The 72,089-nt window shown below is 38.5% G+C and overlaps 2 protein-coding genes across 2 annotated transcripts; one reads left to right on the top strand and one right to left on the bottom strand.

The window, feature by feature from the left end:
* The first annotated feature begins 40,267 nt into the window (after positions 1-40,267).
* Positions 40,268-41,887, top strand: LOC131430765 (uncharacterized). Its single transcript, XM_058595968.1, has 2 exons — positions 40,268-41,610; positions 41,673-41,887. Exons 1-2 carry the CDS (start codon positions 40,671-40,673, stop codon positions 41,813-41,815), a joined length of 1,083 nt encoding a protein of 360 aa, XP_058451951.1. The 5' UTR covers positions 40,268-40,670; the 3' UTR covers positions 41,816-41,887.
* Positions 41,888-54,762: 12,875 nt separating this feature from the next.
* LOC131430891 (keratin-associated protein 19-2) lies at positions 54,763-65,888 on the bottom strand. The gene is made up of 3 exons (XM_058596139.1): positions 65,782-65,888; positions 55,234-55,453; positions 54,763-55,161 (listed from the first exon to the last, which is right to left on the bottom strand). The coding sequence occupies exons 1-3, from the start codon at positions 65,791-65,793 to the stop codon at positions 55,082-55,084; spliced, it is 312 nt and encodes a 103-aa protein (XP_058452122.1). The 5' UTR covers positions 65,794-65,888; the 3' UTR covers positions 54,763-55,081.
* Between the last annotated feature and the right edge of the window lie 6,201 nt (positions 65,889-72,089).

The raw sequence follows: 72,089 nt of genomic DNA, 5'->3' as shown, positions 1-72,089 counted from the left end.
TCGGACCGTACTTCTTTAAGGTCTGAGGACAGAGGGTCGCGTGTTGAGTTTTAAATCAACCACGTGGCTCGCTCAATTCCCTTTGCGCATCGTATTTCTTTTGTACTCTCTCGTATATGAGCAAACTGTACCGGGTTGCCAGCATACATTTTATTATTTTGATGAGAAATTTTATCATATTAATCTATCGTATGGGTTGGACATTACATGTATTCCAATGAACAATGAAGAAATATTCAACTTCCACAAAGATAGAATGTCTGTGTGTTTGGCAGCCTTGTCGAGGAATTTTATTTCTCTTCTTTTTCAGAATGCTATCAGGAAACCAAAGCGAAAAAAATGGCGGATGCATTGAAACTGACTTTGTTTCACCGTAAAATACAAGATTTTATTTTTATCGCGATAACATATATGTTTTTATGTACTAATCGCATCTAAACTAAATTATCTAGACTTTGTCACGGTAGATTTATGATACAAGCCTTCAAAGCCGAGATATTCGATGAACAAGTAGAGGTATGCATTTCCGAACGTTCCAATTTTCATCAGTTTTTCAGTCAGAAAAAAATACAACACGACCGCTAAACTCAATGAATCATTCTGAAAATTTCACAGAATATTCTCAACTAAATTTCGAAGACATTGTCAGGTGGGTTTTTCTACATTCTGTACCGTTTCCAAGAAAATTTGATTCGAAACGGGATAATAGCAAAAAACGGTACTGTCCTCAAGCCCTTTTAAAGCCTGCGGTTGGCGGAACGGGATATGCCTGCCATGTGGTTTCAACAAGACGGTGTCACATCCCACACGGCACACGAAACAATGAAATTGAGGGCCGCCTTCTGCGAACAGTTTATCTCACGTTTTGGGCCCGTCAATTGGCCGCATAGATCGTGTGATTTAACGCCTTTAGACTATTTCTTGTGGAGCCATGTTAAGGCACGTGTCTTCAAGGATAAATCAGCAACGATTGATGCACTAGAAGCCAATATTGAAGCATTCCAAACAAATTTCATCGATTTCCTCACATTTTGTTAGTTTTTTTTATTTGAAAATCAAATCCTGTAAATTGGAACCAAATGGTGTCCAAGTCTTCCTCTTCAAGTAACGGGAAGAACCAATCGCTAATCATGGCGCGGTAGCGCTCGCCATTGACCGTGGCGGCGGCTCCTGCCTCATTTTCGAAGAAAAATGGCCCAATGATGCCGCCATACCAAAATCCGCACCAAACCGTCACTCTCTGAGGATGCATCATCGGCTTCTACATGATAACGTACGGGTTTTCCCCAGATGCGACAATTTTGCTTATTAACATACCCGCCGAGATGAAAATGTGCCTCATCCGAGAAAATGATTTTTTGGCAAAAATCGGCGTCTTCTTCAAGCTGATTTTCAAAGTGAAACTGCACTATTTTCACGCGTTCCTCAAGGGTATACACAACCATTTTCGTTCAGCGGAAAGATAAAACTAAGTTTCTGTCAAATCAGAAGTGACATTAAGGTTACCAATGTCGAAATAACCGCTAGTTCAAAAAAAAAAAGTTAGATGGCGGACCCTGTACACATACATTTTCTGATCTCGTCTATCTGAGTCGAATAGTAGGAATCAGAATCAGGAATCAGAACAAATTGGCTCAAATGGCACGTTCCCCTTGATATTTGGAGATTTGTGCCTTGCCATCAATTTGTTTTTAGCATCATTTTCCCGATATATAAGAGGGAAGGATTGAAAGGAAATGGTAAGGGTTGGACTAGGAGGATGGGAAAAATTGACGACACAAAAACACATAAAAGCAGAAGTAAATTCTGCACCCGTAAGGGATGCTGAACAATCTGCTGAGGATCACATTTAGTGGAAGCAGAAGGAAATTCTGAACCTCTACGAGGTCCCGAACAGCCTGCTGTTAATAAAACCTCCAACCCCCGAGAGGATTTAGAGATCTTACAAAAGCGACACCATTCTGCACTCCCGGAAGAATGCAGAACGACTCGCAGTATGTACGAGCAGAAGTAAATTCGGTACCCCCCCAGAGGATGCCAAACAATCTGCCAAACCCTATTTAAGGTGAATACAGAAGGGATTCATTCACTCCAGGAAGAACGATGAACCCTTCTGACTATAGCTCCTTACCACATTGGGTGAGAAACGAGAGAATATCCTTCAATTTTAGCTCCGCATACACAGACTCAACCATGTATGGAGAACCAAAAACCCGGATACGTAGCTGCGTCAATGCGGGACAGTTACATATCAGATGATATGAAGTACCATAATCGCATTCACACAAATCACACGAATAATACTCAGCACGTTGAATAGTAGCCATGTGATAATTGAGTTTGCAATGTCCAGTCAGAGCTCTGACCAGAATACTTCAATGATACTTGGAGAAATGCAGTAGACACTTTGACATTTTCAGATTTAAATCTGGTAGAAATGCTTTTGTCTGAGCGCAAGTTTGCAAGCTGCGCCAGTAGCTGGCATGTTTGGATGCAGCCCAAGAACGTATCTTGTGCTTTATCCAACTAGTTGAAAGTGGTAAAGCTGGTTCAGGACCAACGAAATCATTCGTTGCACCAGCTCTAGCCAACTCATCAGCCCATTCATTTCCAGTAATACCAGAATGGCCGGGTACCCATAAGAAGTAAACAGCATTTGAAATGCTGAGGTCTTCAATTTGAGTTCGACATGCGATCACTAGATTCGACCGTGAGTCATTCGAACTGAGTGCTTTTAAGGCTGCCTGACTGTCGGAACAAAAATAAATACGTTTACCACAGATCCTCTGCTGAAGTGCCGATTGTACTCCACACAGAATTGCGTAGATTTCTGCTTGGAACACAGTATAGTATCTACCAAGTGAATGAGACTGCTCCAGCCTATTTCACGACAGTAGATACCAGCACCAGCACGACCATTCAACAGAGAACCGTCCGTAAAACAAACTATGTGTTCATCAAGTTGTCGTTCCAGACAACCAGACAATCATTCCTAACGAAGAGGATAGCTCACATTGAATGTTTTAAAAGGAAAACTGCATGTGAGAGTTAGGTCACTAGGAGCGAGTAAATACTCATCCCACGGAACCATTTGAGACCACAAGCGAGTGTGGCTGGTAGCATAATCTAATGGGTTACTGTTCCAAAGCCCTGTAACCTTAAGACGGTATGCACAAGATAATGCTTCTTGTTTTAGGAACACATGAAGTGGTTTAATGCACAGTAGCGCCTCTAGAGCAGCAGTAGGAGTTGTCGTGAATGCTCCTGTCATCGCCATTAGGACCATCCTTTGGAGATGATTTAGCTTTGACTGAACTGTCGCGACTTCTCCTTTCTGCCACCATACAAGACATCCATATGCTAAAATTGGTCTAACGATAGTTGTGTAGATCCAATGAATATATCTGGGTTCGAGTCCCCATGATTTTCCAAAAGCTCGTCTGCATTGGCCGAAAGCCATGCAAGCTCTTTTAATTCTGAAATCAATGTGAGCAGACCAATTCAGTTTTGAGTCAAGAATAACCCCGACGTATTTAACTTGATCGACCACAGTGACCCCTGAACCAAAGAACTGCAACGGACGAGCTCCTGTAATTATCCTACGATGAGTGAAAAGCACCATTGATGTTTTGCCCGGATTTACAGATAATCCAAACCTGATAACACCATTGTTCAACAGATCGCAGGGCTTGCTGCATTAAATCAAAGAGAGTGTTAATGCTTATACCGGTCATCAATATATGATAATCGTCGGCAAAACCATAAGTCGGAAATCCAAGGTTATTAAGTTTCCTTAACAAACTATCAGCGACTAGGTTCCATAAAAGTGGGGATAGTACACCACCTTGAGGACACCCACAGACACTCAGCTTTCTAATCTCTGGCCTGCCGAAGCGATGATCAAAGAAGTTGATTGCTAAGCATTGCGTGTATCCAGTAAGGGAAAAACCCAAGATATTCCGTTCACGACTGCAATGTTTAACCTCCTGCAGCCATTCAGCCATCGGCACGGAAATACACCTTGACTCAGGAGTTCCTATTTTTGTGGCCTTTTACGACATGGAATAGGAAACCAGTGGATCAATTCTTGGTAAAAAATAATTCCGCCGGATGCCACACGGTTTACCTGTTTGGTGGACTTATACCACCGGTACAGGTGGACCGTAGCGTTATTCTTAGCAGTTGGGAAACCGCTACCGACACTACACGGCTATCTAGGCTGCTCAGAGAGGGAAGTTAACATTGATGGTCAACTTCCATGGACCAATGTCGAAATAACCGCTAGTTCAAAAAAAAAAGTTAGATGGCGGACCCTGTACACATACATTTTCTGATCTCGTCTATCTGAGTCGAATAGTAGACACTCAAGTCTCTTTTTATGAGAATTTTCAAAGTGTTGCGGTTTTTTATGCAAATTTTCATAGTTATGCGGTTCTTTTATACGATACGTATCCACGCGTAAAAAACGACTTCAATGTATAACACTGTGGGTATGCGGAGCTTCGATCTAAAATCGGTTTCTCCAGCAATTCTATTGCCTTTCTATAGAAAAATGCAAAAAAGATCACATAGAACAGACATCCGTGTAAAGCTTTCAATATGTGTGTAAGAAAAGTATCCTTATAATGACTTGCATAAAATGGTAGTTAGTTCGTGAAAAAATCGTACCCACTAAGTTAGATAAACCTTTTTTTTTAAGGAAATGTTTCAAAAAAAGTTTTATCTAGCTCAGAGCAGAGTTGCAATTTGTCAGTCACGTCGAATTATCTTGACTGACTGACTAAAATTATCGTCAACTGTAATCTGCCCTGTGAAAGTGACTGTCAAATGAGATACTCGATGGTTCTAGGACCAAGTAGAAGTATACTAAGTCAAAGACAGGCGACTCTTTTTGTTTTCGCAATGATAGTACTAACATAAACAATAAAAGATTCATTATTCTTTGCAATGGGTCATCGGATTCGAAGTTTATTGGAGTAAATGAATATATTTCAATATTTATGCTGTTCGATTATTATTTAGTCACATCGTAAAGACTGTCCCAGAAAGTATGGACGCACTTTGATTTCGCTGCAAATAATTCACAAGTGTTAGATATTCAAATTTTATTCGATATACTGATAATATTAGACTACAACAACAGAATATTATTCTCAACATTTGCTGCTTAGCCGTTATATACTAGCTGGCGCACCTTCTTGCGAACGTTCCTCATTAAATTCTGTACAGACTTCTTGGAGACAAGTTTTGATACTTTTTTCCAATCTGTTTTGAACTGATGAATGTTTTCGGCTGCCGAGACATGGTCCTAAGATGTGCTTTCGTTAATGCCCAAAATTCATGTCTTTTGGGACGAAAGTGACATTTTTGGTAGTATACCATTCTACCGTTGATTTGTGGTAGTGGCAAGAAGCAAGATCTAACCAGAACACAACAGGATCCTTGTAGCTTCAATCATGATTAGAAGTCGTATGTATATTTCGCTGTTCATTGAAGCAGTGGTAATAAAGGGTTTCGAAATTTTACCGCAGCTACCAATTGCTTGCCAGACTATAGCTTTGCTACCAAATTTTTCGACTTCAATCGATGTCTCGGACTGGTTTAACACTTGCCCTTCTCGCACCGTATAATATTGTGGTCCCGGCAAGGATTTGTAATCGAGTTTCACGTAGGTTTCGTCGTCCATGAATATGCAGTTCAAATTTCCAGCAAGAATCGTATTGCACCGATTTCGAACCCTCGGCCTGATCGATACTTCTTGTTTCGGACTACGTTTTGGTTGTTTATGCTTCTTATAGGTTCGAAGATTCAAACGTTATTTAGCTCGCAGGACCTTTATTTCGACCCGTATTCGGTTTATCTTCAAAGGTGTTATCCTCACCGAACTTTCTGATTGCATTTCGTACGGCTTTTTCACTTACTCCTTCCATTTTTGCTATCTTTCTCAGTGACAGTCGCGTTCTGTGCACCATTTGTACACAATTTTTCGACGTTGTTCTGCTGAAAGTCCACGCATTTCGAAACAAACTAATGAAAACGAATAAACAACTGCACAAGTGGTTAGAGAAGAGTGTAAACAACAGGACGCAGCCATAAAAATTGACAGATTCTGAACCATTGCGAAATGGCAGCGATTTTTGGTTACGTCCATACTTTCTGGGACAGTATTTAATCAAGCAGTACCAAGGATTCCAGGGCATTTTTTTCTATAATCTGTAACCAAGCCAAAAGTCTGTAATCAAGCCAGTTTTCTCAGTTTTTTTGCTCTATATTGAAGATTTTTTGAAGCTCATTGCTTTTCTGGGATCGATTTCTGAAATCTGTGTCATTGTGCAGAAGATTAATTTGTAAACCTTGTATCTCTCTGGCAGTGACAGGAGAAATGAAAATAATGTCAATTTTATCGGTAATAAATGAATGTCATCACGGGTGAAATATCGAGAGAATTTTAAGTTTGGTATACCGGCACTCAGCTGGGCCGCCGAAAGAAAATCCGGATCCGGGGGGACTGCAATATTGCGGGCCGCTAAACATGAGAACTAAAAAACATTGTGAGCATAGGAATATCATCAAATCAAGAGATTTTTAAATACATTATTTCAACAAAATAACCCGCAAGCCAAATTTGTATCGATTTTTGATATTTTGTTTTGTAACGAAAAATGAAAAAACAATATTGAATCTTCGAATTTTCGGGTTACTAGTTGATAGTGACAGATATCAGCTCTCCTCTGATTCAGACGAGGAAAGAGAATAAAAAAATGCGAATGGATATTACATATACGACTATTGTTTGATGATATTTACCCCAAGCTTCGCACAAATTTAATTTTACAATCCTAAAGTAGATTCAATGCGACCTATCAATAATGGTCCGTATTACGGAGAAAACTTCAGCGATCTAAGTATACATAATGAAAATGACAGTATTAGCCCATTTAACCCGTTGTGCCTCAATTTAAACTATCTACACTCTCATTGAACATAACTCAAAATAGAGTGACACAACACTGAAATTCATAAAAAGTGCACGTACTCTAAACTTGAGTTACCACCTATCTACTCATTTTTGCGTTAAGGAACGAAATTGTCAATACTTGAGTAATTTTTACTCAAAATAAAAAAAAAATGCTTTCAAAATGAAGAAATTTTTCTTCGTTAATTTTCATTTACAAAGTTTTTCTTCTTATTTTTGAATGCGCAAAATAGTGATTCAAACCCGTTTCCCTTTGAACGGTTTGGAGTAAAAATTAAATTGTTTTGATATTCTTATGTTGCGCTTTTCACTAAGCATAATTGAAACCACAAAACATTTATGATTGACGTTGATTTATGTTTTTGAAACCGGATCTAGAAACGGCAATGGAAAACGACGTATTCTTGCATTCTTTATTTCGATAAGAATATTCCGAGAATGAAAACGTACTGAACTGCAAGAAGTATTTCTTTCACTCACATGTTTAAAAACTCAACGCTTACTCTAATATATGAATAAATGAGAGAGAACTCATGGCAACGAGTTTATTTTACTCAAATCCATACTCAAATTTTGACATATTGTTCAAGTTTATGAATTTGAGTAATCGCCACTCAAACCATGAGTTAAGTTCAAAGAGCGTGTATCGCATCGAGCGGAGGGAGACTGACTGCGGTTAATTAAAAACAATTGGAATTACGTAGAAAACCCTGAAAAATAGATAACCAATAGATTCAACGACCGCATAACAAAAAAATGGGGTAAAATTTACATAATCTATCTCGTACAATCCTTCTAAATAAGTGGAATCGATTTTTCAGACCATTTTCTATAAAAACTGCTTTGTGATCTGCTGTATCATGCCTAAAAACGTGTTTTTGGTCTATTTTTCGCACGTGCGCTAGTTCAACAAGCTGTACGTATGTATGTTCGAGTTCCGACTTGGAAGGATTCTTAGTATCTGTAGGACCGAAGTACGACTCCTGTAAATCTCTTAAGTCTGCTCTAGGTCAAGTTCCGATAATGTCTGTTTTCCGTTGTAATGATATTGAAATATAATTAAAACATGGAACTTTATTCCTTGCGAGTTTGAAGATCAGTTTTGACTTTAATTTTGTCTGTTTATATTTTTCGATAACAGTCTTTAGTTGGTACATGCTTGATAATTAGATAAAGCACTCATTTTCAGTCACTCTTCAACGCATGTAGTGCAAAAATGACACATTGTATTTCACTAGCAAAATATCACAAGGTTTTATTTATTATTTCATTTTCTAAACAATATTTAAAACTAAATTTGTTTACTTTCAGAATTTTGCTACCTTTTTTTTAACAGAACACCATACAGTCCAATAGTTTATTAACTACTGTAAAACATATACAATTGGCACTACTTGTTCGCAGAACGATCGCTCTCGTACTCGTTACTGCCGAGGAACACGTTTTCCGAACACTTGCACTTGATAGTTGGACGGTGAACTGATCGGATCTCCATGGTAGGTCACGAGATCGTACGGATGGTCATGCATTTTCACTCGGCTATGAGATGTGGCAGCTGACGGTGCTCCGATCAGATTACCGGGCGCTGGTTGGTAATGATAACCGAAGGGATATAATTGTGGAGCCAAGAAGGGTGACTGTAGGAAAACATTGTTCCCAAAATACGATGTCAATGGAAGTTGTCCGAACGTTTGCGGGAAAGGATTCCATGGAGGCCGTCGGGATAGTGTCTGCGTTGGTGGATTGCCTGAAGCCGTACTGGATGTGTCACTAGTTTCGGTAGTGTCATCTTGTCGGTTCTCAGCACTATCGGTTGCCGGGGAGTCGCCTTCTGTGGTGGGACACACAGTTGTCTGCGCGGGCTCAACCTCCGGCTGCACTGTGGTAGGAACTATCGGTTCAGGTGATTCCGTTGGCGCTTCTTCTGGAGGAGATGGGGCTTCAGATAACGTGATGATGGGTTCAGTTTCTCCTGCCGGTAGGGTTTCTTCGGTTGTTGTTGTGGATTCCAATAGGAGTATTCTTGATGGAATAGCAGCTGTAGACTCGATTTCATTTTGCACCAAGCGTTCCGGTAGGCTAGGTATTTCGTATTGCGCACTGAATGGTTTGGGAGTCGTTGATTTGGGGGGACGTGGCGCACTTCCTCCGGAAAATTTCGCCGAAGAGGCCATCATTATGTGTTTTAAGGGGTTAAAATCAGCATCTTTTTTTTCGTTGGCTTTCGGCATATTACTTAAACCGAAAAATTTGGCGAAATGATTAACTATGTGTTGAATAGTCCTTTTATTTCTGTAGAGATCACGTTCTCGATCACGTGCAGAGACCGAAACTAATGTAACGGCAAGTACAAACAAAATACACGAGAACACTAAAAGAGATTTCATTTTTTTTTTCGGTGCACCAGTTTTTTAAATAGCTATAAAAGTGACTGCTTGCTCTAGAACCACCACCGGACACGCCTGACTCGGATCACGTTCAAAAGTGAACTGATTAAACCAGTTCAGGTGACCGTTGTATATTAGAATAACCAGAACACCATATCATTTGTAGTGCCCGCACTCGTTACACTCGTTGATTTTTGCTAACTTTTATTGACTCTTTTTTCATTCAGTCCAGTTTTTCACAATTCTTCGGGTCATATTTACTGCTCTGCCTATGCTCAAAAAGTCATTCATTAACGTAGGCAGTAATGTGTGTTAAATGTATCGATCGTTCGGTAATACATAAAAGACTAAACGTCAATCATTGTACAGTGTACAGTAAGATATAATTATTTTAAGACGGGAAGCAATGAACTGGTTAAATCTTAATGGAAATTAAAGAGCTTGGGCTATTTTCATTTTATGGGCCTTTCGGCGGTCGTTAGAAGTAGTTGAAAAGTAGTTGAATTTGGGACTTCCACATCTGCACACTCTTCTTACAAATTTGTTGTTAGGAAATGTTGAGAGAAAGTATGGACGCACCTAGTTTTCAGTGGAAGTAATACAAAAATATTGAATATTCAATTTTCGTTGGAGGAACTGCTAATATTAGACTAGCACAACAGATTAGTATTCTCAATATCAGCGATCTACTGATTGTAGGCTAGCTGACGCCCCTCCTTACGAACATTCTAAGCTCCTGCAGTCAATCATTAGCATGGAAATTCAACTTATGCGAGCAGGGCCGGTGGAGTACCTGAGATTTCGAGAGAAAAATAAACGCTTTCGGCTCATTAGTGCATTAGCAGATTATGTTGGACTGCTAGTTGCCACCTGGCGGATCAACATAATCCGCTAAGCAGACGTAAAGTCATTGCTATTTACAACGCACTTATTTTTCATCGAAATGCAATGTCTATCTTGATGCCTCAGATGGAAACAGGGTGGCATTAGCAGTCTAACATAATCTGCTAATGCACAAACCGGTACCCATGAGATACCGAAACCTAAAGAATTAACAGTGATACTATTGATTTCAATATTAACGTTTCCAAGAATTGAAGAATATTTAAAAATAGTGGGTCATCCCTCCGGCACGCAAAGTTAATCACCTAGTTTTAACACATTTCCCCGGCCCTGCTTGCGAGTTCTCGTTTTAATGACCTCTTACGACATGGAACAGGAAACCAGAATTCTTGGTAGAAATAATTCCACCGGATACCACATGACTTACCGGTTTTAGGACTTATACCACCGACACGCTACCATTTCGGATCGAAATCCGTGGTTGACTTTAACGCACCTCATTACCTCACTGTACAGCTGACGATGACACAGTTTTTTTTGACTCACTTCGTCGAGTACGCAAAATGTCTGTGTGTGTATGAGTGTGTGTCGGTGATGCCTGAGCCGATTTTCACAAACTTAGGTTCAAATGAAAGGCCTTGGGGTTCCATACAAAATTCTTGAATATTATTAGGGCCCGACTTCCGGCTCCGGAGTTAAAATGTTAAAATGTGCAAAAAATGTGAAAATAAGTGCACCAACCTTTTTCGGAGATGGTTGAATCGATTTTTACAAACCTAGATTCAAATGAAAGCTCTTTAGGTTCCATACTAAATTTCTTGAATTTAATTGGGATCTGACTTCCGGTTCTGAAGTTATGGGGTAAAATGTACAAAAAATGAAATATATGTGTTCTTACTTAAGTTCAAATGAAAGGTCATGTGGTCCCGAACGGAATTACTGAATTTCATTCGGAACCAACCGAATCCGGAATTATGGGGTAAAGTATGTTAAAAATTTCATACCATCACTGAAAAGGGCAAAAATCGTAAAAAATTTCTAAATCGACCTCAAATCTTCTCCAATTGATAGTTTTCGTCAGTAGACGGCCAAACAAACCAACTTCGGCTTGGTCGTGAATACGACTTGCTTTACGCCCCATAGCCTTTTCAAAATTTACCCGTTACAAGAATGGGCAGAACATTATCGCGAATATCTTTTTTTTTTTTTTTTTTGCTTTTTTCGCACCCTGACGACGGTTTTGAGGTAGTCAGGCACATATCAGTTCCGACCAGAGATGCCAGATCTGCAGATTTGTCTGTAAATCTGCAGATTTCATAGATAGTGCTGCAGCCATTTTTTGTTGTGCTGACGTTTGCAGACTTTTGAAAATCGAATTTTTCGCAGACTTTCGTCAAAATTTACAGACTTTTCAAATAGTCGCGACCTTTTTTTGCTCGTCAAGTCAATTTAGCGTTTCATACTTTATAGAGAAATTGCTACCAACAAGACATACTTGCTGACTGCAAATTTTTTTTCCGATATACAGACTTTTGCAATCCTGTCTGAAGATATTTGAAATTTTAACCAGACATAAACTTTGATTGAAAATCGTTCATTTCTTATAGCACTTCAGACGGAACTAGATGTCGAGGTGAGATTCTCCCACCAACATCAGTAAGGACAAACCAAGTATAAAGCGTGAAACGTTAAGGTCGTGCTCTCATTTGGGCTTCAGTCGTTAGGAGCAGCAGTCGCCAGTAACTGAGAGCCGACCTTTTGCGTGGTATAAAACCTCAGATGCTCTGGTCGTGATCTCAACTGAACTGAACTGCTAAATTTAGTTTCGAAATTCAAATTCAGCATTCAGTTCAAGATTTAAATTACCACTGAGTTTTGTTTAATTCTTGAACTGAGGTCCAGTTTCTGAATTCTATAAATCGATTCTTTATAGAATTATTGATATATATTCAAAGAACTATACGACGTTTTCCTACTATGTAAATCTATCATTCCGGTTGTTTCAGGTCAAGAGCTCAGTTTCAGTTCCAGTACCAGTAATTCAGTTCAGTATTGAATCAATTACGGGACGTTCGCAGAACCAGTTTCAAAGAAGATCGATTGCGTCATCCTGTTGCAAGTTGTATGCATTGGAGCAAAATACAAAGAAAAGTGGAAAACAATGGGGAACATTATGCAAAATTCGCCCTCCAAATGTTATCTAAAGAACTATAAAATTGCTTCTTTGCAAATCGGAAATTGAAACCATCAGTTTAGTGCAAATCTAATATAATTTGATTAACTGTGTGCAATTTGCGCAGTTCAAAATTCGCAACAGTGTTTGATATCGTCGAGAATTAACACAATTTGGACCTTCTTAATGTCAGAAATTAATCCCGTACAGCATTTGTTCCGCGTTAATTAATTGTGTGGTAGAAAATATTCGTCGCCAATAAGTCAATATTTAGTAGAAATGCATCTTTTTAATTCTGGAATCAATTAAGGTTATCACTTTTATTCGTATTCACGACATCCAGTTATGTCTCTGACATTACTCACCCGTACTTTTTTTTTCTCAAGAATCGAAGAAAATTATTTTGAATAATACCACAGTATCATATATGATAGTATGATTTATATGAGAAAGGCATCATTACACGACTAGGTGGATTGAAACAGGTTTTTCTTTTTCCATTTTTCGGAACGAGATCGACTACTTTGATCAAACTTGCAACTGTTGTTCTGCATACAGTAATTCCCTGACTGAAACCGCTAGACCGACATAAAGTTAATGCTATTTGCAAAACACTTACACCGTAGTTTCTGAACTGACGTCTCTGACGAAACTAGTTTTGGTTTGCTAAACGTACAGTCTGTGGTAATTTGAAAGGAGACAACATTTTTTACCTCCAAATTTATGCATACCCATTTTCATTAAAGTTTACGTTTCGTCTTTCACTCATCAATGCGTAGCAGTTTATGTTGAACTGCCAGCGCGACCTGACGGCTCAACAGTTTATGCTGAACCTAGAGGTTCAGGTTCCAGGTTCCATCGTGCAAAATTTAATTATTATATTTGCATCAATAAAAAAATCTCTGCAGAATAAATTTGCAACTGAAAAATAATGACTGCGATATTTTCGATGCACGTTGAACAATATTTTTTCCACATTCCTAATAATGACTATAGCAACGAAAGACTGTTTCAATTACATCTGGTTAGTTACACTGCACTGTTTAGATTAAATCCAATGAAACGCTATTTAGTATGATTTTTTTATAGAATTAACAGGAACGCAGCATTGTGCTTGTTTCAAACACACAGCAGGTGCAGCGTTTGAATGGCGCATTTGAATTGATTTATCGATAACCTGCGCTCATGTTACTTTTGCGTATGATTTTCAATTTAAATTGGCTAATATATTTTAAACAACTGCATAACATGCTTTATGATTGTTTCTTTTAAAGTTTTTATTTTCAATATGACAATTATCAATCACAGCACTTGCTGGTATTTTTTTCCGAAACCCGACCATCTCTAATGCGCACTGAATGTTTTCAGGAAGGTTCAGTTTTTGTTCATCGGTGAATTCATTCATCATGTATTATGCAAAGGGTTGAGATATACCGGCTATGAAAATTCATTTCCCAATAATCTTCTGTTCGAGAATCACATCAAATACAGGGTGCTCCATCTTTTATGTCGGTATGTGAACACTGAATAACTTTCACAGTTACCAACCGAGTAATTGCATCAGATATGTTTCGCAAACGTCAATTCAGCACAATTTTCATTCAGTAATAGCCGTTCAACCGAGAAGGTTGTGTATAGAAGCGTACAGTTTAACAACGCTGGTTAGTTTACACGCGTTAAATACGACAACGGTTGAACTACAGGTAGAGACCTGTTGGCAGCAGCCGTTAAAACGTAAAATCGTGCTGCATAAGAGAGCCCTAGTGCTGGGCCAAGCTGGTGAAGGAAACAACAAAGGGCGTTTCCCAAGCTCTACCCAGGCCACAATACACAGCCACAAGTGCTGAGCAAGAGAGTGCAAAGGCACATCGAAGAAGGAGAGTGCAAAGGCACATAGAAGCAGGAGAGTGCAAAGGCACACCGGTGCGAAGGCACTTCGGTGCAGAAGCATATCGGTGCGGAGCACAAGGAAGAAGGAGACAAGACAACTCGGTCTTTCCACTGCCATACAACACGCAGGTATACACCGGTGACCTGCGCTGGTTACAGCTGGCGAAGACAAAAGTAAATCGGAAATCGAGTGGTGCTTGATGTCAGGTAGCAGTAGCATCACATCCAACAAGAACATCTAGAGCAACGAGAATCTACACGGTAGTGCAACGGAGATAGACAACAATTTCAAGGTAGAAGTTTTTTCTTTTCCTTTTGATTGAGTACTGTGTAGTGTTGGTTTCATTTTTTATTTACAGTTTGATTAAAAATTTTAATGTGATGGATGAATCCATGGACGTAAATCCTAGCATGAATCCTATACCCCCACGAACGAAAAAATATCAGGAGAGCTCTTCTGGGCCTTGGATAGTCTTTTTTAGACGTATATCAAAGCCATTAAACATTTTACAAATTAATAAAGGTTTGACATCACGATACTCTTCAATCAAAGAGATCATAAAAGTAAATAACGATAAAATTCGTGTTGTGGTAAATAGTTTGAAACACGCGAATGATATTGTCTCTTCGGAACATTTCATTAAAGAGTATAAAGTTTACATACCCTCCAAAGATGTCGAAATTGACGGTGTTGTTACCGAAGCGAGTCTTTCGGTAGATGATTTACTCAAGCATGGTGTTGGTCGTTCAAGAACTCTATGCTTGAGGGTGTGAAAATACTGGAGTGCAAACAACTGTACTCAGTAGCTCATGAAGAGGGAAAGAAAGTTTATCGCCCATCAGACTCGTTTCGAGTGACATTTGCCGGGTCTGCGTTGCCGTCCCATGTCTATGTCGATAAAATTCGCCTCCCTGTTCGGCTTTTTGTTCCAAATGTAATGAATTGTACGAACTGCAAAAAATTCGGCCACACAGCTACCTACTGTAGTAATAAACCAAAATGTATTAAGTGTGAAGGGCCTCATAAAGATAATGATTGCAACAAGGAAATTGAAAAATGTATTTATTGTGGAGAAAGTCCTCATGAGGATATTTCAGTATGCACTGCATTTAAAGTACACAAAGACAAAATTAAGCTTTCTTTAAAAGCACGGTCTAAGCGCACATATGCAGAAATGCTTAAAACGGTCATTGATGTCCCCCCTTTGGAAACCGAAAACGGGTTTTCAAATCTAGAGGAACCAGAGGACTCTGACTCTGACGAAAATAGTGAAGGTAATTCGTTTATCACTACCCAAGGGTCAGTTAAGAGAAAGAAGTCTTCTTCCAAATTACCAAAAAAGACACCTAAAATTTCATCTTCAAAAAAAGATCCCCGTGTTAAACAAAAAAAGTCAAAACCAAAGACTGTGCCTCCTGGTTTGTCAAATTCACAAACCAATCCAGGATCTAGCACAGAAAAAGGTAATAATCCTGTGGGCTCTATTTCACAGCCACCAACAGGATTACTGAAGTTTTCGGAAATTGTTGAATGGATTTTCTCAGCATTCAATATATCTGAACCCTTAAAGACCCTCATAATGGCATTCCTTCCAATAGCTAGAAATTTTTTGAAGCAGTTATCAGCTCAATGGCCAATTGTCTCAGGTTTTGTATCTTTTGATGGATAATTTATCACCCGCCGCAAATGATACAATCACTGTCCTGCAGTGGAATTGTCGAAGTATCATGCCAAAACTTGATTCATTTAAAATTTTATTGCATAGCCAAAAATGTGATGTATTTGCTTTATGCGAAACATGGCTTACTTCAAACATAGCTTTAAATTTTAATGATTTTAACATTATACGTCTCGATAGAGACTCTCCGTATGGTGGAGTGCTTTTGGGAATTAAGAAATGCTATTCCTTTTATAGATTAAACATCCCTTCAACTTCTAGTATAGAAGTTGTTGCTTGCCAAATAAACATTAAAGGCAAAGATATTTGCATAGCTTCGGTTTATATTCCTCCAAAAGCACAAGTTGGACAGCGACAGCTTAATGAAATGGTTGAAGCCCTTCCTGCTCCACGATTGATTCTGGGGGATTTAAATTCGCACGGAATGATGTGGGGTTCCGTTTACAATGATAGCAGATCATCTTTAATACAAAACATTTGTGACAATTTTAGCATGACGGTATTAAATATGGGTAACATGACACGGATCCCAAGACCTCCTGCACGCCCAAGTGCATTAGATCTATCTCTTTGCTCAACATCAATTCGACTAGATTGCACCTGGAAAATATTGCCTGATTTACACGGTAGCGATCATTTACCAATCATCATCTCAATTAGCAGTAGCAATTGCATTGCTACTTCAGCTAGTATTCCATATGATTTGACAAAAAATATCGACTGGATTAAATACCAAAGTAGTATCTCTAGTATTTTGAATTCAATGGAAGAGCTCCCTCCACTTGAAGAATATGACTTCCTCATTTGTTCGATTCTGGAGGCAGCAGAACAATCCCAAACTAAACGCTTTCCTGGACCAACGACTAACAGAAGGCCTCCCAACCCCTGGTGGGACAAAGAGTGCTCAGAGGCTAAACTCGCAAAACAAAATGCTTGCAAGACGTTTCTAAAACGGGGAGGAGGAACTCCTCAGAATTTTGAAAAACTTATGGCTTTAGAAACCAAGTACAAGAGCATACTTCGAGCCAAAAAATGTAGCTATTGGAGACATTTTGTCGAAGGTTTGTCAAGAGAAACCTCAATGAGCACTCTTTGGAACACGGCCAGACGAATGAGGAATCGTAACGTGGGCAATGAGAGTGATGAATACTCGAACCGATGGATATTTGACTTTGCTAGGAAAGTTTGCCCAGATTCTGTTCCTACGCAGAGCATTATAAGGGAATCTCCTCCAAATAATGGTTTTATTAATAACCCATTTTCAATGATGGAATTTTCTATAGCACTCTTGTCTTGTAACAATAACGCCCCTGGGTTGGACAGAATTAAATTCAATTTGGTGAAGAATCTGCCCGACCTCGCAAAAAGACGTTTGTTGGAATTGTTCAACAAGTTTCTTGAGCAAAATATTGTTCCACCTGACTGGAGACAAGTGAAAGTTATCGCCATTCAAAAGCCGGGGAAACCAGCTTCCAATCACAACTCATATAGACCCATTGCGATGTTGTCCTGCATCAGAAAATTGTTCGAAAAAATTATTCTACGACGTCTCGACACTTGGGTCGAGACGAACGGTTTGTTGTCAGATACTCAGTTTGGCTTCCGTAGAAATAAAGGGACGAATGATTGCCTTGCATTACTTTCGTCTGACATCCAAATTGCCTTCGCTCAAAAGCAACAAATGGCATCTGTATTTTTAGACATTAAAGGAGCATTTGATTCAGTTTCCATTGATGTTCTTTCAGACAAGCTCCACCAACATGGACTTCCACCGGTTATAAATAATTATTTGCACAACCTTTTGTCAGAGAAACGCATGCATTTTTCATATAGGCGATTTGACAACATTCAGAATTAGCTACATGGGTCTACCGCAAGGCTCATGCCTCAGTCCGCTCCTTTATAATTTTTACGTGAATGACATTGACAGCTGTCTTGTAACCCCATGTACACTAAGACAATTGGCAGATGATGGCGTGGTTTCAGTTACTGGACCCAAAGCTATTGATCTGCATAAACCATTGCAAGATACCTTAGATAACTTGTCCGTTTGGGCTGTTCATCTTGGTATCGAATTCTCTGCGGAGAAAACAGAGTTAGTCGTCTTTTCAAGAAAGCATGATCCCGCGCAGCTTCAGCTCCATATGATGGGAAGAATGATCCAACAGGTTTTAACTTTTAAATACCTCGGGGTGTGGTTCGATTCCAAATGCAAGTGGGGAGGACACATTAGGTATCTGATAACGAAATGCCAACAAAGAGTAAATTTTCTTCGAACAATAACAGGATCTTGGTGGGGTGCTCATCCGCAAGATCTAATAAAATTGTATCAAACAACGATACTTTCAGTGATGGAATATGGATGCGTTTGTTTTCGTTCCGCTGCAAACTCTCATATTATCAAACTTGAGCGAATTCAGTACCGTTGTTTGCGAATTGCCTTAGGCTGCATGCATTCAACACATACAATGAGTCTTGAAGTTCTGGCGGGAGTTCTTCCATTGAAAGATCGATTTTGGGAGCTTTCATCACGCCTGCTAATAAGATGTGAGGTGCTGAATCCCATGGTAATTAATAATTTCGAACGACTAGTCGAGCTTCGATCTCAAACAAAATTCATGACAGTATATTTTAACCATATGTCACAGGAAATCAACCCTTCAAGATATATTCCTATCCATGTCAGCCTCCTAAATGTCCCTGACTCAACTTTATTTTTCGACACATCCATGCAGCGCGAAGTGCGTGGAATCCCGGATCACCTACGCTCGACGGAAATCCCAAAAATATTTTCAAGTAAGTTCAGGCATATTGACTCTGAGAAAATGTTTTACACGGACGGATCGCGAATTGAAGAAGCGACAGGGTTTGGTATGTTCAACAATAATGTTTCGGCCTCATTTAGGCTTCAAGAACCTGCATCTGTTTATATAGCAGAGCTAGCAGCAGTTCATTATAGTTTGAGTGTAATCGTCACATTATCTCCAAACCATTATTTCCTCTTCACAGATAGTCTGAGTGCAATTGAAGCCATTCGCTCAAACATGACTGGCAAGACTGAACCGTTTTTCCTGGGCAAAATAAAACAGTGCCTGAACGACATATTGAACAATAATTATCTAATCACTATAGTCTGGGTCCCGGCTCATTGCTCCATTCCTGGCAATGAAAGAGCCGATATTTTAGCCAAACGTGGTGCTATTGAGGGTGAAATTTATGAGCGACCGATTGCTTTCAACGAATTCTATAGCTCGTCTCGCCAAAGAACACTTGCCAGCTGGCAAGCTTCTTGGGATAGAGATGATCTGGGTCGATGGATGCACTCAATTATTCCGAATATATCGACAAAGGCATGGTTCAGGGGACTGGATGTGAGTAGGGATTTCATTCGTGTGATGTCCAGACTCATGTCCAATCACTACACGTTAGATGCACATCTCCTTCGAATTGGGCTCTCCGAGACTAATCATTGTGCTTGCGGAGAAGGTTAACGGGATATTGATCATGTCGTTTGGACATGCGTGGAGTATCGTGATGTCAGATCTCAACTAATAAATTCTTTGCGTACCCAAGGTAGACTATCCAATATCCCAGTTCGAGACATTCTTGCTTGTCGTGACCTTTCATACATGAAACTTATTTATCATTTCATAAAGAAAATTGGAGTTTCAATTTAATAAAGGCCCCTTTTAAGACTTAGCTCTGATCCCAGCTGCGTCCATGAGTTCAACCAATAGCTAAATTAGAATAAAAATTATGTAATGATACAAACAAACTCGAAACAGTTTATGAAATTATCAACAAAATGTCAAAAAAAACAGCTTATTTTATAACTTATAGAAGGTAATCGTTTGGTTCAAATAATATTTCCGAGTAGATTTCATAATTAATGACGAGTTACCTAAGATGATATTTAAGCTATAAGAGAATATGTTTTAATAAATTCAAAACGTTGTGACTTTGTTAGAATTAAATTAGGATAAGAATATTATGTAAAAGTGATGCTATGGCGAAGAAAAACTTATGTAAACTGCCTTAAGAAATAAACGTATTTATGAAAAAAAATTCAGCACAATTTTTGCCATGCATCGCTTCATACTGAAACAACGCGCTGATGTAGTGACCAGAGCTGCAAGTTGTCAGTCATGTCAAATGACCTTGACAGACTGACTTAAAACATCGTCAACTGTAATCGGTACGGTCAAAGTGTCTGTCAAATGAGATACTCGATAGTTCAATGACCAAGTAGAAATATACTCAGTCAAAGACAGGTGACGCATTTTGTTCTCTCTCTCATTCTCCTATTCCCTGTTGAAGTAAAAAAAATTCCATGAAAGTACTACCATAAACATAAATTGATAAAGTTAATTGTTCTTTGTAAAAAGTCATCGGATTTCGGAGTTTTTTGGTGTACATGAATTTAATTCAATGTTTATGCTGTTTGTGCTTGTGAGTATAATATCAAGAGAATTTAAGTTATGACAGATCGGCTCTCAGACACTCAATATATGATGATTGGTAGAGCCTGGTTGGCAGCAGTCCAGTGACATAAACTTCCCAATCTTCGTCGTGCAAAGTTGCTCGTTGATAGTGACATTTAGCAGCTCTGGTAGTGACACTTTACATAGAAAACAGTCGTTTCATTGTGACGACATTGACGGGCCACCCCGATCACTTTTATCGATTTTATCTTGTTGGTGATAGTTGAAAACTCAAATGAGTACCGCCACCCTCTATTTATCGTTATGGTCGGAAAGAGTTTTGTGTTATCGAGTTGATGTTTATGGCTATTCATTCGCACTTACTCACTACCCACAGTGAAGAAAATGAAACAGGTAATAATATTATTAGGCAGCTTTTCGATGTAAAATCTTGCTTCGACTAAATAAAATGTGCCATTTCTTTGATGTCCAATTTTTTAATGTGGAACACATTTTTGTTTTCTTTATAGGCGTGCAAACTAGAAACTCAAGAAAAATACACGTAGAAATGTGGTCAGGTTTTGAACAATTACAGCTAAGTCAATTTTGTATCAATTATTAATATTATGTCACCATTTGATTAGAAATATTTCTACGTGTTGATTTGAATGTACACAGCCATGTATTTTTAATTGTATATCATTGAAATGTTGATGAATAGCTAGCAGTGTCCTATTTTGTCTGCAAAAAATCGCCGGCATACCAAATTTCCCTGTCATAGTCGACGGTTCTGAAGGAGTAAGCGATATATCGAAGGGAAAGCATCGCTCTGATTGGTCAATCGAATCAAAAGCGAAGCTGTTGGAAGCACGCGAATCTTTAAATAGAAGCAAAATTATAGTTAACGTTTCAGTCCTAAGCGTAGTATGCTAGAGGTAGATTGTTGCTAGACAGCAAGACAAAAAGTGCCATAAAACGATTTGAAGCTTTAACTGGTATGCTCTGATCTTGAGTCATGCAAGAACGGATGAAATTCCATGTTATGTCGTTTCGCATGAGAAAATGACAACTACCCCAGGGTAAATTTTGAGTGCATAAGATTAATTTCTAATTTATATAAGATGAACTCGATTGATGATGAGATAAAGTTTATCGCTTCAACCAAAATAGCAGAAGGATTGTAATGGTAGAGAAACGCTATAAAAATAACTGCTTGCGTACAAAACTTGAACACAAGTTTGGCGAAGAGAAGCTTAAATATCGATATCCGATTCGCAAGCATGTACAAATATATAATTGCATACATTTGGGCTATTGATGTAATTTCGTCGGCTACAAAACAAATACAAATCACGACAAATAAAGTCTATATTCTGGGTTCGCGTGTTCGGTGTTGGTTCCTTATAAAGATCAATCTAAGCAGACTCTCGTGTATTTGAGGATTCAAAAGTGTGACTATTAATTGAAAATATCGATCATTAGAAATTTTGGTTGCCTTGTTCCACATCAATGGCTCGAACAACCCCAGGGGCTGATCCTTGTAGTTTTTTCGAAACAATCGCTTTGCGTACGTATCAAGGGGCATAATGCACCATTTTTGTGGGGTATAATGTCCTTTGTTGCGTGACATATCACTGATTGGTTGTGAGGCATATTACACGGCTGCTGGGGCATGTTTGCCAGTGGAGTAAAAATCTACTCGACTATCAGATTTTAACCAAAAGTTATTATTTGCGAAATAGTTCACAGCCAAATTTGTGCTTCAAGTACATGAAACTATACGATTTCAGTATCACCATGGACTGCCAATACAGTACATAAAGATTGAACTTGACATCAGTGTTAACCGTCAGCGTGACAGTGAATTCCCTTAACCTTGCATTTTAAACTATCGTATCAGACTTTCCGATCTACAAATAGCCTAAAACAGATAATCAAATGACCATTCGGGCCTTTCTAGGGGGCAGTTTTTTCGGTGTTCTTACTCATACTCTTTTCCACTGAATGCATTTTATATGTTTCATTTTAACGTCCTTCAATAGCACCGTTCTATGTGCTTGAGGTGACAGCGTGCAAAATGCAGCACGCGTTTAGACCCCACAAAGCCATTCACAAGTATATTCAAATGCATCAGCCCAAAAAACTGGAACAACTTTTACTCACACTCAACGTTGCTTGATTGTGGGTCCGAACGCGAGTACCGATATCCGTTGTGGGGCCCGTGAGCAATCGGTCATTATATCAGCACAACTCATGGGAGTGCAATGGATTAAAATTATGGAGTAGAAGTATTTTTTTCGTGCCAATTTATTTCTCAAGGCGATTCTCGGGATGTAATTTTTTAATGGAATTATAAACTTTTCCACTCGAGAAGTGAAGTCCATGTCATATGGTCTATGACTATGTTTGTGACAAAAATGTGTCATAACATGTAGGTAGCAACCGGCAGATTTTACGCCCCCTTTTTGATAATTTCAGCTGATTTTGAAAAGAAGGACAAATTTTACAATTTAGTCTTGAAATGTTGATTCTAAAAAAAACCTCAATCTTAGTAATTCAGGAAACTATGAAGGGCGAAACTATGATTCCACTTGTGGTCGTAAGTTTCGTTTTTCACATGCTTTGCCCTCGAATAACCTTTTCGTAATTTTATTGGGTTTCCAAACTTTTTACTACTGGAACAAATGAACGAGACTATAAAATTACCCAACGATTTGTCTTAATCGCGAAAACTAGCAAATTTTTCAAAAAGGCAAATGGAAGAGGGTATTTTTTCGTACCGGTGGAACAACCCACTATTTTGGAGTATTCCAAATTATCCCTTGAAAGATTTTTTATAATATTTTGTTTCGATATAACTTTGCATGGAACGCGTAAATTAGAAGTTTGAAGCGTTTTCGTATTTTATTTTAAAACGAAATTGTACGTTTAAGGATTAAATACTCGTTTCAAAATCACTGCCAATATTTGTTTTGAATGTTAAGACAGCAGTCTTGCCTTGTTCCGTATGAACTTATTTGTTCGTGCGAGTTTTCGAAATTAATTCTTTAAGAATTTTAGTTACCCTGACCGTTTAGTTTTTTGGGGCTGATGATGGAAGGTGCTGAACTCGTGCATGTCATCCTGCATTTTCTCGAATCAAAATCGATTTAAGGTATCCATAATAAATACAAAAGTAAAGATGATGGTGGATGCACTAAACAGCGACAAATTACAAACTTACTCTAATTTTTCATTTCAAAATTTTTGAAAATATCCTTTAAATGAAAGTCAATTATGATGATTTCAAAGTTACTTAAAAAACCAATTTTGGATATGAACAACCTCAAGATATAAATCTGGACAAAAGAAACGATTTTATATCAGAATAATTTTCAAGACAGAGAATGTACAGATTTATTCATTTTATAAACAGCGATTAGAGAAGATTTTATATATTTTATGATAAGACACTTGTTGTTTTGATGTAAATGATAATTTAACTGAAATTGGCGGTGACCCGAGTTTAGTGAAGATTCAAATGATACATGTAAAATCGCAGATCAGCTTATCTTGAGTTTATCTCTAATACTACATTTTATTGCATATGATAATTTTATATATGTAAGTCTGTGCAACTTATTTGTACTAAGCTCCGAATCTTTTGAAGCGTTTCCTGGTGGGGCAATAGATTGTTCAAATCGATACTGCACAACGATTTGCATTGCATTGTTTTTGTTATACTTAGCCTGGATCCCTTCCATAAGATCCTTAGTCTGGATCTCTTCTATAAAATTCTAAATCAATTTCTAATTATTCAATTAGGTTACACGATTATTGTTTTGTTCAATAATAGGGCTTAAGGAATTATGCTGAGAGATAGTTCATTGTGTTTAGGAACATTTAATGAAAAACAAGTACCTATGATTATCATCATAACACAAATTTATACTGAAACTATTTGCGCGCCATTTCGTATGTAAATGGAGATTTCAGTATGCACACTACCCTTTGACAAATTAAAACTTTTTTAAACTTTTTTAAATCAAGTTAAATGAGAAAAATCCATCATCAAATCACCGAGATACAAGCGCTTCGAATTAGGTTCGAAAAATCTATCACCGATAGTTCTAAGTTGGCCTGCTAGTTACGGGAGAATCAAGATAAGCCCTGGGTAAACTAAAGCAGAAATATATTCGGGCATATATTTATAGATTCCCTTTTGTGCTATAGTTCATACTGTGCAAATCGAACGAGAGTTTGACATCATTCACTGAGACTGTCATTGGCTCGTGAAAACATAGGTCAATTCAATCCAATCTTTCAATGGTATGCAATTGAAATACTTAAATCACGTTACCGCATAAGTTTAAGTCAAATCAACGATTTGTAGTTGGTAGTTAAATTACTTACATTCATCAACAAGTGACTGAGTTATAAGCGTTCAAAATTATGACACAAAAAGGTTACGCGGTTAGTTTTGATTTTTTTTTAAATTGACACCCAGCCTCGTACAGTGAGTTAGTAAAAGCGACAATCCAACGAGTGAACGCATATACAATCTAGTCATCACCTCGCTGGACGAGCTACTTGTTTCATTCACAGTCAAGCATCAACTGAAATCAGGAAATGATTTGCAGCATATATTTATAGATTCCGCTTCACACTACGCAGAATGATGCGGTGTTTTATGCATGACGCAAAGCCTCCTATGCCGAACAAGAAAATGACGTCAATTTGGTCAGCTGGGATTGGTGGATGAAAACATAGGTCAATTCTTACAATTTTTTCAATAGTATGCTATTAAAATACTGAAACGACGTTGTCATACATGTTTAAGTTAAAAGTTTCCGAATCGATTGGTTGTTAAATTATGTCGATCCATCAACAAATGACTGAGTTATTAACGTTCAAAATTATGACTCAAAAAGGTTACGCGGCTATTTTTGAAACTTTTAATTGACCCCGGTCCCGTATAGTGAAGAGTAAGGCATTTCTAATGCCAAAATGGAAATAGTGGATTCTGTGTATTGATCAAACATTGCTTTTCACTTATGAGGAATGTTTCCCACACGGATCCATCAAAAACAAAGATTTGTGATATTCTGATTTTAAACGTGAAATGAAGCAGTCGTCCGAATAAAATCAAGCAAGTTTTGATAATCGTGATGGGTAAACGAAAAATCAAAGTTCGTGAGATTAAATATGCTGAAATAGTTAGGACATCAACTGGAAGTGCTTTTACGATTACGCAAAAATCTGGGTATATAAAAGGTCTTTCAAAATTAAGGGACGCGCTCGATCACAATCGAACAAAAGCTACAACGCATCAACGATGCAGAGAACTGTTTGGCACTGTTTAGTCGCGATAAAAAGGATTTCTTGCACTGGTACGAAACAATGAACGGAACATGGATCCATCATTTTTCTCCGGAGTCATATCATATCAGCATTCAGACGGGGAAAGCTGAAAACGCAACAGGTAACTGGAACCATCGAGCCGTCAGCGTCTTGTTACTCGAGGTATAACTAACATCGACTGAAAAGGAAAGCACCATCGAAAGTGATTATTACATTGAGTTATTGATGCGTTTGAAGTGCAAAATCGAAAAAACGGCCTCATATAAAAAACCTTTTTTAATCCACCTAGTGATGTAATGATGCCTTTCTCATATTACTAATATTTTCAGAAATATCACCAGGAGATTTTGTGAAAAAAATTGTTTCAATCTTGAATAAAATAAGAAATTTTCTTTGGGTATAAACTAACATAACCTTTTCAAATTGTAAACAGTTGTGTCAAGTTGATAAGAATTTTTCTTTATTTTGCATCGTCGCACTAAATGATTACCCTATAGTTCTGGAATGAAAGGATTAGGAATTTACATATTTTTCACCTGAAAAATATAAATTTTAATGTGGCAACCCTGCACGCTATACTAAATTGAACAAAGCACGCTGTGAATGGAGCGAAGCCGCACGTACCGTCGCGTACCAGTTTTGCATCGTCATTATTTTTTATTATAGAGGTTTTAACATTGTTGTCATTCACCTCTTCGGACCAGAAAAGTTTTCTAACCCTATGTGCGGGGTTGGGAATCGAACCCAGGTGGGCAGCGTAAAAGGCATCGACTTATCCATCACGCTATACCCGTTCTCCTGCATCATCATTTTGAATTTGAATGTTTTGACACTCATCGTCCTATAATTTCGGAACCGGAAGTCGGATCAGGATGAAATTGCACAGTATATTTAAATACAATGAGAGCTTTAATTTGAGTCCTACATCGTGAAAAACGGCTTAACCGTTTACTGAGAAATCGACGGGAGTTCCGTTTTTGGAGATTTTCTTCACTATTACGATGCTTTCGGAAGCGGAAACCGGGGACTAGTGATCCCAAAGTAGTTTGATATAATCACTAACTGATAAGATCCGTCAACTAGATAAATTTAGCAGTTAGTTTTATAAAAAATGTGCACCTCGTTTCGCCATCTTTGAGAAACGTGTGTGACTATTTTTTTCATTTTTTTGTGCATATCACCCTGTAATTCCGGAACCGGAAGTCGGATCCAGGAGCTTTGTATGGGACCTCAAGACCTTTCATTTGAATCCAAATTTGTGAAAATCGGTTCAGCCATCTCTGAGAAAATTGAGTGACATTATTTGTCACTCACACATACATACACATACACACACACAAACACACACACACACACATACACAGACATTTTGTGATCTCGACGAACTGAGTCGAATGGTATATGACACTCGGCCCTCCGGGCCTTGGTTCAAAAGTCGGTTTTCACAGTGATTGCATAACCTTTCTATATGAGAAAGGCAAAAACATCTATAACCAAGACAATGAACCGTGCCACTAGTCAATGAAAACAACAGCCAAATTGAAAGAATTGGGCTCTGATTTGTTTCTTCACCCACAATATTATCAATAACTTAGCCCCAGCAACTAATTGTCTTTTGCTGATCTCAAAAAGATACTCTAGGGTAACTTTTGGAACCAAGTCTTAGCAACCTTCTCGACGGCAGTATACTGAATCTTGTTTTGTGTGAGTGATTTTCTTGAATGCGAGCAGAAATCTTATGAAAACCGTTATATATCGAAACAGAATGTGCAATGATATCGAAAATCAGTTGAAAATAGTTGAGATGTAGATGTTCAAAACCTGACCACTTTTTATACGGCTTTATTTTCTGCATTTTGAACATCGGTATAGAAAACAAAGACGTAGTCCTACGTCATTTTTTTTGTGCTTAAGCTCGACTTCTCTGGTTTATAGTAAAAGTTAAGTTACCAAAAAATTTCTGCTTACTCAAATGACCCTTGTCACGTCTCACCTTCCTGTTGTATATTTTCACATCATTACTCGACTTGCTGAGTATTAGCATTTTATAATTTTATATTTTTTATAATACTTATATAAGCTTTGTTTTTCGCTAGAAATTTCAAGTGGGAATTGTCGGGTGGGTAGTACTGCCCACGTACCCACCTCTTTCACCGGCCCTTCGTTTTCAAGATAACCCAATAATTTATCGGCTGTTTAAGTATTGATCGGAGAATTCACGATAATTTCTAAAAAATTTTGTGTTTCTCTATTTGTTGTCAACGATAGTTTCGCTCTTCATTAAAAAACAGCTGATAACTTTGCTATAACCAAAAACCAATAAACCGAACAATTAAAAATGTTTAGTCATTTGAAAACAATCGCAGTAGGCGTCTGGCATCGGACGCGTAACCGGGAAACTGAGTTTACGAAGTATGTTTGACTATCAACTAATAAAATCTGCAAACCAGAAGTTTTTGATAACCAGTTCTAAAGAATTACGCACTGTTTTAATTCGTTTATTGGTATGACGATGACTTTCTCATAAATATAACCAAAGGATTCTTTAAAAATATTTTCATTAAATTTGGAATAAAAACCAAAAATGAAATCAGTCGTTGTCGATGTCTTCGACCGTATAGCCGAAATAGATTCGTTTGGTCAGTAACCAATTTCAGTCAAAATTTAGAATAAGTTATTCGTTTTTTTGAACATTGTTCAAAATTTTAAATACACTTCAACATGCAATTCCGTAACCAAAAGTCGGATACAAATAAAATTGAATTACAATTTATTCTATGGTAAGACCTTTCATTTGAGCCTTAGTTCGTGAGAATCGGCTTAGACGTTTTTGCGAAAATCAAATGAATTCCGTTTTTGGACATTTGGTCACTGTTTCTGGTGCCTCCGGAACTGATATAGCCGAAGTGGTCTCGTTGGGCCACTGAGACAATCTTCAATTCGAAAAAGCTTTGAGTCAAATTTAGAAGAATCTTTCCGTGTTTCGCATTGACACTCTAAATGGCGCTTTTAACAAAGCATATATTAGCACACACTTCATCCTGTAATTCCGGAACCGAAACTCGGATTCGGATGAAATTTGACAGCATAAAGACCGTAAGATCATTCACTTTAGCCCAAGTTTGCGAAAATCGGTTTGGGCATCTCTGAGAAAACGTGAGTGAGCTTTTGACCAGTATTTCCGGTCCTTCCGTGCCGTGGAATGTGAATTGATATTTCGGAAATGATATTTGTTGGTCATTCACTATCATCATAATCAGAATTATATGACTAATTCAATGGAATTTATCCGTTTTTCCGTCACCATGTCTACAAAAATACTCGCGAAATTAAAAATATAAACATGTTGAAGCGATGCAAAACTAAATGTCATAAAAATATAAACCAATTGAGTTATGAATTTTTTTCAGCAGCATTTGTGGTCTAAGTGCTGCGTGAAGTGAAAAGATAAAATGAAGATGCGATTAGAGCTTATCAAATCTCAAGGCATTCTTGTGCTTTCTGATTGTTGAACCATAGAACGTGATCGACCAGTTCTACTCGATCGCTGAAAGTGGCAGAACAGGCTTTCATTGCTTTGAAAAAAAAAAAACCAATGACAACCTAATAAGATTGTTTATGGTTGACAGGCTCTCGTGACTTTTGCATCGTGCAACGAGCGCGTTGAAGGGAAGTGCATTATCTGACTCACTCGACAACCATCTAACTTTGCGAACTTGTGTGGTCACTTGAGTGGTGCCACCATGTTGGACAGATATTTTAGAAACTTAAAGAACAAATACATTTTTATGTAAATATTTTCTAGTGTTCAAAATAAGTTTATCAAAATTGTCTAAATAAGCTGAACTTCTTTATTGTTAGTTCACAGTGATTGAAACTATAGTAAATTTCAAATTTCGTATGTAGTTCTTGTGTTCCAAAATGTTTTAACAAAATTTCTGGCAACCGTTTTCTTCCGCTCCTAAGCTCATGGAGGCTTTAGTTTATCCACAGTGAATAACGATTTCTTAGTTCTAGTGTTTGATACGCAGAGCAAAATCAGTTTATACCATAATAAAACGGTATCAAGTTTCACGGACATCAAATGTCCGCGTGTGTGTGTGTGTGTGTGTGTGTGTGTGTGTGTGTGTGTGTGTGTGTGTGTGTGTGTGTTTGTGTGTGTGTGTGTGTGTGTGTGTGTGTGTGTTTTTTTTTACAAGGTGAAATACCTTATGTACTTTCCCAGCTCACGCGCTCAGTAGTTGTCAAGCTACCGCTATTGTGAACCAGCGAGTGGGACTGGCTGAACCTTACACACTAAAACACCTTGGACATCTTGCCTCGATCCCCCGGAACTAAGCTTAGCTCAATACTTCGGGGGAGGCTGTGCTCATGCACTTCTTCGTTTGGGAGAAAATGAGCTCCTGAGTTTCTCTCTTTATCCATCTCGATCCACCTTTGGCGCCTCGACAACCCAATGCCGCTACGTCGCGCCACACTACTCGACTGATCCCCGACGATGGATCTAGCATACACCGACTGAGAGTTTCCCCTTTTACGCCACGCGGGACACCCGAAGGAGTGCCGAGGTCTGCTCTGCGATTCCGGTTGGAGCATGGCGTCCGGTTCGCTGATGCCCCGACGACTCGAATCGGTGTTGTGGCGTCTACTCGACTAGTCCCCGGTGATGGATCTAGCCTACACCGACAGAGAGTTCCCCGACGATGGAAGTTCTCCCGAAACCGACGTTTTCGATACCACGTCCACGGCCCGACCGTAAGGATGCCTGGGTCGATCCAATGATGCCGGTAGGAGGATGGCTTCCGGTTCACTGGTGCCCCGACTATCTTAACGGTGCTACGCCACGATCTACTCGTCTAATCCCCGATGAAAGATCTAGACTACACCGACGGAGAGTTCCCCAGCGAAAGAGGCTCTTCCGACACCGAGTCCCCTGTTGCACCACACGGGACACACGAGAGAGTGCCGAGGTCGGTCCGGCGATTCCAGTTGGAGCATAGCTTCTGGTTGGCTGGCGCCCCGACGACACAAGTCGGTGTTGTGGTGGCTACTCGACTAGTCCCCGCCGAAGGATCTAACCTACCGCGACAGAGAGTTCCCCGACGCTGGAAGTTCTCTCGAAACCGACGTTCCGAAACCGGTTTACGACGCGCCTACTCAACTAGCCCACGGTGGTGGGTCTAGCCTACCCGACGGAGAGTTTCCCGGCGACGAAACCTATCCCGAAAACCGAGCAGCATTCCACACGCTTCGTCCGTCTTCTTAGGGTGCCGAAAACAGTCCGGCATTTTTCGTCTTTGGACCTAGGCCATTTGACGCTGCTCTTCTCGCCAACTCCTCTGCAGTGTGGACATAATCTGAACAACTGTCCGGTTCACCGCGTTCCATTTTCCTTCGTCACTGCACATCCTTTGAACGATGTTCTCCACGCTGACATCGGCGCCAACGATGGCAGTCATTTCGCTACGCGGTTGGATAAACCGTGGGCAACTGAATATTACGTGCTCCGGCGTTTCTTCTGTTTCCTGGCACTCAACACACAACGGCGACCTTGCGTGGCCAAATCTGTGCAAATATTGCTTAAAACAGCCATGTCCAGACAGGAATTGCGTCAGTTGAAAGTTTACCTCGCCGTGCACTCGAGTTGTCCAAACCGACAGATTAGGAATTAATCGATGCGTCCACCTTCCCTTCTCCGCGTTGTCCCACTGCTGTTGCCATTTAGTGAGCGTGTTGGCTCTCTCTCTGCTCCGGGCTCGTCCTGTGCCTCGATCCCTGTAGCATAAGCTATCCTCTTCCAGTAGCAGACAGATGGGGATCATTCCGGCTATCACGTGCACAGCGTCTGACGATATTGTTCGGTACGAACTTGTCACGCGCTTTGCCATCAGTCTGAAAGTGCGGTTCAACTGGGCTCGGTTCCTTGCTGTTGTCAATGCCATTGACCACGCTGGAGCTGCGTATCGTACGATCGATGATGACACGCTCGCCAGTAACCTCCTCTTGCTACTGACAATCGCGGAATTATTGGACATAATCCGAGATAACGCCAATATCACCTTCATTGCCTTCTTGCATATGTAGTCAACGTGACTGTTAAAGTTCAGTCGATCGTCCAGTATAGCGCCCAGATGCTTGACCTCACGCTTCGAATTGATGATGCACTCACCGACCGAGATGCTCGCATGTTGCACCGCCTTTCGGTTGCTGATGATGACCATTTCAGTCTTTTCATGTGCCAGCACAAGCTTCTTTTCCCGCATTCAAGTCTCAACGACGTCTACTGCCTCCATGGCGAGAACCTCCACCTCTTCTCGAGACTCGCCGATTACTAGGAGTGCCACATCATCCGCAAAGCCGACAATCCTAACTCCCCTGGGCAGATTTAGCTTCAGCACTTCATCGTACATAATGTTCCACAACGTGGGACCCAGGATGGATCCCTGTGGAACGTCAGCCGTGACAGACATATTTATGTATCCGGCGTCTGTCTCGTATATCAGCGTCCTGTTCTGAAAATAACTTTTCAGAATCTGACATAGGTACTCTGGTATCCTCAACCTGTGCAGAGAGTCGGCTATTTCTACCCAGCTGGCACTGTTGAAAGCGTTTTTCACGTCCAATGTGACCACCGCACAGTAGCGGTTTCCCCTTTTCTGCTGCTTCTGGGCCTTTTCCATGGTTTCCATGACCACTCGTATGGCTTATACAGTGGACCTGCCTTTCCGGAATCCGAACTGCATGTTCGACAGACCGTTCTCGCTCTCAGTGTACTTCGTGAGCCTGTTAAGGATCACTCTCTCCAGCAGTTTTCCGACTGTGTCCAACAAGCATATAGGCCTATATGCTGACGGATCGTCAGGTGGTTTGCCTGGCTTTGGTAACAGCACCAGCTTCTGCCGCTTCCAGATGTCAGGGAAACTACCATCCTCCATGCATTTTTGGAATGTAGTCCTGAACATGTCTGGATTCTCCAGAATCGCAGCTTTAAGGGCCACATTTGGAACCCCGTCCGGGCCTGGAGCCTTCTGCACCGGTAAGGCTTTCGCTACCGCAAGCAGCTCCTCGTTTGATACTCGGATTTCGTCGCCGCGGACATCCTGTACATCGTACAGTACTGGCGGCCATATCGTAGGCTCATGCTTCGGGAATAGGGTCTCGGTGATAGTTTTCATCCTTTCCGGGCACCTATCCGGTGGAACTGCTGGACCTTTCATCTTTGCCATGGCCATCTTATAGGCATTACCCCACGGATTCTCGTTGGCGTTGTTGTTCAGCTCTTCTAAACACTCTTTCTTGCTGAGCCTGATCGCCTTGTTGAGTGCGGCTCTTGCTATTCTATAGGAAAACCTTCTTTCCTCCCTTTCGCCGCTGTTTCTAGCTCTCTGCATCCTTCTCCTGGCATGTAGACAACGTGCCCGCAGGTCAGCGATCGTCGAATTCCACCAGTACGCCGGACGTCGCCCATTCCTGGGTTTTCCCATTCTAGGCATGGTTGCATCACACGCACGTGATAGTGTTGCAGTCAGCTCTTCCGCGCTGAGGTTTATTGTGTTGCGCTCGAGCCTCAGTGCTTCCACAAATACGTCCTTGTTAAAGTTCGCTGTTTTCCACTTTCGCTCACCAAACTGCGTTCTGCTTGATTCCACCTGCGAGTCGCGTCCAACATAATACCGGATCGCTTGGTGATCGCTGTGGGTGTATTCTTCGCACACTCTCCAGTCCATGCTCCTTATCATTCCCGGGCTGCAGAAAGTGACATCTATGATGGACTCTCGACCATCCTTACGGTAGGTGGTGGTGGTACCGTCATTGGCAAGATCTACGTTCAGCTTAGCTAGGGCCTCCAGAAGACTGCTTCCCCTTGGGTTCGTGAGGCGACTGCCCCATTCGACCGCCCAGGCATTGAAGTCACCAGCTACTACTACTGGTCTTCGGTCGGTTAGCTCTTCCGTTAGTTTGTCCAACATCCGGTTGAACTGTTCGATCGTCCATCGTGGAGGTGCATAACAACTACAGATGAAGACTCCGTTGATTTTGGCTATAACAAACCCTTCATCTGCGCAGTGCACCACTTCTTGAATGGGGTATTTTCCCACTGCCCATATCGCTGCTGTTTTGGCTCCGTCTGATGTCCAGTTTCCATCTCCGGGTGGAATTTGGTATGGCTCCGAAATTATCGCAACATCGCATCTATGTTCCGCAACAGATTGCCGCAGAAGATGTTGTGCCGTATCACAGTGGTTGAGGTTGATTTGCACTACCTCCACTGGAACTTCGTTGCACTCGCTCGTTTGAAGGCTGGGCATCTGCTACCGCCTGTAGGATGTTTGTTATCCCCCGTGGCAGCGCAAATTAGGCGTTTCGGAGGCTTCGTGCAATCCTTTGCCTTGTGACCTTACTCGCCACACCTTCTGCATAGTTTGCTCCTATCCGGCCCTTGACAGTTCCGTGCGAAGTGACCAAAACCCAGACACTTGAAGCACACGTCCGGTAGCTGGGAAACGCTCAGTGGGCACACAGACCAACCCACACATATTTTCTCCACTTTCAACGCTTTATTAGCTGCATCTACTGGCAGCTTAATTGAGGCTACCTTGGTGCCATCAGGTCCATTCCTGATACGGATGGTCATCTGGACCTCTCCTAGCTCGCATTGCTCCTTCAGGGCTAATTTTACATCCTCCTCCGTAGTAATCTCGTCCAGATCTTCACACCGGAGAGTCGCTTCCGGGCACAAGGCTCTTACTTCCACCTTGTTTCCGAGGGCTTTCTCGGTAAGCTCCTTGTACGAGATGCTGCCTGCTTTGGGGTTTCTTTTCAGCTCGAGGAGCATCTCACCATTACGAGTGCGCCTGACCTTTTGCACGTCTTCCCCTAGCTCCTTAAGATCCGGGTTCATCCGCATAGCGCGTAGGACTTCGGCGTACGAGTCGTCGCTCGCTTTGACGATGAGAGCCTCGCTCTTATTCCTCGTCCTGACGACCTTACGTTTTTTGGGCGGGTTTTTCTTGCTCGCTTTCTCCTTTTTTTGCCGACGACCTGCCATTCAGTGCGGCTGTTTACCGCGTCGGTTGCTTCTGGTGGTAGTTTAGCTCCAGTGACACGGGCATCCTTGTGTCTCTTGGGACCACCTGGTCTAACATCTCCAGGCGATGCCCTTGGCCTCTTTGGTGTGAAGAAGGGCGTGGACTGCACCCCAGGGGGGACACTACTCGCCGTGTTGACCTCCCTCGTAGCTGTGTCGGCTTCTGCCCTTTGCATTTGCGCTGCGCGACGTGCCTCTAAGGCAGTTTTCGCCGCTAACAACTCCTTCTCCCCAGCTTCTGCTCTCTGCACTACGCTTTTCCACTCCTTTACAGCTGAACCAAGAGCGCCTTGGAGCTTAATCACCAACGCCTTGATGTCTTTGTGCACGTTACTTCTCTTATCCACATACTCGTGCAGCTCGTCCACCAACTTTTTCGCTGCCTCTACCCTCGGTGGTTGTGGTGGTTTCGTCCACGCGCTATACTGCTGCTGACCCTGCTGCTGACCCTGCTGCTGAGCCTGCTGCTCGTTCGTGTGCTGCTTTTGCACCTGCTGGGTTTGCGGCGGCGGTGTCCTCACCAAGCCACTCTTGACAAACGGATTTGTCACTTCTTTCTCAACTTCGATTTCGATTACTTCCATTCTTCAGGGTCCCCACTCCGGGCCGCTATCTCCACTCGTTGTAGTAGTCGCTTATGATTCCTAGGTTATCTTTGCGAGCAGGGAGGCCTAGCGAGGGTTGAACACGTACCTTCATAGGGTTCGTGTCCAGAACCGGATCAGCGTAAGCCAGGAGTGCTCTCAACTGGGCCTACTACCCACCTTAATTGGTGCGAGTATTGAACGTACCCGGAGGCCTGCCAAGGTTTTAACGGGACGGAGGCAGACGTACTGTTGGCCCGCTTGCCGTTTCAAGTCGGTATCACCCTTCCTTACTCAGGGAACAGAACAGCACGAATGTCAGCCCATCATCGTCATCCGATCCGTTATCCGCATCATGTCCGTTGTTGTTCGCCGTGGCCAGTATATAATAATCAGGGTCTTACTGGTATCGAACCTGATGTGCCGGTTGGCACTCCTGCTGGGCTTGTGTGCTTTGAGCGGTACACAGTCGCTTTGCTAGGGCCTACTTGCGGACACATGCAGCTTTTTATAGAAGTTCAACAGAGCCCACTGCCGAACCACACCACATCCTAGGCAGGCCCCCTAACTCGCAGTGGCCATGGGGAGGGGTCGTTAAGCCCTTGGACTAGTCCCTGCTGCCCCAGTGTGTGTGTGTGTGTGTGTGTGTGTGTGTGTAGGTATGTGTGTGTCTGTATGTGTGTTGTCAACAAAGAGGTTCAGATCTCAGAGATGGCTGGACCGATTTTGATCAAACTAGCCGCAAATGAAAGGTCTTTCCGTCACCCTGAACGCTATTGCGGTATTCTTCAAAATAATTTTCATTGATTCTAAAAAGTGAATTAAAATGATAATTTGATTCTATTTGATCAGTAAAATGAATTTCTCGAAAAAAGGTTATAGGACAATGAATTTGTATGTCGATTTTCGTATTAAGTCATGCAAATTTTTAACAAATAAACATATTAGAATAAAATTTTCACAGATCGTAGATAATACAATAAACTTAAACGTATAAAAATATAAAAACCACAAAAAATTTTTTTTTCATATTTTTTCTATATAATTGATTTTTTTCAGTGTTCTGGACATTTCAAAAATCGAAAAAATATAACATGATACAATAGAATATCGTAGAATCTAAATCCGATGAAAAATTTGTGGGCCAGCAATCTATTCCAAACTTATGCCGAAAAGTATGACTCCTGGCATGGTGTTTTCATACAAAACGGGTGTTGCGAAACGCGCATGGAATTTTCCAATGCATTGGAAAAATTTTATACAATAAGTTTAAGTGCAAGTTTCATTAAAATATGTTTATGGTTAATTTTGTAACAGTCTTCGCCCTGTAACTCTGGAACCGAAAATCGGATCCAAATAACATTCAGTGATAGCGTATGGAACCACAAGATCTTTCATTTGAACTTAAGTTTGTGAGAATCTTTCAAGCTTTAAGTGACGGCATAAGATTTTTAACATTCTTCTTCATGAAATTCTGGAACCGGAAGTCGGACCCCGATGAAATTCAGGAATTCCGTACGGGAACACAAGATCTTTTATTTTATTTGAGGTTTTTGAAAATCTGTTCACCCATCTCGGAGAATGAGCTTATTAGTGGAATTATTTAATACATACACGAAGACATTGCTCAAGCTGAGCTGAGCTGAGCTGAAGTAGATCGTCCGTAGTTGCACTTCGTGATTGACTGAATGAGTGGAAATGTACAATGAACCAAGAAAATGAAGCTTGGGAGAAGCAAATTATTTTCACTGGCCATATCCACTCACTCCTAACTTTTTATTAAATGATCAATAACGACGCTGGCTAAAACCAAAGGCTGTGATACTGAGGGAAAGGAAGGAATGTTAGTCCGATACTCGTTGTTTCTAGAGACCGCGGGTACCACTGTATCTCCACGAGCATCACGGGATATGAGATTTGTTAGTAGAGAGGAAAAGAGATCCGGATATGTTTTGGTAAACAATATTATCTTAACAAAATCTGATTTTCGATACTCAGGAGAAATATAATAAGTAAGAAAAATATAAAATATCTCCAAGGAACGATCTTACCAGTATCCCTTTTCTCCCGCTCGCTCTCCTGTCAGCAACGCGAGATGAAACACGACCACTGAAAGAATAAAATAAAAACACTTCGCTGCAGACCAACCCTAGACCTTCAGTCTGAATGTCACGATCGGCTTGTAAACTTTCACAAAATTTATAGAAATCCGACAACACGGACAATGACATGCAGACGGCGCTTCGATCGGTTAACAGGTTAACATCGTTGAATTTTGGGGCGGTAAATTCTCAGTTTCCGCCGCTAGAGCATTTTTAGTTTCGCAGATCAATATTATTCAATAAATAGCACTATCACTACTGAATACACACTTGCTACACCTGCACTGTCACTCAAAATAACTATTTCAACCTAATGTTTAACTATACGTATCAAACAACACATTGAAATTATACTTTTTTGAGAGTGGCACCAGGACACCGCATCGCACTCCCAGTGATGCCAACTGTCCTCTCTCTCACACACAGACATTGCTCAATTCGATGAACTGAGTCGAATGATATATGACAAGGTTCAAAAGTCGAAAGAAAGAGAAAGGCAAATATCGAGATGTACAAACTCGTCACCAGTCATTGCACGTTAGACCCACATCTCTTTCATGTTGATCTTGCTGGGAGTAATCATGAAGCTTGTGGTAAACTTGTGGTGATGTTTTTTTATGTTCAGATCACAGCATGCTGTGTGTTTGGCTGTTAGCTTTCATCTGTTTACTTGTTTGTGCGGTTGAAATTCCGCGTTTTCAAAATGTCGCGTATTGAAAAGGAAGTGAAAATTAAGGTTCTAGACACATGGCTAAGTGAGAAGGGTGTTACTATGCGAAAATTGGCAAAGCGGTTTGGAATTCATCATGCCAGTGGTAAAACCATCATTAATAAGTTTGGAGAACACTAGTCGTTGGATGAGCTACCAGGAAGAGGCAGAAAACCCGGTTTTTCCAACCCGAAACTAGTCCAGAAAGTGGTATCTCTAGTTTTGAAGAAAAAATCAATGTCAATACGTGATATGGCCAAAAAAGCAGGAACGAGTGTCGGAATGATCCAGCATATTAAGAGGCGAAATCACCTGAAGACCTACGAGAAGCAGAAAATCCCGAAAGCAGAAAATCCCGAAAGCAGAAAATCTCAAAGTGTAGAGCAGAAGAAGCGAGCAACAACAAGGTCCCGGAAATTGTATTCGCGTCTTTTGCAGTGTTCGGATGCATGCGTTTTGATAGACGATGGGACTTATGTAAAGGAGGACTCAAAAATCCTTTCAGGTCCACAATGCTTAACTGTCGTTGTTGGGGAGGATGTGAGCGATGCGGACAGGTCGATTCAAGTAGAGAAACTCGGTCGAAAGATACTGGTATGGCATGCAATATGTTCCTGTGGTTTGAAGTCAACCATTTTTTACACTACCGGAACTATATATGCAGAAATCCATCGATCTGAGTGTCTCCAGGAGAGATTGCTGCCTTTATATAAGAAACATAGTACACCTCTACTGTTTTGGCAGGATTTAGCGTCGGCTCTCTATGCCAAAACCACTCTCAATTGGCTTGCGGAAAAGGGTATAAATTTCGTTGAGAAAAATATCAATCCACCAAATTGCCCTCAGCTTCAACCCATCGAACGTTACTGGGCAATAGTGAAGAGGGCCTTCAAGAAGACTGATAAGGCATCTGAGAACATGCAGGAGTTCAAAAAAATTTGGTCTCAAGCGTCCAAAAAATGCGATGCAGCACTTGTCCGGAACTTGATGAAGAGCGTTCGATCAAAAGTTCGAAAATTCTTGAAGGAATAACTTAAATTTTATTCGGTTTTCATTATACTCAAGTTTAACCTCGTACAATAACGGATCAATTTTTAGTTTGAATAAAATATCGTTTTTTTTATCATAATTTGAAAGAAAAATTTGTGGATAGCTTATTTTCGATACACTCATTATCATTTTATAAAGACAATTGGAGTTTTAAATTAAAAAGAGTTTATGTTCAATGTATGGGCTTGACTTTCAACCAAATTGTAATATTAAAGGTTCTAAAAGTTCTATTTTTCCAAAAAAGGATAACTGCTTTTTCACTCCGAATCAATTGATTATAATATTGTCTCGAGTAAGGTCCGCTGTAGAGTAAAATATAAAATGAAAATAAGAAATTGCGAGCTGCCAATCCATTTACCATTATCCACATATCGCCATCGCAATTCTTCGTTACTATGCTAAATATTTATTATGTCGTCCTACATTTCGATGATACCAAGTGCCACTATTTACACAATTGTATTGATATTTATTGTAGTTTATGTAACGATTCAGTTGAAATTCGAATATAACCATAAACAAGAGAGCGAAGGAGTGCATGATCACATTTTCGTGGCGACAAACTGTTCTCTTCAATCATTGGAATTTGGCCGACTGTTCGAGCTCATGAAATTACAAAACATGCAAATATTCCTTGTACAAATTTGACACATATAGCGTCAGGAAATGCATCGGACTTTTGCGGTGAGTAGCGGCATTGCAGTATTACACTATTTGAAGTGCATCACGCGCGCTCCGTTCATCGGCCATAATTGGAAATCTGTTCGCGAACTTTGCGGAATCGGTATTACCTCAGCTGATGGTGATCGATAATGTGAGTCCCTTAATCGACGATGCCCATAACTGAGATCAGCTGAAATACGCCTTGAGCTTCGGGTTGTATTTTTGGCAGACGCCACCGCAGCATAGGTGGGCCGGGACCGGCCTGAGGAAAGTTTATGCTTCCGAAGCACGCACGATAAGGGTACGGTGAAAACAGAAAGCACTTATCGCGAGGACAACTGTGGAATAACAAAACCGTACCGATCGATGGTCAACACGAACACTTTTCATTTCGTTGGTATGTCCGCCAGAACCGCTGGTAGATGGAAGATGTCACACGACAGCACTATCGAGTGCATCGTCGAACGGTTTGGATTGTGGTGGCCCATCGGTTTTGCTGTGTCGAACCACAACCGTTTGAAGGTAGGGAACGATATGTGTGTCTTTATTAATACACATTATGTTAAATCAATCGGAATTACGTCGACGAAGGTGTTGGGAAAAAATATGATATCAACAAGCGTGTTATAAATATGACTTGATGTTTAGTCCAGTAGTTCATTGTTGCGTCGTAGTTTGATCGGTCCAACATTTGTGAATTATCAATCGACCAATCGACGGTGGTGCTAGTCAGGTGTACCAAAGAAGACCTATCGTGGAAGGAGGATGAGAGTTTCTAATAATTTGAAAGTGTGTTTAGTGATTTGCTGTGTTATAGTGAGCAGTTCCGCCGTTAAGAAAAAACGAGGACTTTACCATGGTTTAACGGGTTATACGATTCCTCTGGGAGTAGCGCCTTATCGTCCGTACCATTTTCATCCATATGCAAAGCTGCCAGGATTCTATAAAGGTCATGGAGGCCACGGACACGGACACGGTGGAGTTTTACCTCCGGGTTACGCATTGTTTCCAGGCGGTGCCTCGGTGACTTCATATCATCGGAATATCCCGAAAATTCCGACAATCTACACACCATCCTACCTTCCATCACTCGGAGTGCCTACAACAGTTCTTCGGCCGGTTGCCAATCTTCCACCAGCGGTTCCGGTTGCACCAGTGTCTCCCACATATCCGGTGGTGCCACAAATTCCTATCGCACAAGTTCCGGCATTGATCCCAGTAGGAAACCCACAGCATACATCATTCTTCGCCACATATCCACAGAAACCGATCATTCCGGTTGCGGTTCCTGCCCCAGACAAACCAAAAGTGCCATTGTTTGTGCAAAAGCCACTGTATACCTCATTCACGAACGTTCTGCAACCGGGAATACTGCCCACAGGAGTATACAATCCGGCTGTTAGTGTATCCAATATTTCACCAACTTTCGTGGGAGTTCCGATTGCGGGTCCAACAGCTACTACACCGACTGTATCTACAGCAACGGCGACTCAGACCGGTCAGCAATCCTGGCGTCCCATTGTGTTACATCATCCAACACCCGCACCGGCAACGACGGTAGCATTCAAACCTTCCCTGAATCTGTTACCTCCATACACTCTATCGAACAACGGCCAAGGACAAATATACATCAGTAGTACACCAACGCCGCATATTCAGGACAACCAGGAGCAACAGCAGCAAACCTTACTGGATCTAGACCAAGGTAAATTTCATTGTGTTCAACCTACCAATTCATTTGTTTCATGAATAATACTTTTATTGCAGCTTCCTATCATCACCAGAACCAGGACGATGGAAATGGAGCATTCAACGGTCAACCATACGACGTAGCATCGAATCACGGCCGGTACAGCGGTCCGTCCAGTTACGACGTTGACATCACTCACAACGGGTATCAGAAAAAATAAACCCAAAAGCCACGCGGACGGATGGGGTGTGGGGATTTCAGGGATCATTTGCCATTGTAACTGTGTATAAATAGGTCGAATCAATAATATTTATTGTCTTAAACAATCTCGTTTCATTACTTTTATTGGACCAGCATGGGTCAGTATCGTTGAATTTTGCATCCGAAATTAAGCTCTCACATCTTGCTGATTATTCTATAAATTACTGTTTTCAAATGCGTATAATTTTAGAAAACTGAACATTTAAAAAAACTGATCAATAAATCGTTAGTTCGAAATTTTGGTGAGCTTTTCAGCCGAATGTGCATTTGATACTTCAAAAAGTTAGATCCGATTAAATCCAGTACGTTAATTTGCACGCTGATCCTATTCTAGTCACTAAAAGTTAACGATACAAGTCACAATGCGCGTATATAAAACAGTGTTTAAGTTCGTCTGCTCAAGGTCATAGGAGTGAATCTAAATACGCTTCTGCATACGCACATTGTGAGTGTGAAAAATAAAAATAGACTAAAGGAATTCAAACTTTCAACCACATTTCCGGTAGCCCGATAGCTTAAATCTCACCTAAAACCGAGTTCCAAACATTGAGAGCTCCTCACACGGAAGTGATTTATAATTCCAGAAGTAACCTATGTTTGAGCCTATTCGAACTATGCAGCAATCGACGAACGTAGCGAATTTTTGATTATTTCATAACTGTACGTGCCAGTGGAAAATATCGAAACCAAAGAAAGTAAGTTCATAACGTAATACGCCTAGATGGAATGTGACGCACATTGAAAAATATAATGGTACAATTATTGTCATAGCCAACACTTTGTATAAATTCAAAATATGCGCAAGAGGTGTTACCCGAGCGACAGCTAGAGAATATCAGGAGATTCCAAAATGTATTGTTTAGTTTCTGTTTTAATTGTTCCGGTTTTGATCGGTATCAGCTGCAATAGTAAAGAGAATTAATTCCTAGATTATCAGTCATGGAATTAGTAAATCATGCTTTAATGTACATCTTCTGGTTATCCCAGAATAGAATAATCGGTATCGGCGCTGGCCAGATCCTAATGTAGGTAAAACACTTCTTGTTTCTAGAGGCCGTATATACAACTGCGCACTCCACATGTGTCACGGAAGGCAAAAAATTTGTTAGCCTTTGTTATTTATACAGTAATCTTAGTTCGTCCACCTTCCGGGGCAAGTATATTTTGTTCACAAGTCTAAGTTCAATGTTCCGGAGCATGCTCAAAACATGACATTATCAAAATTTACAAAGAAGTTTCTGATCGGACAGGCGATTTGCGGATATGGTAAAATAAGAGCCTTCTTTTCAGCGTTTCCAGAACAACAAACGGTTCGATTTATACGGAATAGCTCTTGTATAAACATTTCTTGCCATTCAGAAGATAGCACAAAGGATCAACTTTTTTTGGCTTGTTCTAGCAACGGTAGAAAAGATGGTCCAGGGAAATTATTTTTGAAGTATCTGTTGATGTGCGCTTGAGAATAAGAAACTATTCAATATGGCTAATATATCGAACATCTTCCGAGATTGGGTTTAAAAGACTCGACTTCTCGTTCACACGTTCTTTTCCGAGGTTGAACTCTGATACATAAAAATAATATATCAAATTGATCAGAAAACTTGTCTGAAGTGTGTAAACCCCAGATATTATATAAATGATTAATACTTAGCTACATATAAACATACAAAAATGAATGCAAGAAAAACAAAGTGTTTTCATATTGTTTTTATTAAAAACTAGCTGACCCGTCGAACTTCGTTTCGCCCAAAAATTATTTGTTCGAATTTATGTTTTCGGACGGCAGGATTATCAAATGACTAAATGATTGAAATTTCTCTCCATTATTTTTCTGATTACTTAACCTACATTCAATGGAATTCGACACACATTCGCCTTAGCCCAAAACAGAAATATCACCAAAAAGTAATGTGAAAATGTCAAATACTGCTGTTTCTAATTTTCTCTAATGGCTTCGATATAATAGACATTTTCTCTTCCAGATGTGATTCTAGCTTCCGGTAATCGATTAAAAATGATCACTAATCAGAATTTAGTATAGATGAAATACAAAATGTTGAAGATTTTCTTTTCTAAAGTTGTTCATTCGTTATAGTAGGATATATTTACAAGTTGTATTTAGCTCCAGTAACCAAAAGTTCGTAAAAAAGATTTGGATTAAGCAGCATACAAAGTATTCTGAACAGTCCGTTTTTAAGGAATTGCTCATACTTGAATATTCACCCAATGCAACAGAAACAAATTGGAAATAGCTTTTAAGCAGTGAGAAAGTATTTTCAAAAATTTTTCTGCACGTTCAAGTTGCTAAAAAGTGCCACGCGTTCTTCAGAGATCTAATAAAGTGGATATTTATCAGGTACTGTGGAACTTTTGGTTGCTTGCAGAGACGACGCTTAATTTTTAATTTGATATTGATCCTATATAAAATGGTAGTCTCAACCTCAAATCTCTTAGTTTGACCATAGCGCTAAAGCACGATCTTTTCATTGAGTTTCTGATTTGTTCAACTCACGCTCACAACGACCAATATTATTCATCTGACTCCATTACACACAATCCATCAACTGGTGAACGATATCAGAACTTTTTCTCCTGCCTACAGCGGTATTTATAAACTATTCTATATGCATTCCGCCAAACCATCGCCAGGCCATCTCCACACAAACTATTCGTTGCGCACCAAACGATTTTTTCAACGTAGTATTCTTTTCCTCGACGGTCAAACACTTATGCAACTCGTTGCGCACCAAACATCAATCGTAGATCTAGCAAGCATTGGTGACTTTTTCAACGGAAAATTCCATTGTCCATACAAAACAATTTTATGGATTTTTACCACTTTTCCGGCAAGTTTTCTTTATTTTTTTAATGTATAAACCCTGTGGGGGTAAAAACTGATCAAACAAAAAAAGAATCATGTAAATCCATCCATTCGTTCTTACGTGATGCGATTACAAAGAATGATCTCTGCATTTTTATATATATAGATAAAGATAATAGATAATACATTAACCCGGAGAGCCGAGTGTCATATACCATTCGACTCAGTTCGTCGAGATCACAAAATGTCTGTGTGTATGTGTGAGGTTGTGTGTTCCTGTATGTCTGTTTGTATGTGACAAATTGTGTCACACGATTTTCTCAGAGATGGCTCAACCGATTTTCAGATATTCTTTACGAAGTCCCTGAAAAGCTGATCCAGATCTGTCTTCCGGTTTCAGTATTACAACACGATGAGTAAAAAATTTTCAGTTTCATGAGTATTTTTTCAGAAACTGATGGCGAAACGAGGTGGAAATTTCTATATATAAAGGGTGATTTTTTAAGAGCTTGAGAACTTTTTTAAACAATAAAACGCATAAAATTTGCAAAATCTCATCGGTTCTTTATTTTAAACGTTAGATTGGTACATGACATTTACTTTTTGAAGATAATTTCATTTAAATGTTGACCGCGGCTGCGTCTTAGGTGGTCCATTCGGAAAGTCCAATTTTGGGCAACTTTTTCGAGCATTTCGGCCGGAATAGCCCGAATTTCTTCGGAAATGTTGTCTTCCAAAGCTGGAATAGTTACTGGCTTATTTCTGTAGACTTTAGACTTGACGTAGCCCCACAAAAAATAGTCTAAAGGCGTCAAATCGCATGATCTTGGTGGCCAACTTACCGGTCCATTTCTTGAGATGAATTGTTCTCCGAAGTTTTCCCTCAAAATGGCCATAGAATCGCGAGCTGTGTGGCATGTAGCGCCATCTTGTTGAAACCACATGTCAACCAAGTTCAGTTCTTCCATTTTTGGCAACAAAAAGTTTGTTAGCATCGAACGATAGCGATCGCCATTCACTGTAACGTTGCGTCCAACAGCATCTTTGAAAAAATACGGTCCAATGATTCCACCAGCGTACAAACCACACCAAACAGTGCATTTTTCGGGATGCATGGGCAGTTCTTGAACGGCTTCTGGTTGCTCTTCACTCCAAATGCGGCAATTTTGCTTATTTACGTAGCCATTCAACCAGAAATGAGCCTCATCGCTGAACAAAATTTGTCGATAAAAAAGCGGATTTTCCGAATGGACCACCTAAGACGCAGCCGCGGTCAACATTTAAATGAGATTATCTTCAAAAAGTAAATGTCATGTACCAATCTAACGTTTAAAATAAAGAACCGATGAGATTTTGCAAATTTTATGCGTTTTATTGTTTAAAAAAGTTCTCAAGCTCTTAAAAAATCACCCTTTATTTACTTGGGACTACTAGTTCCCCGGTTCCGCTTCCGAATGCTCTGATAAAAGTGAAGGAGAGCTACAAAAACGTACCTAATCCACCTAACAGTGAAACGATACCTTTTTGCCTTTCTCATATAGAAAGGTTATGCAATCAATTGAAAAACCGACTAGTGAAAATTGGCCCGGAGGGCCAAGTGTCGTATACCATTCGACTCAGTTCATCGAGCTGAGCAATGTCTGTGTGTGTGTGTGTGTGTGTGTGTGTGTGTGTGTGTGTGTGTGTGTGTGTGTGTGTGTGTGTGTGTGTGTTAAACAAACTAAACAAATCGATTCCGGCTATCCTGGTTCCCGGTATCCGGTTCCGGAAGTACCGGAAACAGTAGTGATCATATATACCAAAATAGATCTCACTCACTTTTCTCAGCAATGGTTTGACCGATTTCCACAAACTTAGATTCAAATGAAAGGTCTTCTGGTCCCATACGGAATTCCTGAATTTCATCCGGATCCGACTTCCGGTTCCGGAGTTATAGGGTAAAGTGTGTTCAGTATTGAACACCGTCACTTAAAATATTTTCGGATGCAACAAACATTTAAATCGTAATTTAGAGTGCGTACTAGTAGAGTTTGACCTACGCAATCAAAGCACTGTTCTATTCTGTATGTTATGCACAAACAATCTCTTGGTTTCTTTCAAAAATCGTGGAGAAAAATTTTGAATAGAATACCACAATATTATATGTACATGATAAATGCATTATTACACCACTAGGTGGATTAAAACAGGTTTTTTATCAGTGCAGTGCAGTGAAATGGTATCTTTTTTATCAATCCGCATGTGTTTTTCTGCATGAATATTCTTCGGTGTTTTAGTTCTCATGACATTATTTTAATGACCGTCGATTCAAGCGGCAATTTTATGTTCTAATCTCTCATTACCCTGCAATGTCGAAACAGCAAATCGAATCTAATTTGAATCTATCGTGTAATAATCGATTGAACATTCCATGATATGTCTAAAAAAGTTCCACTTTAGAGTTTGCGGTTATTTACGGTACTTCCAGGACCGGTATTCAGGAACCAGCATAACCGAAAACGATTCGTATGGCCATAAAATAATATGACAAATAAATTGCAATAGTTTTGAGTCCAACTTTGAAGCTTTTTTAAATTGTTTTCATTTATATCGGCCTGAATTTTAAAAACTCATCACCCTGTAATTCCAGAATCGGATAAAATCCATTAATTTCGTGTGGGACCATAAAGCCTTTAATGAGAATTTTGGTTTTTGAAACTCGATTTGGCCTTTTTCGAGAAAACGATTGACCTTTACGAAACGATTCGATACTGGAACCGGAATTCTGAAATCGGTGTTGCCTAAGTCAGTTAAGTCCAACTCAGAAGCTGTATAGTTTACATTACATTCAAACTGTTTGAAAATCAGTGTAGAGATCTTTGAGAAATCATAGTGCGAATCAAAATTTTAGGTTCCTTCAGAATCTAAAACTGAATACCGCTAAAACTGAAATAAGTTTATTTGGTTATCGACTATCCAAATCTGCAAACCCGATAAACCTGATAAATTTATGTGAAATGGACATATTTATACTAATCACCCTGTATCTCCGAAACCGGAAGTTGGATCTGACTAAAAAGCAAGATGTTTTATAGAATCTTAATACTTTTCATTAGAATCTTAGATGGTTAGATTTTATTTGAATTTCAGATCGGTTCTGCCATCTACGAGAAAAATGAGTTACATTAATTTAATTTCGTTTCACATAACCTCCTGTAGTTCCGGAACCAGGAATCGGATCCAAGTAAAATTCATGTAACAGTATAAAAAATTGTGTTTAACGTTGCTCACAAGTATCGCTTTCTCATACAGCACTCAAAACTCCTAATGCTGGAATAGGGAGAAAAGTCTCTAACACAAAAGTATCGATATCCCCGTTAAAAATGGACGGATTTTAACAAACTATGGCTAGTTAGATAGCTATTATCGTGCAGAATCTAAGTCTGAAAACATATTCTGTTTTCAAGGTCAATTGTGACAGATATTTTGACATAAAACTGTATAAATCAAAAAGTAAACATCCGATCTCAAAACTATTCAATAGCGTTCAGGGTGACGGAGAGACCTTTCATTTGCGACCAGTTTGATCCAAATCGGTATAGCCATCTCTGAGATCTCGACCTCTTTGTTGACAACACACATACACACACACACACACACACTTGCTCAGTTCGTCGAGCTGAATCGATTGGTATATGACATTCGGCCTCGGAAAATTTTTCTAAAGTTTGAGCGAATTCTATACCTATTTTTTAAATTTATAAAAAAAATGTGAAAAAGGTAAAACATCAACATTAAAGAACTTACTTCTATTCCTCAGCTAAGGTAAAACCGATTTTCACAAATCACGATTCAAATTAAAGCTCTTATTGTTTTGAAAGATACTGTGCAATTTCATTCAGATCCGACTTAGGGTTAAAAAATAATAGGGCGATGACTGCAGTGTCGGTGATTGCCGAAAATTTGACAGAAGCTGCTATATTGCTATCTATATTGTATACAACATTTTCAATCCGGTAGAAGATGCTCCAAGAACTCGAGTCTCTCAATGCATGAACCGCGAGAGAATTTTTTTACATTCCTTCGCTCCACTTCATACTCTGAGAATTTCACGGCCCTTAAAAATAATTACAGTCTGATAATGATCGTTGCTGTGTGGAATTTCCCAAGAGAGAATCGCAAGTTGACAATTATCGCAGAAAATCGAGTCGATGATTCAACTTGATGATTCTCATACTAGGTTGCAATATTTCAAAACCCTTGTGTGGAGCATTCACATACATTTTCATAGATACAACTTATACAAAGATTAGATGCACATAATTAGAATAAGCGGCAATAGTAAAATGATTCTATCGCAATTATCAACTGCCTGTATAGAATCGGAACGCGAAACGAGAATAAGCGACCGTTTGTTGCTTCAGAGAAGATCCCCACAGCAGCCTGCTAACCTTTGATTCTCAGAAATGTCATCGAGAGAAATTCGCTCTCGCACTGGTGTCGATTCTATGTTAAATTAGCAATGCCGGATTTTTGTTGTTGCGATGATTTCCAACTCTCTTTGATGGCACTGATTCAATCGTTGAAGAGTTGCCAGTGAACGTTCTTTGATAAGATAAAAGCCATCGTTGGCGATTAGTGTCAAAACTTTCAAACTGTCATACAACATGATGCAAAACCGGTACGCATCGGTACGTGCTGGTACGTAAGAAGAAAACACCACACTTAACCAACAGCTTGACATAACTGTTTAGACATTGAAAGGTTATGGTAGTTTATATCTAAAGAAAGTTTTTCATTTCCTTCAAGTTAGAAAAAAAATCGTGACAGAATCTTCTAGTGATGTTTATGATAATATAAGTAATATGAGAAAGGCATCATTATACCACTAGGTGGATTAGAAAAGGTTTTTATTCATATTATGATTCACGCAGTTCTCTGTACAACGTCTACAAAGTAAATAAAGATTCGCGTCGATTGGATCGGTAGTTTTATTTTCATCGTGTGAATGCTAGGTCTCGAGAAAAGGTTTATTTGCTTCAAAGAAGTAAATTCAATAAAAATAATCTCCAAAACTGAAATTAGTATAAATGTATTTACAAATAAACGGAACAGTTACATTCCAAAGCATTTTGAAAAAAGAGCTTCTATAGTATTTAAGTTTGGTCAATTTTACCCTGAAATATTTAATTCCATGGCAAAATTCTCTTTTTACCTTCATTTTGCTGGTACAAATGTACTCCAGAGAGCGTTATACGATAAATTTTGTGTTGAACGACATAAACCCACCAAATTAACCGCAAAACTCTGGACAAATAGCAAAACAGAACACAAACAGAGCAAATATCCAGAAACTATTGAAACACAGCTGAAGTTGAAAAAAATTCCTGTAAAGGCAATAAAAATGGGAATTCGTGTGTAGGGGAATTGATGGTCGGAATGATGAGGAAGAAGCGAACACACATTTTATCTCATCGCCGTGTATTGTATAGAAACAATATAAGGGTAAAGTGTTATAATATGCCCCCCTTAAGGAAACATTGAGATATTTCTAAATATACCGATATATTTTCTTCGAGAATGTAAGTATTTGTTTGCATTACGCCTGAGAAAAATAATTTTCAATGCAATAATTCAATATGCTCCTTGAAACGTCGATATAGGATAAAAGCAGATAAAGAAGATATTTTTTGCATCAGAAATCAATTGCATAATCAATTAATTACAATTGAAAACCAACATTTTTTATCCTCTCAACGCTACATTTTGTTTTAATAACCGTTAAAAATCTTTAAAACAATATTTTAACTCGAAGCATACTGTTAAATCGAAGGTGGGGCATAATGTCCGTAGAGTGACTGTTATGAGAACATTCGTATATCAAAGAAATGGGTGTTTTTTTGGATTTTTACACTGTAAATAGAGACATTAGCACTGCTAAAAGTTAATTACTAAGTAGCAACCGACTATTAGACGTTTTATACGGTAAAAATGCTTGTTTAGTCGAAGAAAAACCTTACATCGAAAAGCTGCCTAAAGATATTTTCAGTTTCTTCATATTTTCCAGCACACGACAACTGCCAAACTTGCATAGCAGAAAGATCTTACGAAAAGATAATGTTAGTGATAAAACTTTGTGTAGAAAAGTCTTGAATACTTGTGGGAAGTGGGGCGTTTTGGCCTGCAGGGGCGCTTTGTAACACTTTCCCGTATGAGCTAAAGACTGCCAGAGAAAGTATAAACTAGTTAGAGTAGGATCTGCTGTCTCTGTTCGATAGATTGACATTAAGGGTAAGATGAAAATAGGTTCATTCGCTGCGAGTTTTCGCGTCGCTATAACGGCAGTATTGATACCAAGGGAGAGATCACTTTAAAAATGCACATTAGGTGCGCGGCTGCATTAGCGAAGCGGCTGCAAAATCTGATATCGTTTTTGCTTGAAATAACCGATACTATTGAAGAAGAACATTAGGAAAACAAGACTCGGCTTTAAACCTTTATTTTAGGAAGATATCTATGATTAATAAACAAAATGGTGATTTTTCAATTAGTGGTCAATATTTTGCTTCAAACATAAACTACATAAATAATGGCGATTTTGTATGCAGCTGAGCCTAACCCAATTTCGACCTAACTGCTGTCAAATGTATGGATTTGACTGCAGCTAGGATCGGAACTGGGTTCGTTTCGATTTCAAACGAAAACAACATTAGTTTCATGTTCTCTTGCGTACTTTTGTAGCAAAAGCTTACTTCGATTTGCGATGTTCATTTCAATTGCTTTTCGATTGCATGCAATTTAATGCAATATACTGCATCGCAGCAGGCTCTATTTTCAATGAATTTGTTTGTCTGACTCGACTAATATAAGAGCAGGCGCGTGCTCGTTATGTACTGTGTATGTTTTGTGTTACTGTCATTGGCATGGGAAGATGAAAAGGTTTATTTTCTCATTCCACCAAACTTTTCGTGTTCCTTTTGGGTCCCATAAGCACCATGCAAAATACTAGCTTGATCTGAGAAACTTTATTTCTGCGCCCGAGGACTAAAGTTTATTTGAGATTTAGTATGGAAAAATTTACTTTTGACAAAAAAATCGGCTAGAGATCAACCTATAAACTCTAAAAATCAGTGCATGTGTGATTTTCGTAGGACATTTATCGAGGAAGAAAACCTTCGAAGACCGCAAAACAATCCAAGATTTGTAGTAACAGTTATTAAAGGAAAATCGACTCAAGGTCCGAATACAAAACAATAGTTACTCAGCTCAGCACGAAGATTTTTTTCAAGTGACAAGCCATGTTCGTTCGTTTTTACAAATGTCGGATTGTTTTGAAGTGTTCGAAGTTTTTCTTCCTTGTTAAATGTCTTAGAAAAATGACATACGCACTGATTTTTAGAGTTCAATAGGTTGATCTCTAGCCGATTTTTTTGTAAACAGTGAATTTCTCTATACTAAATCCCATACAAACTTATGGGACCCAAAAGGAACACGAAAAGTTTAGTGGAGCTGAAATCAAGATTTTGTCCCACTCTAATGCGTATACCGAAATAAGCAAATGCTTTTGCCGAGACTTTGAACAGTGCGGTGGCTTCTACCGAAATTCGGCGAGACGCTTGTTAGCTAATATCAGTTGTCATTTTTGCATTGTATCACATCACCTTCTTGCACGGTACTGGAAAATTTATAAATTGTGTAAAAGGAAAAGATCTAGATATTTCACGCAAAATAGGCGAAGAAGATTCAACAATCTATCCAATAAGTGAAATTAAAAACGAAGCTTCCACTTTTCGTACATAATTTTATGTATCTACTTGTTCCCAAGTATAAGCGGAGAGGAGTACTAGAAATAAATGGTTCGAGCTTTGCTATTGTTCTGCGTTTTCACCTCGGGCGCAACGTATTTTTGGAGACAGTAAACTAATTTTCGGTAGGACCTTCTGTGTTCACTTTTCGAAGGAAAAGTCGAGGGACCTTCGATTTTTGCCTAGGGCGCAAATTTTCCTAGGTACGCCACGATACCCATGATTGTTATCCATTCGGATTGTCAAAATTTATCCATTTCCGTTATCAGTTGCAATTCGATGCAAAAAATTCTTTCTGTCGTACAAACTAAGAAAAACATAAACGCACGTAAAGAAGTGTCGTAATTCACTTAAATTTACAATTCAAAGCACGTAAAGAAAAGTCATGTAATTAAATTCACAGTTAATTTATCTAAAGTTTACATCGTTACAGACACAAAGCTTATTTTTACATGTTAATACATTGTCATCACCGAAGAAATTATGGCATGCTTGAATTTACGTCTAACGTAAATTTCATTTTTTAAGAGTGTAGCCGTAAAGAGCATTTTGCACTGAATTTTTACTTTTTCGTCTGTCGTTCGTTCAGTTTGTGTGGAACCCATTTACCAAATTTTTGAATTTTTCACATGACATGGTTTGCGGAGTGACATTCTTTCATTGAACATTTATATTTTTAAATCTTTTTTTGTCGATTTTCGCATTTTTCGTTAATAACATTCAAACCATCTGCTTTGAAACGTTGAAACCTGCGTTCACTAGTTTTGACCTTGCCAAGTACTCTTCATTTGGCCCGAAATTCGACATGTTAAACATGTGAAACTAAGCAAAGAAATATTAAAACATGTGAAACTAAGCAAAGAAATATGACGACGTTCTGAAGACGGGGACCTTTAAAAGAACGCCATCTGCTGGCAACAAAACCATACTTTAAATTTAGGAACCTACTAGAGTATTGTGGCCGACTGTTGTTCCGATAATATGGCGAATTTCGTCAACGAGAATATCTCTACCCAGTGCCATTTCATTCGATCCCAATTGTATTGTGCAATATTCAAGGGGAAGTTAAGGAAAACCCGAAAAGACTACTCAGAATGATGCACAAGCTAAAACCAAGCCGTTGAGGTTGACCAGTTCGTGTGTTGTATACAATGGTGGGATTTTCGATAAAAATTTTGCAAATTCATCCGGACGCTGGATTAGTATCTTCGAGTTTATGTTGATAAGATATTCCGATAAATACCTGTTTCTATGTGTTCTATATGAACCAGCCTCAAGCATCTGCGATCAAATGTCATCCGAATCAGCTTTGACATCTGAATCACAGACTAACATACAAGACACTCAAATTAGACTCTTTAATCATTTTAACGGTCATTTCGAATATTCCTTTAGTTGGGACAGAACTCGCATATGGCATGATGGCGCCACGTTACCCTATCAAAAACATCCTGTCTGTCATCTAGACTGTGTTTATTTTTCTCATTCACCAACAGAGTTGCCATTCATACAGAATTACCTTTAATGTATTGATTTGAATTCGTCCATGCGAATTTCTTGCAGGATACAGATGTAATACATATTGCCAAAACTATATACAGAATTGTGCCTACCTTTCATCCTCCAACGCAAAACAATATTACTTACTCCTGGTCTGCCGCCACTTAATTTCGGGTGAAAATTACCAACACAATAAAAATAGTCTAGATGAACAACGTTGTGAAAAATAAATGGTTACCTTCCAACATCGCTAAAAAAATTTAATATATTATTAACGTAATCCAATAATTTATTGTGGCGATTCATTTTGAAATGTTATGATGAAATCAGGCATCCCTGCAAGCAGCTGATCGGTGTTGACAAACGAGGAGGAACCAACTAGTAAAAAAACTTTTACATAACACAAGGGGTGTACCGATAGTAGATAGTTCGCGCAGTACAATATAGATGGAACTAGTGCATCACGAAAAATTATTTTTATAAGAATTTATTCATACTGTCATGTCTGTTAGTCTGTGTCTGAATTACCACATTAGTACTAAATTTTATTAGATGTTTCGGCTCCTGGGATACGTGCTGATAAATATGAATGCCCCGAAAAACATTTTTTTCTGACATCGAATTGGGGTAAAATGATTAAGCAACAATCTTGAAAAATATAAATTGCAATGAATTTTCGATAGAGCTTCATCAGTTATCAGCAGCATCAAATCAAACATTGTACAGCACTAACTATTACAACAACCTGTAGTCACATATTTTTTACAGAGACAAATATTAATAAATGCAACATCATAAAAATTGTTTTAAAAAATTTATTGTACTGTACAAAATCTACATACTAATGTAAAAGTATCGTACAAGAGAGTAACATCATCTCAAATATTTACACACATCAATTTCGAAACACCAATCACTGACGGTGTATAGTTTCAGTTGAGTATATAAGAAAGTAAGTACAAAAAATAAAAATACAGGAGATAATTAGTCATTTTCGCAGTAATCCAAACTAAACACACTGTGTTTTTCGATGTTTGAAAGTCTTCGCCTCATATCAAATTGGGTGGGATGAAAGGAACAGCCTTGTATTGGGAACCATGTTGCAGTTGCTGCAATCACCTTAGTGCAGCCCGTATCCGAAACCACCGTATGGGTATCCTCCGAGGCCACCGTAGTATCCCCCATGACCACCGAGGTATCCTGAAAATGTCATTTAAAGAGAAAACACGATTCATTATTAATTGTTCCACACGAAGGAAACTTGCATCCAACCTGGATAACCACCGTAGTATCCACCGTGGTAGCCGGACAATCCATGGTAACCGGCTCCATAACCGCCCAGTCCGCCGTAGTATCCATGGCTCAAGCCTCCGGCATAACCTAAACCTCCATAACCGTAACCCAGACCTCCGTAGATTCCGCGCTTCTCTGTGACCTTGGATTCTTCAGCTCCAAACACGGCGGCGATAGCGAGGATGACGAACAGGGCAATCTAATCGAGACATGCAAGAGGAAATTTTTAGTAATATAATTATCTTAATCAACATTAGAGTCATATTTTACTCTTTAAACTTATTTCCCATGTTTACCTTCAGTCAAATGAATGAAAACGAAATTCAAAAATTGCTTAGAATGTGAGAATACTTTGTACTTTTCATGTAATTTAACAAATACTAGATCTAGATCCAAAGTCACAGAAAAATGTTATAAATGTTAAATATTTGAATCGTATGCATCCAATTTCATTCCATGTTTTTGACATTTCATTCCATGTTTCAAACAAAATTAAAAAAAATCAATAAAACTCCTTGTGTAGCACTTTTCGCTTTAACGGGAATTCTTATTGAATTACTTGTAAGTGACTTTTTATTTAAATCTAGGCTTGGGCGTACAACGTCCACAGGGCCTATCTGCAAAAGAGAGTTTGTTTACTTTCCTCTTTCGAATATTACAGAACCACTATAGAAATTATTGTCGTCTTCACTTGAAGCCAAAACTAACTCAGTTCCGACCCCAACTGCTGCCAAATCCATACATTGTTGGGTCGAAAAAGGATTCAATTTGTCAAGCTTTCACATTTTACGAACAAATCGTAAGCGCCATACTTTTTTGCACCTTCAGGCGAGTCCGCATCGAATCTCGTGCACGTACGAGTAGGCGAGAGAAATGACAAATTCGTGCGCGTCGAAATCGCATATATTCAATGTCTGGTAGAGTTTAGCTTCAAACGAAAACGCCATGAGTGTCAAACATAAAATCAATCTAGTCTTCGAGGCTACGTCCTATACTTAGCATATGATAAAACAAAATCAAGATGGATGATTTTATATTGTTTATTGCTGCTATTGGTCTGAAAATATATGAAGCTCTATTCAATCGGGATGTCGTTCAAGTTATGCGTCATCACATCCAGGATATTTTAATTTACAAAAGAAAATCTCTTATTTGGTCGCGAGTTTTCATTGGGTACTAATAAAAAATTGAACTACGTTCGTGACAACTACGTCATAACGAAATAAATTAAACAAATTGAATGTTTCTCCTCGATTCCAAATGTTAAAGATGTCTTAATTGTTAGTTGTTTATGGTTATCTGATTTGGCTGAATCATAAATTGTTGCTTATATTTCGGATAGCATGTAGCAAAAATCATGTCGATATGGAGTCATCGGGAGTACAAATTAGTTCGGTCCATTTTCAAGAGATGGCTCTGGATGTTATGAATTTTGAACAGTAATAGCTGATGTCGTTAATTTCAAAAGATTAGATATGTATCATTAATATTCAGTTCAAATTGCTAAAAAAAAACTTGTTTTTAACTGTGTTAATTATGAACAATTTTGTGTTAACTAAGCAGTATTTGCGGAGGTTTTAGTTTTTAATTTGAATTGAAAGTAAAGGGCATCTGAAGCACATAAAATGCTTGTGGATATTTATGGTGATAATACTCCAACTGAAAAATCATGTGTGGAATGGTTTCGGCGTTTCAAGAATGGAGATTTCAGCGTTGAAGACAGGCCTTGCTTTGGGCAACAAAAAAAATTGATGGAAAACCGTTGGAAGCCTTACTCGATGAAAATCCGAGTCAAACGCAAAAAGAGCTTGAAAAATCTGTGACTCAAAAAGCAGGTGCCTTATGAACTGAAACTGAGAGACATTGAAAGGCGATTTTTCACTTGCGAACAGCTGATTCGAAGGCAACGAAGAAAGGGTTTTTTTACATAGAATTGTTGTTGGCGATACTATAACGGGTGATCGGTATAGGCTGCAATATATGCGTTTGAGCCGTGCATTATGAAGAACGGCCAGAATACAAGCAAAGACATGATAAAATTAATCTCCTACGAATCCTTCCAGGTCGGGGCTGGAACATACGATAACTGGTTTGTAAGACCAGTGCCTTATGCATTGAACCGCCAACCCGGGTAACGGATCCAACGGATTGAGCACGGTCTATTTCTTTCGCAGAAATCGAAAATTGGCTTCAAACTAATTAGCGATGGATGATACTTTGATTGATCTTTAAATTCTTTTTATTTTAAAATAAATGCATTTTTGATCAAAAAAAAAACGGACTGAATTACTTTATACTCCTAATACCACATTAGATATTCACGATCAAAAACTTATCACTCTCCCCGAGGGTATATATTGAAAAGCTTCATCATAGTAAAGCAAGCCGTCTTCCCATTAAAATTTTAAAGGTATTAGAAAAACTTCAAGTTTTTAATGGAAAATAGTAATTTGAACACTTGACCATGATTTTTTAAATTGAAATATTCTCTTAGAAGTAACTAGTCTCAAAATATGTGTACATGAAATTCAAAGAACTTCGGTTTATGTTGAAGTGTGTCGTTTTAACACATCCACTTTTCAAAAGCAAATATAAAGACAAATTGGACTCTACATCTATATAAATCAAACTGCAATTTCCAACGTATGCAAAGTTTCATCCAAATCGGAGAATGTAAAGTCCGATGACTTGTTACTCATTGCTGGAATTCCGCTATCAAGAAACTTGCCTCTGAGAAGAATGTGGCTACTTGGTTGAGCTTGTACATATTTATAATGAACATGACGTCATCAACAGTTCAAGCTGTCATAGAAGGATGAAGTGAAAATGTCGAGAGTTTTGTCAAATAACCTCTAATAATAGAACCGGCGTGTTTTAACGAGAAAACTTGTTTTAATTTACCTAATGGTGTAATGATGTCTTTCTCATATAACTCATGTTTTAATAAATATTACTAAAAGATTCTTGTTCGAGACATTCTTGCTTGTCGTGACCTTTCATACATGAAACTTATTTATCATTTCATAAAGAAAATTGGAGTTTCAATTTAATAAAGGCCCCTTTTAAGACTTAGTTCTGATTCCAGCTGCGTCCATGAGTTCAACCAATAGCTAAATTAGAATAAAAATTATGTAATGATACAAACAAACTCGAAACAGTTTATGAAATTATCAACAAAATGTCTGAAAATATCAGCTTATTTTATAATTTATAGAAGTTAATCGTTTGGTTCAAATAATATTTCCGAGTAGATTTCATAATTAATGACGAGTTACCTAAGATGATGTTTAAGTAATAAGAGGAATATGTTTTAATAAATTCAAATCGTTGTGACTATGTTAGAATTAAATTAGGATAAGAATTTTATGTAAAAGTGATGTTACGGCGAAGAAAAACTTATGTAAACTGCCTTAAGAAATAAACGTATTTACGGAAAAAAACTAAAAGATTCTTCAAAAAACTATTATTTGAATCTTGAATAAGAACAAAAACGTTTGTTTGAGGATACACTAGCATAACCATTCCAAATTATAAAAGTTTTGAGTCAAGTTTATATAACTTTTCAGGTTTTGTTTTGTATTTTCGCCCTACATGACGTTATAAAATTTAAACACTCCTCGCCCTGTTATTTCTGAAAAGAAAGTCGCATCCGAACAAACGTCATGAGCAGTGTATGAGACCATAACACCTTTCATTTGAGTCAAAATTTGTGCAAATCTACTACGCCGTTTCTGAGAAAATTATGAGAGTTCCATTTTTGTGTTTTTGACCACTACTTCTGGTACTTCCGGAGCCGAGAACTGGGAACCGGCATAGCTGAAATCGGTTCGTTTAACCAGGAACTAACATAATCTATCAATTAAAACAATTTTGATCTAAATGTATAAGAGTTTTTACAAATTTTTCACTTAACTCTATAATTCCGGCACCGGAAATCGGATGCGGACAAAATTCTACACTAACTTATGGGAATATAATACTTTTCTTTGAATCAAAATTTGTTTAAGTCGGTCCTGCCGTTTCTGAGAAATTTGAAGTAATTTGAATCAGATTTAAAGAAAATCGAAGGCACTTCTTTTTCATGTTTTTTCACATTTTACCACATTACTCTCGAACCGGTAGTTCGATCCGATTAAAATTCAATAGGACCTAGAGATAATTTTTAATTCTAATAACTTTACTCTCTTAACATCGACACCAATCTTCAATAGCTTATTCGTTTCAATAATGTACGTCGATTGCAATATCAAACGTAATCTATAGGTAAGGGAATTAAGCATAGATTCATTCTTTTGTGAAATGTTCTAAATCATTCTGAAAACGTTGTAGAGCTCTTCAGAAACCTTCGAAACCAATTCCAGCTTTCGAAAAAGGACATCAAATACTTCTTACAGACGACACAGAAGCACAAAAACTTAACAGTGTCCACAATTTTAATTTGAACGTTGTGAGTCCTATTGAAAAGGATGTCTCACTGAAATTTGAGCGTATTTGTCTCTAGATGACATTACTAAGACGAATTTGGATAGAATCGAGACAATCATTAGAAAACTTAAAATTTTTAATTCAATCGACAGATAATGATAAAATTTTGAAAATTCTTTTTGAAAATCCTTCCGTCTTGAGACTCTTGGTTAAAACTGTCAACAAAGGAATTGCATTAGATTACTTCCATGAGAGATGGATAAACACTACAGTAATTCCTATTCTTAAGCTCGATACAAGCCCAGCAGAACCAACCAATTAATAATATAAATTATAATTTCGTTTTTTATCAGTGCATTTATTATATTGTCATGAACATTCAACTACTCATCAACTTTTAGAGTAACGAACACGATATAAGCAAATAAATCTTCTGGTTCATCCATTGGAGTTGCTCTTCTTGATAAGCAAAAATTTTCGACTTCTAGCTTCCAGTTAATTTGATCGAAAAGACTCAAAATTATAAAACTTATCGTAAAATTTTGGTTAGCTATCAAAATTGTAAATCGGAAGTTGCTGCGTTCCTGTACAATATGTTTTCTTCTTTTCTTTACGTTTTATACATATAAAACATTAATGGTATTAAATTATTATTATCAATAATAGTTAGGAAATTAAAAATCAATAGTAGTTAGGAAATTGAAAATTTTTTAATGAAAATTAAACTTTCCAACATTTTTGAAGCTGCGATATTTATTTTATTACCTCCTTTTAAAGTGTATGGCGTAAAGACGATTGTGTTGTATCTAGAGTTTTAAATGGGTAGGAAACGACTGTAACTGATCACTAGTAATTGATTTTGTAGCATTTTATCTCCACTTTTTGAAAATATATGTTTCACCCTGCGCAATAGAAGTTTTTCTCAATTGATCGCGAGGTCGTAAATGAGATTCAGATTTACAGCTAAGTAAATGAAAATCAGTCTGAACTTAGACATAGCAATTGTGCTGGTTTTAATATTAATCAGTATCTAACAAGGAAAACAGATTGAAAAAATGACATGCGAATACAACTATGTAATGAAAACCACGAAAAAACTAACGGGACTTGAACCCGTAGCTAGCTTCCATTCTGGGAAATTGTTTTGCCGATTAAACTACCCTGCCTATAAAACTCATGAAGAGACAGTCTAATGACGTTTTCGTTTTCGTGTGAGAACACTGAAATTGACCCTGGGTAGCTTCTTCAAACAACTTTTAACGAAACTGTGTTGGTTTCGCACTTAACAACGGGGATCTTAGCAAACCTGACATAAAAAGCAGGTTATAAACTGACTCAATTTCAGTTCAACAATTTTTTTTTTTTTTTTTCATAAATACGTTTATTTCATAGGCAATATACATAAGTTTTTCTTCGCCGTGGCATCCACAATACATAGTAGTTTAAACCTAATACATTTCGAATATCATATTAGTATGTTGGTACTCATTAGTTAATCTAAACACTGTTTTTATCAAGCGAGTTGCTATTTTAATTACATTAAATAAAATACATTTATTTTGTACATGATCTTATAACTATTTCAGGATTGTTTGTATCAGTTCACCACTTATATTCAATATCCTATAGTTGGCTATTGGTTGAACTCATGGAAGAGAAAACAGTTTAACATAAAATAAAATTTAAATTGGAACTCCAATGGATTTAATGAAATGATAAAGAAGTTTCATGTATGGAAGGTCACGACAAGCAAGAATGTCGCGAACTGGGACATTGGATAGTCTACCTTGGGTACGCAAGGAATTTATTAGTTGAGATCTGACATCACGAAACTCCACGCATGTCCAAACAACATGGTCAATATCGCGGTAACCTTCGCCGCAAGCACAATGATTAGTCTCGGAAAGTCCAATTCGAAGGAGATGTGCATCTAACGTGTAGTGATTGGACATGAGTCTGGACATCACACGAATGAAATCTCTACTCACATCCAGTCCCCTGAACCATGCCTTTGTCGATATTTTAGGAATAATTGAGTGCATCCACCGACCCAGATCATCTTTATCCCAAGAAGCTTGCCAGCTGGCAAGTGTTCTTTGGCGAGACGCGCTATAGAATTCGTTGAAAGCAATCGGTCTCTCATAAATTTCACCCTCAATAGCACCACGTTTGGCTAAAATATCGGCTCTTTCATTGCCTGGAATGGAGCAATGAGCCGGAACCCAAACTATTGTGATTAGATAATTATTATTCAATATGTCGTTCAGACACTGTTTTATTTTACCCAAGAAAAACGGTTCATTTTTGCCAGCAGCGTTTGAGCGAATGGCTTCAATTGCACTCAGACTATCTGTGAAGAGGAAATAATGGTTTGGAGATAATGTGACGATTACATTCAAGCTATAATGAACTGCTGCTAACTCTGCTATATAAACAGATGCAGGTTCTTGAAGCTTGAATGAGGCCGAAACATTATTGTTGAACATACCAAACCCTGTCGCTTCTTCCATTCGCGATCCGTCCGTGTAAAACATTTTCTCAGAGTTAATATGCCTGAACTTACTTGAAAATATTTTTGGGATTTCCATAGAGCGTAGGTGGTCCGGGATTCCACGCACTTCGCGCTGCATGGATGTGTCGAAAAATAAAGTTGAGTCAGGTACATTTAGGAGGCTGACACGGATAGGAATATATCTTGAAGGGTTGATTTCCTGTGACATATGGTTAAAATATACTGTCATGAATTTTGTTTGAGATCGAAGCTCGACTAGTCGTTCGAAATTATTAATTACCATGGGATTCAGCACATCACATCTTATTAGCAGGCGTGATGAAAGCTCCCAAAATCGATCTTTTAATGGAAGAACTCCCGCCAGAACTTCAAGACTCATTGTATGTGTCGAATGCATGCAGCCTAAAGCAATTCGCAAACAACGGTACTGAATTCGCTCAAGTTTGATAATATGAGAATTTGCAGCGGAACGAAAACAAACGCATCCATATTCCATCACTGAAAGTATCGTTGTCTGATACAATTTTATTAGATCTTGCGGATGAGCACCCCACCAAGACCCTGTTATTGTTCGAAGAAAATTTACTCTTTGTTGGCATTTCGTTATCAGATACCTAATGTGTCCTCCCCACGTGCATTTGGAATCAAACCACACCCCGAGGTATTTGAAAGTCAAAACCTGTTCGATTATTCTTCCCATCATATGAAGCTGAAGTTGCGCGGGATCATGCTTTTTTGAAAAGACGACCAGCTCTGTTTTCTCCGCAGAGAATTCGATGCCAAGATGAACAGCCCAAACGGACAATTTATCTAAGGTATCTTGCAATGGTTTTTGCAGATCAATAGCTTTGGATCCAGTAACTGAAACCACGCCATCATCTGCCAATTGTCTTAGTGTACATGGGGTTACTAGACAGCTGTCAATGTCATTCACGTAAAAATTATAGAGGAGCGGACTGAGGCATGAGCCTTGCGGGAGACCCATGTAGCTAATTCTGATTGTTGCCAAATCGCCATGTGAAAAATGCATGCGTTTCTCTGACAAAAGGTTGTGCAAATAATTATTTATAACCGCTGGGAGTCCATGTTGGTGGAGCTAGTTCAACAATGTTGAAACTAGGTTCGAAACTAACTTCAAACCAATGACTTGACAGCAGTTTGGGTGGAAACTGGGTTAGATTTGACATCAAGCGAAAACGACATAATTGAACAGTAGAACACAGCTATTTCTATGGTAACACCTCCACCAGCAATCACTACACGTCGCATCGCAAATCTATCTTCACTCTCCGCTCTATCTTAATTTTCCGCTTTGCCGCCAGATGCTGATTTTGGATTTGTCTCTTTTGCGGCCTGTTGTCGGTGTTGCCGTACACTTAGACAAAATCGGTAGTGAAAATTATAAGGCAAATCTTATGATGCATCAAAAATCACCATTTCAAAAGAATAATATGAAAAATATGCTTCTATTATAATGTTTATAAATCTGCAATATACATCTCATCTATCACTATTATAGTTTTCATACGAACAACTTCCACAGTATATGAAAGAAGTTATGTTTGTCATAGAAATTTCGCACAATGTTCCTAAAAATTTAATGAAGCTTTTTATTGGAATTCCAACATTCGTGATTTTATACGGCAGTCTCATGATTCGCATACGATATTCTTGTGGCTAAAAACCATACGATATCATTATGAAATTCCTTAATTTTTTGTCTGAGTGTAGAGATATGATTAGAATTGAACGGCGTGGTGCCCGAGCACAGTGCAGCATGCTTGGTTCTTCTGTTCAATTAAGCTGTTTCCTGAGGTGCATCACAAATTGCTTGAAATTCTGACTTCCAGTTTTCTATTTATTTGATTGATTTATTTAACTGATCGTATACTTTTTGTTAGCTATCAGAATTTTTAATCGGAAGTTGTTCCGTGAGACTCAAATCCAGTATAATATCTATTCTTCTTATTGCACAAACCTGCCTCTCCTGCCTTCCACACATAGATAAAAATATTTTGTGAATTTTCATAAATTTTCATGCGCATATTTGGATCAATTACTTTATAGTTTTTCATTCATCAATATACTTTGAAAGCAATACTAAGCGTTTTTTTTTTAATATTCAGTCTTATTCGTTGACGAATCAATGAATTCCAATTTAATTTTACATCGGTCATATTTTTAAATCAGATTTTCTATTCAACTGATGTCTATTTCATAGTACTATTAATTTACATGTAATGTAAACTTCATTACTTTTTTGTGCATTACAAGTACAACTTTCTCTACAACCAAAATTCCACAATTGGAGGAGAAAATCATGTTCTAATGGTAACAACCAAATTATGTAAATACTAGGCCTAAAAAGTTACCTCTTGTGAATAAACATTCAAATTAAATCTGAACAGTGTAAAAAAATCATGTTCCAATGAATAATACAAATTTAAAATAAGATCTAGTATCCTGCCAAGTGAATAGAAAGTTATTCCTGGGTAACAACAAGCCATCAAATCGAATGTTTCTGGTGCAATAAATTTAGTATGATCTAAATCAGACATTTAAAATCTTTACTATTGCACCACTAATGTCACGAGATAGTAGCAAACACAGATTTTAATTTTTTTCGAATCTGCTTTCTTTTGGATATTTGAATCACATAATCACTGAAAATATTCAGTATTCCTATGTGTCGGCTTTGCACAATGCGCTTCGTGTGATGATTTGTTCAATTCATGAGTTTGGAATTCAGCGTGCCTTATTTTGGCACTGAATTTCACCTTAATGCTCGTTCATACCAAACATTTCAGAAAATTTCAACTTTGAGTTAATTTTGGATATCTCATGCTACTGAAATTTTTATCATAAATTGCTGTACATATTTTCGATAATGTGAAGAAAAAATTATGCTACTGCTTTAAATACAACAAGAGATATTCACGATTAAGTTCTGCCATTCTTGTATAGGGTAAAGGCGTCCCATAGAAATGTAAGTCGTATTCACGATAAAAGTGCGGAGCTGCCTCTTGCTCAAGTTGGTTTGCTCTTATATCCAGGGTAACTTAAAGGTAAAGCATATCCATTGGCAGCGCGATGTATATAAATTTGGGGGATAGTTTTTTATTAACTTTGCCTCGTATATTTCATTCAACTGGTTGAAAAACATCTTTTATAATTATTTGAATATCGATCAAACTAAGCATGCAAATTTTTAAAATATAATTTCTTTCACAGTGCAAAGTAACAGAGTAAAAATATACCAGAACATGTATCGAATAGAATAGTAAAATACTGTAAACCAAATCGGAAAACTTTTGAAATTCTAATAAAATCCAAAGACAAGCTTTTGATTCTAAGAATTTTGGGCAGCAGAGGCAAAAAACATTCGTAAAAATTTTACATATTTAAATTTTGAATATTTCGTTCTAGAACATCACTTGATTTAATTTTAGACTGTCCGTAAAAGTCTACACTCGAAATTGCCCCCGAAACGGAAACGTATTGTTCAGAATTTCACGAAAATAATATTCTTCGACTGTCAAAAAAAAAAAAAAAAACTTATCCTCAAACACTGACTTAATCTGAGCACTTACGAAGGATTTCATTTCGGCGGTAAGTTTATCTGCACGGTGTCACGGTAAGAACAGAACTTGGATGCACTACTGCACTGACAGATTACAACGAATGGTTTGATACCATGGTTAGAAACTACCATTACTTTTATACCCACCGACGTTTGGCCAGCCAGTACCAATTCTCAAGCCTTCTCGCTCTGGCCCCGGCTCTGGCTACGGCCAACCAAACTGCTCGAATACGAGAAGCGCGCCAAAACCACGCGAAATCTATACCCCGGCACGCGGTTTTCCATTTGCACCTCTTTTCGAGAGAACCGCTAAAGCGCAAACGCGGTGGAGTCGGCGGTACCCAGAGGAAGAAGAAATTATCGCGATGCAAGTCTCTTGGCTGTCTACTAGCGGCGGACGCTTAGTATGCCATGCCGGCAAATGCATGCTGACCGGCATCATCGATCAGCAGTAGGCTGGGTTTGGGTGGACGAGGAAGGTCTATGGGCTTGTACTTTTCCAGTAGTAACTATGGCCCTCCGAAGCAGTTGTGCCATTCATTCCACCAACTGTAAACCATTGGGTGTCTGGCATTTGGATAGGGTTCTTTCTCTAGTGGTTCTAACTCTCTGTCTCTCCTCTGTACCGATGGAATCAGATTCGTGCCTCTCTAGCGAGGGTTTGCAAGGGCTGCGAACTGTACGCTTACAAACGTAACTCATAATGCTGTTGCGATAATAACGACGTCAGCGGCGGTTGCTGTTGAGAGTGTTTTCATTTGGAATTAGTTGAAACTAATTTATGACTATGTTTAGCTATTCGTTTCTCACCCCGTGGGAGAGTTGTTTTATTTTTTGCTATTTGCTGCGGGATGGCCCGCGTGCTGATAGATTTGTTTACGAGGGGTCGCGGAATCGGCGGCTCCTTCTTGGGTTTATATAGTTCAATGTCTATTCGATCAGCTTCATATTTCAGTGCTACTATACGGTTAGTTGTAAGACATTAACTTCATGTTCCATTCCACTTGATATAAAATAAAATTGTGTGCAGTTTTGCTTTATCTTGTCAGGTATTTAAGAATTTAGGTTACCATAGTGCGTGCCTTATATAATGTTAAAATGCCCTGCTGAATATTTTATTTTGTCCCAGACACTCTAAGCAAATGTCAAAATCATTTATTTTTTAGTGGGGCATGTGGATGCAATATTGATCATGACGTTGATATCCAAAAAAGAAACGTAGCTAATTGCACAAAAGCAAACACATCCAATGTAGATCACTCTCAACAGGTGGAGTTTGCCCTTTGCATACAAATGGCTACCAAACTCTTCATTTAAACTTACTTCATTTATACTCTATGGTGTTGACATCGCGATATGTCACAGAACCCGATGATCTTATTTCGATATTGTGGATGACTTTATCCGAACACGTATTGTGAGAACCCAAAGCCCCGATGAAACACAACACTCGGTCCCATTTAGTTTACGGTTACCTCGAATGACGAAGGTGTGAATCTTTGGCAAGAGCTACTGCAATGAAATCAATTCGGGCTTAAGGCCTTCTGCACTTTTGAATGCATACTGGTAATCGATAGCTCCATTGGCATTCTGTTTCTTCAGTAGGAATTTTATACGGGGGCGTTAAACTATGATTCACTACCGACTTAGGAAAATTGATAGGCGGAAGGTTGATAGTAGTCCAGTTCGAATAACCTAAGGTGATGCAGTAAAAAACCTGGGAAGCAAGGTCTTGGCATAACACTCCTTTTGTGGAATTTGGCCTTTCTGTTTTAACAGACTTCGAAACCGATTCATAGCGCATAGAATCATTGCATGGCTAGTACTATGATCCAACTGACACTAAGAATCCTTTCAGGTTGGGACTCGAACACTGGCCTCAAATTTCGATATTTCAGTAGTATTATAGCTAACGGGGCTAATCTCGAGTTTGTTTAGTGACATCATTATGGATAACCTCACAAAACGGATGTTGACACACGGAACCACCCGCGATCCCATTTCAACCAGAATATTAGTTGATTTTCTGAATTCGATTGGTTAAAATTTGGTACAACTAATCGATTGTTGTTTCAACTAAACTGTCATTTTTGTTTTGCGATTAGCAGATGGTTGAAACAACTAATTTAATTGTTTGAAAAAAAAATGCTGTCAGTTAGTGAGGACACATACCTTTCAATTTCACCAAATATTTTAGTTGAAATAACTGGTATTGTTATTGAAACAAAATTCTGTTAGTTGAAAAATAAATCGGTTTTATTTGTTCTAGACATTGCAAATAGTTGAATCAACTCGAACGATGTTATTGATTTGCGAAAATAATCAAAATATACCTGACCTAAAATGAGTATTGAAAGATGATGCCTTCAAACGGGTGCACTGATAATTTTAGTCAATTTATATGAGCTTGGGTGCAGCAACCGCTGAGAATTGGAATTTTGCGACGGCAATTCAAACACGCCATCAAACGCTGTGCGTTTTGTGTGTTTGAAACTCTTCGTTCCTGTTACTTTTATAAATTAAATTCATCTCAAAAAGCGTTTTAATGCTTATGCATGAACATCATCTTCGGTATCAAACAGCTGGAAGTAAAACAGTCTGCTGGAAGTAAATCAATGATCGAATTTGAAGCATACCTGAAAGATTACGAGATGATCATTCATTAACATTTTCTAATTTGTCACCAAATCTTTTTCATCTTAAACAAGGTTAACTTTATCACAACACCGCTGTTAGATAAACACTTGTTATGGAATAATAAATTTCTCAAATCAAATGAAAACAATTTCACCAAACGCTTTAACCATCGATGTTGTTTTTATTGACATTTTGAAGCGACGCGAACAGATTTCAACTAAAAAAGTTGTTGCTTTCGCATTGCGATTATTGTTTTGCTTTCAATTGTCTCCGGCATTTGACAGCATTCAAAACAACATATTTTTCAACTACTTGACTATATGCAAACCAAAAACCATATTGGTTGAATCAAAAAGAAATTAGTTAAATCAACTATCGTAAAAATCAAAAACTGCGATATCGCAATTTCATGATCGAAGGGTTCTCCGTGCAGCTACCAGCGCACAGTGGTTCAAAAGCGCAATTTCACGCTCTTAATTGATAACTGATTGGAACGTGGTTTTTCAGGTACAGTATCTTTAGCAAAGTTACTCAGAATGATAGACGCCATCTTCTTACAAATGTTATTTATGTTATTAACCCCCCTAAAAGTGTGATAAAAAAATACAATTTTAGTTCATGGCCAACATAGGGGCTAAGTTACTTCGACAAAGTTGTGCAGAAAGTTATTTCAAACAAATTTGCTGAAGGTACTAATCCCGTAACTTGAGTGTAATTCATGATATAATGTATTTTCTGAAAAGGGTGTCATAAAACCAGTTTTTGTATGAAAACACATATATTTCCAATTTATATGAGTTTTTCATGTTCTACAAATTTTTTCATCATTAAAAACTACACAACTTTCTCAAACATACTATGCTGCTATTATTTCAGTTTAATGAAAAAGAGCCATTTTTCATGTTTTTTTTTACAAAATTTCAACTTGTCTATATCAAAAGGCGCAGAAAGGTGCAGATGAAACTACTTATATAATAAACTACACTAAGGTTTCTTTTTACACGGTATTTTTTCGCACGGTTTTTTTATACACGGCTTTTTTACACGGATTCCGGAATTAACACGGTTTTCGCAATTAACACGGTTTCTGATGAGAGTATAAAAAGCACTATCATTTGTTTTTAGAGAAAAAGTTTAAAAAAGGGAACAGGTTGTCTTTAAGAAAAAGATTATGAGAACTAATTTAAAGTTTGAAAGTTAACTTAAACCATTCACTCAACAATTCACGAGATCATTGACTGTCGTTTCATAAAATGAATAATTAGTCTTCAGATCTTCAATCCCTATCGTAAATTATACGACGACGTCTCTTCCGCTTAGTTGTTGTTTATGATGTCAGCATCGTCATTGATATCAACGAGAATTTCATATAATATAACTCTAGTAGTATTATGATTTACGCCGATGAATTTAGTTGCTTCAGCATTCTTCCTCTTTAATTCTGTCGCTGCGTGTATAGATCTTAATCCAATACCCATGTCGTCCCACTCGTGTTAATAGTCATTTTCAACTAAACTGAAAATGACTTTTAACACTCAAACGCTCGGGTTGGGATTTTCATCGATTTTTTGTTTGCGTCTTTTCAAAAAAAGTCTTTCAGAAGTTTTGTAACCGGTTCCAGTACCCTCTGGGATGGTTGGCCAAATGATTATTTTTTTCAAATTGATGCGTTTTAGTAAATCTTGCACATTTTTAGTTTTTTAGATAGAATAACCCAAATGGCAAAATCGACTTACCCCAAGGCGATCTAGAATAACACCGGTGTTTTTGGACCATATCAACACCGATTAAGGCAGAATAAAATTAAAGAATACCCGGTTTTTCTGACACCAAATGCATCACGATCGGTCAATTTATTCAGTTGTTACAAATTTTTGAAAAAAAAATCGATGAAAATCCCAACCCGAGCGTTTGAGTGTTAAGATCGATAGTGTTTACTACACATCGCACCTTCAGAATTGGAAAGAACTTATTCTCAAGCTTTATTTGCAGTTAAAGTGTTTATGGGTGGTATTATCAGCACTTATTAAATTGAATGTTCTAAAATGTACGTATTATCGTTCTTTTGAAAACCGAATTCATTATACGGAAGGCATGAGCCATTTAGATTAATTTACTTATCGTACAACGTGTTTCCTGAGTGTTCTAATTTTAATTTGTCATCCAATGTGTTTTATCAAGTATGACTAGACCTGGAATGATGAATGGAGGATATTTGTCAGCAGAGATTTTCTATAGAAAAACTTACCAAAATTTTTCGACGATGTTCTCGGTGCTAAAGCTTCTGTTGGTAAATTTACTTCCTAGAAAGTCTGATACAGAAAATATTTGTGGATTAAAAGGAAAAATTCCTGTCTTTTGAAATCCAGATTTTATATTTGTTGGGGTAATTGCAGTGTCATGCGCAGTATTCACGCATTCTGCAACCTCGTAAATTGTAAATGGTTGCTGCAAAGATCTGCATGCAGAGAATGGTTGTAAGCTGTTTTAAATGAACTGTAAATGAAGTTCTGTCTAATGGTAGCATCTTATTGTGTGGTGGTAAAGTTAAAATTGTAATGCCATTTTTCTTTGCTAAATCCAAAAATCCCAATGTACAGGTGGCCTTCGTGGTTTTCGAAATTTTATAATTTCAGATTTGTTTTCAACGCTTTCGAAAATTTAATAAAATGCTTCAACACCTCTAAAAACTATTTTGCATTCATGCATCCTGTTCTATTTGCAAGGCCGAGTGTATTCGGCACAATGTTTTTCAACATTTTAGGAATGAAGTTATTCCGTGGAAATACCATCGCATGTGGTAGAAAACCTCCAGCAGCAATGACGAAAGTGGTTCATGTAACCCCACAAAAAGTGGTTCATGTAACCCCACAAATCATTAACAGATTGGAAGTGTTTTCAAGACTGCAAGAAATTTTTTATCTTTTCAAACTTTTTGTGAAAATTAATGAATTTGTATGTATTTACGATAACAATTAATGCTATGCAGTTATGTACCACAGATGAAACACAATAAACATTTTCCAGAATAAAGTGAGGTCGCGATTCGTGCAGTTTCATGCAGAGAATAACTTCTATAATTAATAACAGTAACAACAAACGTAAGAAGCGTGCACAAATATGTGTGAGGTTAGGTTACCGATAGGGTTACCGGTACACCTTATGATCGCAGAAAAGTTTTTAGTCAGTGAAGAAATATCCCTAATGGTTCATGTATCCCCGTGGTTCAACTAACCCCACTCTCCCCTATACTGAAGTCTGATCTGATATACAATGAACATTATCATTGCAAATGTTAAGGACAAGGATATTTGTAGTCTCATCTGCATTTTTATGCGCCTTTTGATGACAGACAAGTGGAAATTTTTAAAAAAAAAACATGAAAAATTGCTCTTTTTCATTAAACTGAAATGATAGCAGAATAGTATGTTTGAGAAAGTTGTGCAGTTTTTAATGATGAAAATCTTTGTATAACATTAAAAACTCATATAAATTGAAAATATATGTGTTTTCTTACAAAAACTAGTTTTATGACACCCTTTTCAGTAAATACATCATAACATGAATTACACTCAAGTTACGGGAATAGTATCTTAAGCAAATTTGTTTGAAATAACTTTCTGCACAACTTTGTCGAAGTAACTTAGCCCCTATGTTTGCTCTGAACTAAAAAAAAATACT

This window comes from Malaya genurostris, chromosome 2 (assembly GCF_030247185.1).
Source record: "Malaya genurostris strain Urasoe2022 chromosome 2, Malgen_1.1, whole genome shotgun sequence".
In the NCBI taxonomy this organism is placed as follows: Eukaryota; Metazoa; Arthropoda; class Insecta; order Diptera; family Culicidae; genus Malaya; species Malaya genurostris.
Note: the sequence above shows the minus strand (reverse complement) of the source record. Positions and strands in the feature narration are given on the sequence as shown.

Coding starts and splice junctions, on each gene's coding strand:
- LOC131430765 (XM_058595968.1), top strand. CDS start 40,671: ATGAGAGTTTCTAATAATTTGAAAGTGTGTTTAGTGATTTGCTGTGTT. Junction 41,611..41,672: donor CTTACTGGATCTAGACCAAG/GTAAATTTCATT, acceptor CTTTTATTGCAG/CTTCCTATCATCACCAGAAC.
- LOC131430891 (XM_058596139.1), bottom strand. Junction 55,162..55,233: donor ATACTACGGTGGTTATCCAG/GTTGGATGCAAG, acceptor TGACATTTTCAG/GATACCTCGGTGGTCATGGG.